Source organism: Notolepis coatsorum (assembly GCF_963971535.1).
Source record: "Notolepis coatsorum genome assembly, chromosome: 2".
NCBI classification, from domain to species: Eukaryota; Metazoa; Chordata; class Actinopteri; order Aulopiformes; family Paralepididae; genus Notolepis; species Notolepis coatsorum.
The window spans coordinates 6,948,558-7,020,646 of NC_140166.1; the positions used below are offsets into that span (position 1 = coordinate 6,948,558).

General features: G+C 45.3%; 4 protein-coding genes across 6 annotated transcripts in view; all 4 read right to left on the reverse strand.

Annotated features, from left to right (window-relative positions):
* The window catches only part of LOC311222702 (glutaredoxin-1-like), a 3,512-nt gene extending 3,077 nt beyond the window's left edge, over positions 1–435 (reverse strand). For both annotated transcript variants that reach the window (XR_014619374.1, XM_084307310.1), the window contains exon 1: positions 82–435. Coding sequence is in view for 1 of the 2 variants with exons in the window: in XM_084307310.1 (XP_084163436.1) it covers positions 82–288 (207 nt within the window). In the remaining variant the exon portion in view is untranslated. The remainder of the gene's footprint in view (positions 1–81) is intronic.
* Positions 436–9,656: 9,221 nt separating this feature from the next.
* On the reverse strand, positions 9,657–18,321 carry LOC311224244 (uncharacterized protein). 2 transcript variants are annotated; one of them, XM_084309148.1, is made up of 5 exons: positions 18,146–18,321; positions 17,930–18,009; positions 14,196–14,432; positions 13,382–13,504; positions 9,657–11,743 (listed from the first exon to the last, which is right to left on the reverse strand). In XM_084309148.1, exons 3-5 carry the CDS (start codon positions 14,337–14,339, stop codon positions 11,603–11,605), a joined length of 408 nt encoding a protein of 135 aa, XP_084165274.1. In that variant the 5' UTR covers positions 14,340–14,432; positions 17,930–18,009; positions 18,146–18,321; the 3' UTR covers positions 9,657–11,602. The 2 variants fall into 2 exon arrangements, with proteins under 2 accessions (XP_084165274.1, XP_084165275.1); XM_084309149.1 differs by lacking the exon at positions 18,146–18,321 and having other exon boundaries at positions 17,930–18,102.
* A 1,799-nt stretch (positions 18,322–20,120) lies between these two features.
* On the reverse strand, positions 20,121–34,580 carry LOC311223130 (uncharacterized protein). Its single transcript, XM_084307880.1, has 3 exons — positions 34,351–34,580; positions 27,596–27,727; positions 20,121–21,257 (listed from the first exon to the last, which is right to left on the reverse strand). Exons 1-3 carry the CDS (start codon positions 34,405–34,407, stop codon positions 21,117–21,119), a joined length of 330 nt encoding a protein of 109 aa, XP_084164006.1. The 5' UTR covers positions 34,408–34,580; the 3' UTR covers positions 20,121–21,116.
* A 12,257-nt stretch (positions 34,581–46,837) lies between these two features.
* Positions 46,838–48,121, reverse strand: LOC311248912 (N-acetyllactosaminide beta-1,3-N-acetylglucosaminyltransferase 2-like; the record flags this gene model as incomplete). Its single annotated transcript, XM_084338141.1, has 1 exon — positions 46,838–48,121. One exon carries the CDS (start codon positions 48,119–48,121, stop codon positions 46,838–46,840), a length of 1,284 nt encoding a protein of 427 aa, XP_084194267.1.
* Positions 48,122–72,089: the final 23,968 nt, after the last annotated feature.

The window sequence follows — 72,089 nt, forward strand, 5'->3', positions numbered from 1 at the left end:
TGGACTTGTGAAATAACCTCACACTTCCTGCACAAATGAATGATTCTTGAGCGCCATATAGTGGCAAGAGACCCGACTCACCGTCCGCGCACCGGTGATTTTGTTCAGGTAATCCTGGATGTCACCCATGTTGTCCAGACCCGCGATGTCGACAAATTCCAAGTGCCCCGATTTCACTTTATACTTGGATAAAACCTTCTGAGCCGTTACGCAGTGCGGACACGACGGCTTCAGGAACACGACGACCTTGTCGCCTTTAATTTTCGCCGATACGAACTCCTGGGCCATGGTTTATGTTGTTAAAATGACACGGTAATTTGTTACTGTTTTAAAATGTGTTGTCGGCCAGTAGGATTTGTAATAGTCGGCGAACAGAAAGGAAACCAATTGGTTTGACGCAGAGCAAAGGTTGAGTCGGCTCAGCTGCGACGGTGGGATGGGCCACAAAGATTCAGATCAGGTTCCAGTTCACACTCCCACCCAGGGAAAGTAAAGTATGTATTCAAGTACTAAAATACGTGTTGGTGCTTTTACTCTACTTGAATTTAATTATAGGTACATTTCAAATGGAAAATAGGCAAGTCATCCACATTAAAGGTGCTATTGTAGAGTAATCATTAAAAAAAAATCCTCAGAGCTTTTAGAAAGATGTTGAATAAAGGTATTGCTTTTTTCCCAAATAAATGATTGATTAATGAATGTATCATTTAAAAAAAATGTGCGGGTCCAAAATGAATGTTGTTGTTTATATGTTGCAGGCATGTAAATGTCCTCCCCACACACTGTCAATCACTCCATTCTGATTGACAAGCTAAAAGCAATTGGTTTTAATAGTTCAGCAGTGAGCTGGATGCAATCCTACCTGGAGGGGAGAGAACAGATGGTGGAGGTAAACTGTACAGTACTATCCCCCCCCCCCCCTCCCAGTGAGCTGTGGTGTTCCACAAGGAAGCATACTAGGACCGTTACTGTTCCTAATTTATGCAAATGACATGTCATCAGCTTGTGACTGCAACTTGTTCCTGTTCGCGGATGACTCAGCCCTGCTGATCTCTGACAGGGACAAGTTGCAGGTTGAAAAAGCCCTCAGCTCGGAACTCGGCAGAATCTGCACCTGGCTCGCTGATAACAAACTATCAGTGGTGCAGTGCTGGACAACCGCGGTCAAACGGCGTTTGGGCTTCGAAGTGCGCGCATCCTATTATTATGCAAAGTCTAGGTGATAAGTGCCTAGACTTTGCATAATAATAGGATACCGTTTGGCCTCCGCCCATATTACGACTGCACCCCTGTCCCTAATCATTACACACCTGGGTAAAACAGAGTCCATTCTTCCATTACCTACCTGGGTTCCATCCTAGAGGCAAATCTTTCCTGTGACAAAATGGCAACCAATGTAATCAAAAAAGTCAACCAACGAACAAGATTCTTGTACCGGATCTCCTCTCTGGTAAACAAGAATACCCTGAAGATTCTAACAGGAGCACTCATTGCATTGCATTGACAAACAGACAGAAACTAGTCTACTCTAGACATGACAGATACTAGAAGACAAAAAATATCAACATACCTTGAAGCTGAAGGTTTAATTCATTCAGCTTTCCAAAGACATCGCTGAGATAGGCCAGTTTCATCAGACATTGTTCATCATTGAACTTGCTTGCAGCTTCTTGCATGCTCTCCTCCTCCAAGAACACCCGAATCTCCTCTCGTAGTTCAAAGACTCGCGACAACACCTTCCCTCGCGAGAGCCACCTTGCCTCGCTGTTAAACAGCACTGCAGAATGGTCAGCTCCCATCTCCTCACACAGCGCAGAGAACAGGCGCGCTTTCAGGGGTCGGGTTTTGATGAAATTTACCACGTTTATAACTTCTGTCAAAACCTCATTCAGCTCAGGGCTAAGCTGTCTTGACGCTAGCGCCTCTCTGTGAATTCACAGTGCGTCCATTGCGTGTTTGGCGAGACCCCCTCCTTTTCCCTGCCATGGCCTGCGCACCGTCAGAGCAAAAGCCCACACAGTTCTCCCATTTCAGTCCATGTTCTGTCAGGTAACTGTCAATCATTTTGAAGAGCTCATCAGCTGTCACTCTGTTTTTGACATATTTGCAAAACAGCAGATCTTCACTCAGTGACTGGGAATTTACAAAGCGAACATAGGAAATAAGCAAACAGTCTTTATTGCTGTCAGTCTTTGACAAGGCAACACGCATGTCATCCTCAAGGCTCAACTTGGCCCTATATTTTGTTTTCAGAGCTGTCATGGATGAAAAGCCAGCTTCACACAGATATGTGGTGCTGAATGGTATCAACACCTTAACTGCTGCATCATGAGATACTTGGTACTCAGCACCACACTCTGAAACGAGCTCTCCAGGTGGTATCAGATGAGATTTCAATGAGTTCTTCCAAGAGTTTGGATGGAGATGTGTCAGGAAGCTTTGTCTCAATGTTGTCTGTAAAGGTTTTTTTAACCAGAGTAACTTGGTGATCCTTTTCTGTGTTTTATTAAATAATGATTTTCAGATTTTGAGAAATGGTCAAACTTATCCAAATATGGTATTTTCATGGAGAACAGTGCAGATGCAACAGATAGCACTTTAGTGATAATTTTCTGTAATAAAAAAAAAAAAATTTAAATCTCAAGGCCCCCCCTGTCATGCCTCTGAGCCCCCCCTGGGGGGCGCGCCCCACACTTTGAGAATCACTGCACTACACCACTGTGATACCCATGTACATGTCAAAATACTTCCCAATGGTCAGTGAATTCCACGACCACAACACCAGAGGGAGTTCCACAAATCATGTTCAACCCAGATTCGGCTCAAACAAGGGACTAAACACGTTTAGCAAATATGCCACAACAATGTGGAACGCCCTACCCACAGCCGTAAAATAATGTGAATCCCTACCCTCCTTCAAAACCGCTCTCAAAGAGCACCTAGGGGAGGCTGCAATTCTAAACTGGCCCCGGTAAATGTCAGACCCCCCCCACCCAACCCCCTCCCCCTCCAATGTACAGTCTCTTCCCCCTCGATTGTATATGTATATATTTTCTTTTAGGATCTCTGTCTCTTAAACAGGACTGTATATTTGTATATCTTGTATGTCATAAATGTGTGGATGTAACAGTACTGTTTATCTGTATGTTATGTATGTCATAAATGTCATGATGAATTGAAAATGGGGGACTCTGAGGTAAACAAGAGGAAAGTCTTTCTCTGGTCTGCATTCCCTTAACACTTTCAGCGGCAATCACGTAATATTACGTGTTTGTTCGCCAACCGCTGAGCACCAAAAACGTAATATTACGTTTTTAGATCGTTTTTTATTTTAATATCCTATACACTCTCACCGACCTCAGTGTTACCATTGGAACTCATTCTGAGACCTTGAGAGTGCAATGCCGGCCGAATCCTGCTAGGTGGCAGTATTGCCTACCCTTTGAAACCTTATTTCACACTGTGTGTTACATTTTATACGATCCGGGTGGAGAATTTGGACCCGGGCAAGTGAAACGGTTCATTAGAGCAACTTGGAACGCGTTTAGCACACTTGATGCATATTTGCCATTTCCTGTCAGGGACCCGATGGACATCAATACTGGAAATTGCGATCAGACAATTGAAATATTAATTTTGGGATACCTCTTAGTAAAGGTAAGGACTATATGACATCAATCCTACTTTGATCCAACAATGATTTCACATCGATCACAATGATCAACGTATGTAGTATTCAAAACGTATGCCGTTGCTGACGATCAGAGCATCAAACCCCCCCCCCCTTTGATGCATTCATGATGAAACATAATACCTATTATTATATACCTTTGATTTAGAAATAGTAATGTTTCCAGACGAGCAACGCCAACGACTTTAGCTAAATTCACATAGCGCTCCATAACTCAGCTTTTAGGAATTAGCCCGGATCACTCTGAAACTATACAATATTCACCACGGGATAACACACGAAGGTATACATGAATAAATTAACTCTTTTTTACATGTTGGACGAGAGATAGTGACTGTCAAATGAGCCATAGTATTGTCTCCATAGCTATAATATAGAATATAGATATAGCTCTGCAAACATCGTGACGCACAGTGAAAATGCCTATCTTTTAGCGTGGTCCATTGACTACAGGATGAGGATAATAGCTGGCGCTGAATGAGTTAACAATTGTGTGCATTGAGCCATACTGTATTGTACCCATTCTGCAATCTGTTAATAACGTTTTCAATCAATCGATAAATCAATCAATCAAACCAATATTTCCCCACTATCTATCTATCTATCTATCTATCTATCTATCTATCTATCTATCTATCTAGGTCATCCTCGGACGGGCCCTCCATCGGTGCTTCCAGTCATGCCGATCCTCCATGCATCTGGCTAGCTCGCCGGTGCATTCTGTTCCCGCATCTCTCCTGAGTACGTCCACGTAGGTTAATGTGGGACGTCCTCGTGATCGATGCCCGTGTGTTGGTTCCCACAGCACAAGTTTGCTGGTTGGCATCTCATGATGTCTCTGGCAGTGACCTGCCAGCCTCATTCTCCTGACTGCCACTTTCTCGCTCACCTTTAGCACCCCCCCATACAAGTTTGCATTAGTGACATGCTCATCCCTGTTGATGTTGAGCACCACACGCATCATTCTGGTGTAGCACCCATCCAAGGACTTCTGCAGGGTGGGCTTCAAGGTCCAGCATTCACTGCCATACAAAAGGACAGACTCAAGTGTTGCATGAAAGAAGTTGAGCTTGATTTGACGGGGGACTGGGAGGTTGGATTTCCACACACTGGTCATGCCGTTCAGAGCCCTCCACGCAAGCGCCTTCCTCACTTTAAGGTCCTGCTCGGACGAGTTGACCCACGAGCCCAGGTATTTGAAATCACAGACTTCCTTTAGAGCAGAGCCTCCTGTTGTCCTTAGAGGTGGATGATCCGGGAGGATGTTATACATTATGACCTCGGTTTTCTTGGCATTTAGCCTAAGGCCAACCTTGGCGCACTCCGTCTCCACTCTGCACAGGAGTTCCTGTGGCTGCTCCACGTGGTCCGAGAGCAGGCTGATGTCGTCCGCGTAGTCAAGGTCTGTTAGGACTATGGCGGGGTGTCGTCTCGATCTCCTTGGGGTTATTGTGAGACCAAGTTCCTGCTCCCGTCCATTGATGGCCTTCCTGAGCGCATAGTCGAGGACTATGACGAAAAGGAAGGGGGCAAGGGTGTCCCCTTGCATCACTCCAGCCAGGATGTCAAATTCTTCACTGTTGCCGTCTGGGGTTACCACCTTGGCCCTTGTACCCGTGTGGATGGTCCCTATGGCCCGGAGTAGATTGGGAGGGACTCCGTAGGCCTTGAGTATCCTCATCATCACGGCTCTGTGTATCGAGTCAAAAGCCTTTTTGAAGTCGATAAAGCACAGTACCGCTGTCAGGTTGTTCTTCTTCACCTCCTCGATGATTATTCTCAAGGCCAACTATATAGTTTTTATATAGTGTTAGGAGAGGGGTTATGTTAAATGAGATCTAGTTTTTAGTGTTAGGGGAGGGGTTATTCTAAGGCTGGCTCTAGTGTGTCATTGAGCCATGATTTCAGGCCCAAAAATGGTGAAAACTGTTTAATGGTCTAACTCCACAATTCAGTACTACATAGTTCAGCAAGTATTTTTTAACATGTATAATGTGTTTAGAAACTAAACTCTTGCTTTACCCAGACTTTAATATCTCCCTCTGAGACACACATACATGTAGACATTTCACCATCTCTCTCTGAGACAAACATACATGTAGACATTTCACAATCTCTCTCTGAGACAAACAGAGACAAAGATACATGTAGACATTTCACCTTCTCTCTCTGAGACAGAGACAAACATACATGTAGACATTTCACCTCCTCTCTCAATGTAATAAATAAAGTCAACCAACAAACTCGATTCTTGTACCGGATCTCCTCTCTGGTAAACAAGAATACCCTGAAGACTCTAGCAGGAGCACTCATTCAAGGGTACTACGACTATGCTTGCACCTCATGGTACCAAAGCACCTCAAAGGCGCTAAAAACAAAATTACAAACATCTCAAAACAAACTGGTCAGACTACTGCTTGACCTTACTCCTAGAACCCACCTCACCCCTGCCCACTTTGACAACCTAGGATGGCTTAGAGTAGACGACAGAGTACAGCAACTTGCAATGGGCCTGGTCTACAAGATACACTACACGACCAAGGTACCCATGTACATGACAAAATACTTCCCAAAGGTCAGTGAATACCACGATCACAACACCAGAGGGAGCTCCACAAATCATGTTAAACCCAGATTCGGCTCAAACAAGGGACTAAACACGTTTCGCAATTATGCCACATCAATGTGGAACGCCCTACCTAAAGCTGTAAAGGAATGTGAATCACTACCCACTTTCAAAACCTCTCTCAAAAAACACCTAAGGGAGACTGCAACTCGAAACTGGCCCCTGTAAATGTCCGAACACAACCCCCTCCAATGTACAGTAAATTACCAAGTATGGTCTTGTCAATAATCCAATGTACAGTTTTGTTTGTACAGTTGTACAGTGTCTCCCGCCCACCCCTCCTACCCAACTGAAATTGTGGCCGTTTTCAAAGTCATATTTAGAGGAATATCTCATTAGGATTAGAGTCTAATACTAATGAGTAATGACGTCACACAACAGTCTAATCGTTAGACTATTGTGTGTCATTATTCAGTCTCGTTCTTAACCATCAATATTTGCTCATTTTCTTACTCGCCTCTGCCATATTTACTTATTTGCATTTTGCATCTGATAAAATACAACAATTGAATTTGACAAATGAGACAAAATGTATGAACTTGAATGAACATTTATCTGTCTCTGCACTTATAAATAAGAAACTAACAAAATAAATAGTTGTATGGCACTTAACAGCAGCATTTATCAGGATACAGTAACATTATCATCTGATAGAACATAAAATCATAAATACTTGTATAAATCAAAATAAATAAATACTGTTATAAACAAATGTGCACAGGTAATCAAGAACTGAATGAAGAATTAATTGCATTGAACAGAAGCATATTTCAGTAGCATCTTCTTAGAACAACAACAAAATGTAACTACTGCAGCATGTCACCAAATAAGCAGCAGCATTACGAGTAAACAACAGTAATAAAATGCATTCTTCAGTCTTTCTCAGCTCTATTCAGTCTCAGTTCAGCTCTCTTGTCTTCCTCAGTTTCAATTTATATTTTTGGGTGCAATTATTCTGTTAAGCCTTAACGTCCCCCTGCTTTTCTTTATCATAAATCGATCAATAGAGACCATATTAGATCCCCAATTATCATATCATGGGATATCATTGGAAAGCCACCCTCATTGGCTACAACCCTGTCCAAGAAATTTTGAGATCGCCAAATGATTGACGGAGCTAGAGCCCCCGGAGGTCGGGGGTGGTAATGTGTACTTTGGCGCACGCCTCACATATCGGCATGTAACTCGAGAACCGCTGAAAGGACAATTGACAGGCAACAAATAGGGCTTTAATTCTATCTATATATTGTATCAAAAGAAATGCACACCTGAGCCGCTAGAGGTCAGCAAAGTGGCGCGTCCTCATGAGGGCCCACATGTGGGCCCTTGGATGTTAAGAGGTTAATGTTTATTTTTCTTTTATTTTGCCAAGAGTAAAGACCACAACCCTATCAAAACAGCAGTCAAAGTGTATATTTTCATTTTTACAGATGTTTTGTACGATTTACCGAAAATAAGAATTGATCGGAAAAATGCTAATTATATCTTTTATCGCAAAACCGTGAGGAAATGACTAAATCCATATTTAACCCTGCCATTGGAAAGAGGAGCCTTTTCCCTATCCATAGATGTATGATTTGGCCATAATAAGGTCAAGGTCAAGTTCAAGGTCAAATATGAATTTATAATTAAAATCGACTCTTTTGAAGTCGCTCTCTTTCGAAGTTGGTTAAGGTTAGGGTTAAGGTTAGGGTTAGGGTTAGTTGGTTAGGGTTAGGGTTAGGGTAACAGCCTGCTGGCGCGATTGTTAGGAGTAACGCTTGGCGCTGAAAAAAACGTCAGTGGCCAATCAGATTGTGCAAACCGAACACGGAAGTGAAACTCTGTTGGGGAAAATATACACGCCACCCGGGTACTTCTTATTACCAACTTGACTAGTGAAATACTAACTGAACAAATTGAAGAATTGCGCTTAGCAGGCGCCCCGACCGAACTGTAGGAGTCGCTGTTTACAACGACCCGGACCCACCCCGCCAGCTTCTCCCACCCACTAATACTGCCAATTGTATTAGTGTGAACGGCCAGCCAAGCTGGTGACAACACCGAAGCTGTGAGCTGGACTCGAACAGGCGAATCTAGCCGCTCGGGGGTTTGGTGACGAACGCAATCTCCGTTACGCCACCTGACCGCCCAACCACTCTGTTCTAAGCACCTATCAATCTGGTTTCAGAGCCAACCATAGTACAATCTCAGCTACCACTTCAGTTATAAATGATATAGTTTCTGCATTGGACAAAAAGAAACATTGTGCTGCCCTGTTTATAGATTTGTCCAAAGCGTTTGATCATTCTCTTCTGTTGAATAGACTGTATAGTATTGATTTTGATGAGTGTTTGCGGTTGGTTCCGGAGCTATTTTTCAGGCTGAAACCAATGTGTGAAAGTGGGCAAAACCCAGTCAGAATTATTACCCATCACAAAAGGTGTTCCACAACCCCTTTTTATTTACTATTTATATTAATGATATTATTCTGTCCTTGAAGGGCTGTCAAGCCCATTAATATGCGGATGACACAATTATCTACTGTACCACAGATTCTGTACAATTAGCTGACAATCTACAACATGTATTTAATGCTCTGCAAAATGAGCTTATAGGCCTTAAGGAACACACCAAGATTTTGGGAAGTTAGCTTACCGTCTTCTCCAGAGAAAGACAATAAGATAGATACCAGTTTCCTCTCTGTGTGCGTTCAGTAGAAAGCTATCTGGCTGCATGTTAGCCTAGCTTAGCACAATGAATGGAAGCAGACATGACCGGTTAGCCTAGGCATTGTCCAACTAACACCTCTCCCGAAGGCTAACCGCTAACCCGTTACTCATGGTTTTATGTTTCCTGTGTATTATTATTGTCCTCCGTTTCCCTGTGGTTCTGTTTTTTTGTTTTTCTTTTGTTTCTTTTTTTTTGGCCTATAGTCAGCGACTTTGGGTCTTTGAAAAGCGCTTTACAAAATAAATGAATTATTATTATGCATGTAGACATTCCACCATCTCTCTCTGAGACAGAGACAAACATACATGTAGGCGTTTCACCACAGGACTCAGACATTTCCAGTTCCCCCTGGAGCAGGGAGGGGATTCAGTGCCTTGCTCAAGGACACTTCATTTGGATGTTGCATGGATCGAACCTTCCTGTTACAGGATGATCTCTCTAATAACCAGGGCAACTTGCCTGGTCTTGTTCCATTTTACAATCTCTATTACTGATGAATACAACAATTTTGCCCAACTACTGTAAATGGCCTCATTATTTTGTTTTGATGATCACAACTACACAAAATAGATCTTACAGGACCCTGGTTATACACCTAGTAACACTCACAGTACAAATCACTAAATATATAGTTTTTTATTAAACTTATAGCAAGGTACTAAACACAGATATGTAAAGCATGTCCACACAATACCCATCATCCTTGCAAGGTTATGTGTATACAATGTAAAATGTTGCAATTAAAATAACACATTTACTTTGGACGAGATACAAAATTGAAATGTACTTTCAAATTTGGGACGGGAACAAGCACCCGGGTACTTCTTATTACCAACTTGACTAGTGAAATACTAACTGAACAAATTGAAGAATTGCTTTTGAAAAATCTGAATCTTTAATGAGATATTGATGTGACAGCAGAGTGTTGTCCATATGCTGTCCCTTTACTGTTGGAGAGGTCAGACTTTAGCACTGCAGTATGGACCTGTTCGCTGTTTACAAACATACCGTGTTCGAGCCAATCAGCAATACCAACTGAGTCACGTGACTAAGTTGCCCCCAACCTGCGCAAGCTGTTGTGCTAAAATAATACGACAGGGCTCTATGGAGAAACCATGGGACTCCCCTGACTAAAAGTAGTTTCAAACGAAAACGGCTGGATGTCATTTTGCCAAATCAGCATGGCTAAGAGTGAGTCTTTCACCTTTTACATATCTAGCTTTGGCATGGATTGATTGTTTAGATTGTTTCGCTAGCATGGCTAAGAAATGAAAATATATTGTAGTCTGCCCCGTTGTTCTGACCAGGATTACGCTCCTTTTGCCTCCTTGACGCGCGCGATCACAGAGTCTGACGTATACAGCGAACAGGTCTATGGCCACGTACTTCATGTCATCCAGACAAACTCTCCCTTTTATTTTCATTTATCATTCTTTTTGGCACATTGGGTCAATAGAATAGAATAGAATAGAAATACTTTATTCATCCTAAGGGAAATTTGGCACTACAAATCGCTCACAGTAAACAGTAAACATTTAGGGAGACAAAACATGTCACTAATAAGAATAAAAATAAGCCTAAGAATAAAGAATGAAATAAGCCTAAGAATAAAATACGGTCCGGGATATACATTTCCTATGTTATGTATATATACATTCTAATATAAAATATACAGTAAAAATATACAGAAATCTACAGTAAGTGTAATATTGAACAATGTTGTTTTAAAAGTAAAAGTCCAGGAAGATGGTACTGTCACCCTGTGCTCAGTGATGCAGTGAGGCACAGTGATGCATTGCAAAGTCTGATGGCTGTCGGAATGAAGGACTTCCTGTGCCGTTCAGTGCTACATCTTGGGAGTCTTAGTCTAGCACTGAACGTGCTCCTTCTGTCAGCCAAGTCTGTGTATAGTGGGTGGGAGGGGTTGTCCCTGATGGCATGGAGCTTAGCAAGGCTCCTCCTCTCCGCCACCACCGCTAGAGAGTCCAGCTCCACCCCTACCACGTTACTGGCCTTCCTGACCAGCTTATCCAGCCTGTTTGTGTCCCCCGCTCTCAGTCCGCTGCCCCAGCAGGTCACGGCGTACAAGAAGGCGCCCGCCACCACGACTTGTAAAACATCCTCAACATCCTTGTACAGACGTTGAAGGATCTCAGCCTTCTGAGGAAGTAGAGTCGGCTCTGGCCCTTCTTGTAGAGTGCCTCTGCGTGTTTTGACCCGGTCAGTTTATTGTCGATGTGTACACCGAGGTATTTGTAATCCTCAACCGTGTCCACATCGACTCCCCTGATAGAAAAGGGGTCACAGATGCACTCCTCCTCCTTCCCAGATCCACAACCAGTTCTCTGATATTCGTCACATTTAGCTGAAGGTGTTTTTTATCGCACCATGTGACATGAGTCCACCAGCAGTGCCCGGTATTCCTCCTCATCACCGTCCTTAATACATCCCACTATCGCAGAGTCATCAGAAAACTTCTGAAGGTGGCAGGACTCTGACCGATAATGGAAGTCATTGGTGTAGAGAGACAAGGGGAAAGGGAGTAAGCGACTGGTGGAGGATGGTGGTGGAACTTAGAGTATCAAGGCTGATCCAAGGGCCTTCACACGGGCAGCAAACACCAGGGCGTGCTTCTCCACCTCTGTGTTGATTTCCATCTGTGAGGTTCTGGGGTTTCTCTGAACAAAGGCTACAATGCTCTGGATGCACTGTCTCTGCATCCAACAAAAAGGTACAATAACAGTCATTTCTCAGAGCAGGGATTTGTCATTTACAATCAGCTCAAGCCATTCCAAATGGAAATAGAAACTCTTGATTTGTTAATCAACATCAGTTTGATTTGAAAATAAAGGCAGAGGTGCTCAGTAGCAAAAAGTAGAACAAAATAGAAAAGTGAACACAAGGGTGATTAGGGTTCTTTCCAGAGTCCCAAATAACACAAGGGTTATTAGGGTTCTTTACAGAGTCCCAAATAAACACAAGGGTTATTAGGGTTCTTTACAGAGTCCCAAATAAACACAAGGGTTATTAGGGTTCTTTACAGAGTCCCAAATAAACACAAGGGTTATTAGGGTTCTTTCCAGAGTCCCAAATAAACACAAGGGTTATTAGGGTTCTTTACAGAGTCCCAAATAAACACAAGGGTTATTAGGGTTCTTTACAGAGTCCCAAATAAACACAAGGGTTATTAGGGTTCTTTACAGAGTCCCAAATAAACACAAGGGTTATTAGGGTTCTTTCCAGAGTCCCAAATAAACACAAGGGTTATTAGGGTTCTTTACAGAGTCCCAAATAAACACAAGGGTTATTAGGGTTCTTTACAGAGTCCCAAATAAACACAAGGGTTACTTTCTAAATAAATATCTCTGATGTAACGTTAGTCTACATTGAAACACTTAATTTAATCTCTTAACAGGCACCCAGAAAAGAGGCAATGTTTTTACTTGAACTTGAGGACTGCATACCTTTTTTGCAAAGCTTATATTTATACTTATAGCACATGCATGAGCCTGGTCTCGTTTGAAAAATAACATTCTGAAGTTACTAATGCAAAAAAGGGAAATCACTTTTAGTGCTAATGAAATAGAGTAACAAATAGGTATAAGCTGGAAAGCACCGCGGATCCATAGCCTGAAGTCTTATGTGGTACATGTCCAAATTCGATAAACATCCATTCAGAAATGGGTCTTTGGGAAAGATCTGGGTAAACCGTGTGCCAAAGAAAAAGCTCTCCAGAATTCCATTTCCTCGTCCACGGGCGTTCATTCGAAATGCATTTCACTTCTGGTTTTCGCTCGTCAACTTTCACCTAGATCCCATATTCGCACCCCCCCCCCATGTGGGGTATCATTGGAAAGCTACACTCATTGGCTACAACGCTGGCTATAAAGCTTATATATGTCTTATATAAAGTTCACTTTAATTTAAATATAAATTATCTCAGGGATACACAATGATATTACCTTGACTTCATGTATGGAGCAAACAGTGATGTACATCCCTACATGAATGGTGGAGGCTGCGCAGCCATTGGCCACTATCAGAGCCACGTTCCACTGATTAACGAAAGATTGTAAATCGTCCTATTGGCGCAGATTAAATCAGTCAAATCAATTTAATTTCATCAAACCAATTAATCAATCAATCAAACCGATTAATTGTTCAACCTCTAAAATAAATTGGCATGCTGTTTTCACAGTAGTCCACAACCTCTGTCTTTATTTACCATAAACATGGTCATAAACAACTCCCACTTACAATCTATAGATAAGATCGAATGACTCACTCGTCAGAAAGCTTTAGACAGACCTTAGATTATGTTATCAACCGTTAAAATACTGAGTGGTCTTAACCTTGTAGGCGTCTATTTTTCCCTGTCGATTCATCAGCTCTCTGGCCACCTGGATACCAGTCACGGCCACCAGGGTCTCCTTCTGCTTCTCACCCTGTGTCTGTAACCAGTTCAGGAAGGCCATCTGAGGAAGCACCGTGGAATAAACAAAATTCAAAGAAATAAGTTCATAAATAAACTGTTAAGAGAAGGTCCTTTTTAAATATACAATTTTAAAAAGGTGACTTTTGTTTTCCTCAATAAGTTTATTATTTCCTTGAATCTGTGGAATGTGTTTGTGTCCCCCCCACCCAAAGAAACGAGTCTAAATCTAATTGTAATTATACATTTTCGAGCATCTCTTTCTTCCCTTGTATAGACCTGTTCGCTGTATACAGGGCCTCCGATCCGTCTAGATGACATAAAATGCTGGATGGCACAAAACTTTGGTTGACAATTGTGTCATGTTTAAATGTGCTATACAAATATACCGTGTTCGTGGCAATCAGAAATACCAACTGAGTCACGCGACTAAGTTGCCTCGGACCTGCACTCCCCTAAGTTGTTTCAAACGAAAACGGCTGGATGCCTTTTTGCCAAATCAGTGTGAGTCTTTCACCTTTTACATATCTAGCTTTGGCATGGATTGATTGCTTAGATTGCTAACAAATGCAAATATATTGTAGTCTACCTACCTACACCCCCCCCCCCCCGCCCCCCAGTGACCAAACAGTTCAGACTTCATACACTAGGCAAAACCCATTTTCCATCATATCTCCCTTGTAACACGATGCAGTGTGATGATGATGATGGTGTGCGGGTGAAACGTTACCCACCTGCTGAAATAGCTGAGCGTCTGACATTTCACCTCCGTTGTTCGCTGAACCCAGTAAAATCGCCAAGGGACTGGGAGAGTAGACCAACAACAGGATGCAGACCAGGGTCAGAATTGCCAGGATGAAGACCCGAACAAGCCTCATTGTTCCAGTGGTGTGTTCTGTTGTGAGACAGATATATGATGGTACCGTGTGACTGGTGTAGTCACCAGTTCGTCAATGATCCTTTGGGTGTGCCTGCCGATAGAAAGAACACAGATATTATTTACAACTGTGATTTATATCAGGCTTTACCTGTGTGGGGTCCCTTCGTGTAATAAAAAGGATTGATTGATTGATTGATTGAAAACTTTATTAACAGATTGCAGAATGGGTACAATACAGTACAGCTCAATACACACAATTGTTAAGGACACATGCTGCTTTGCATCTTTTTGAATCATAGTTGCAAAGAAACAATAAATAAATAAATATAAAGTAAAAAATAAATAAAGACAGCAATAGAATTCCAGGATGGAAATAAAACAACACAGTAAAATTAAGCAGAATGGGCATAAAAAGAATAGATACAAATAAAGAAGAATAAAACAACATGAATAAATCAATACAATTATGTAAAAGAAATTAATACATTTTTATAGATGGTTTCAACTTCTGGTCAGCTTCTGGTTTCAACTCCCTGGTAAAAACAAAAAGAAAAAAACCTGCTTCTCTACCCCTCTATCCCCACAAGTGCTATAACAATGCAGGCCATTTACCATTACTAAGGGCATGGTGGCACCAGCTCCCACAAACCTTTCCATTCAAGTAGGAACATGAAAAACTAGAAACACAGGGTTACAACCAACTGTGGTGATTTAAAGGGATATGCCACGTATTTTAAGGATTCACATTATGTTCTTCCTGTGAAACTTAACCACTCTCTCCTAAAGCAATTTATTTTTTTATTTGTACAGGTAAATCCCTACGTTTAATATCAAATTAAACTAGTACAAACAAAACTCCCTGCGTAGACTCTCTGTGGGAATTAATCATAAAAAAAAAAAAAAAAGTGTATCTAGAAAACAAATTGGAGCTGAGGCAGTTATATTGGTGGGGAGTCGTGGGCCACCCAGGACGGTGCCCAGGTGATGGTATGATCAGCACCACCCAGGACGGTGCTCAGGTGATGGTATGATCAGCACCACCCAGGACGGTGCTCAGGTGATGGTATGATCAGCACCACCCAGGACGGTGCTCAGGTGATGGTATGATCAGCACCACCCAGGACGGTGCCCAGGTGATGGTATGATCAGCACCACCCAGGACGGTGCCCAGGTGATGGTATGATCAGCACCACCCAGGACGGTGCCCAGGTGATGGTATGATCAGCACCACCCAGGACGGTGCCCAGGTGATGGTATGATCAGCACCACCCAGGACGGTGCCCAGGTGATGGTATGATCAGCACCACCCAGGACGGTGCTCAGGTGATGGTATGATCAGCACCACCCAGGACGGTGCTCAGGTGATGGTATGATCAGCACCACCCAGGACGGTGCCCAGGTGATGGTATGATCAGCACCACCCAGGACGGTGCCCAGGTGATGGTTTGATCAGCACCACCCAGGACGGTGCTCAGGTGATGGTCTGATCAGCAGAATCATAACCTGGCCTTGGCACCTTATTTCTCAGAACGGCAGACTCAAAGCATTTACAAAGAGTATAAAAGCTGGGACATTTAGGAGGGAGAAGTCAGTCTCAAACCGGTTTGCTGTCTCAGATTCATTGATTGTTTCAAGCATCTTTATCAAGGACGTTCTACTTTTAATAACCAAAGTTATAGTTAGACTCTGAGATTTCTCCAGAAACAAAGGTTGCTAGTCTTTTCACTACAGAGGCAGAGGCATACATGTACAGAATGTCACCATAATCAAATCCAGACATAATACACAAAACATTATTTTTTAATTTTTTTTATCCACTTTTTCTCCTTATTTTTAAATTTTTCTCCCATCCCAATTTCGTATTTCCAATTCTCCCCTCCCCTGTCGTGAACGTTGCTCGACTATGCCTCCCACTGGTCGGTCGTAGGGAGGATAGAAGCCTTGCATCACATGTCCCCTCCGGTACACGAGGAGGCAGCCTGTCGCATCTTTTCACCAGACAGCGCGGACTCTCAGTGGCGAGGTGTAACGCATGGGAGGCTCACACTACCCCCGCTACTTCCTGTCTCTGCTGTGCAGGTGTCCCCCAACTGACCTGTAGGAGTCGCTGTCCACAACGTCCCATCCCCACCCATCGACTTCCACCCGCTGACTCTGCCAATTGAGATAGTAGACTGGCCCAAGCCGGAGGCAATGCTGACACTGGGATTCGAGACCGGAGTCTCTTGCATTGGTGACGAGCGCAACATAATTGTTGATTGCACAATGGTCTTCCAACTAGTAGAAATGCATGATTTGTTTCTATAATACAATAATCCAATTTTTACTTTCAACCTTTTAGAAAAAAACTAACATTTAAGAAAACCTTTTAGAAAAAGGTTTAACTCTCCAATCAGTGATGTCAAATCTGTGGCTGCTCCATAGACAATGAATGGGGCTCTGACTTTATGAGGCCATAAGATGTTTGTGAGTTCTTCTTACACCCAAATGATTATGAAAACTAAAGAAACCATTTTATTTCTGGCTCAGACCTTCTAGCAATGTTAGAATATAAACCTAATTTGGGTGGACATACAACCTCAATGCATGTACAGCTCGGAGATATCGAGGGAGAAACCATAGATAGGGGGGCGACAGTGGCTCGGGAGGTAGAGCAGTCATCTGGTAATCCGGAGGTTCCCGGTTCGATTCCCACACCACCCGGGCAGGGTGTCGAATTGTCCTTGAACACTTAACCCCTAAATGCTCCTGATGAGCAGGTTGGCACCTTGCATGGTTGCCTCCGCCGTTGATGTGTGAATGTGTGAGTGAATGGGTGAAATGTGAAGAACAAATTGTAAAGCGCTTTGGATAAAAACGCTATATAAATGCAGCCATTTACCATTTACCATTTAGATAGGTGTAGTTTATCTATCTGAGGGAGAAGCACCAGAAAGCTGGTGTTTGTGTGGCTGGTTCAGTGGTTTCTGAGTACAAATTATGTGCTGAGAAACATTTGAATTAGGCTATGTTATGGAAAATATGATATGTTTTATCCTATTACATCATTTGTACAGCTTACTGGGCCTATTAGTGTGTACAGTGTACAGACAGCATGTTTATAGCTCTGTTTAAATACATATTCTCTGTACATCCTTGACTAGTTAATATAGTTAACTAGTATACAGAATGTCATCTTGTCCTTTTCTTTGTTGTCTTTTGTTTCATATCAATATTGTGTCAGATACGAAACCCATCTTTGTTTTCATTTTGTCATCTTTGTTTTGTTTTGTCATTACAAACTGGTGTATTTAATTGTAAGTCTGACCAGAGCTCTTTCTCACTTCCTGGTAAGACGCTCGTGTTACACTTGTCTCTTATTGTAAACTGAGGATACTTTCTGTGGCCACAGAAAATAAACTACTATCTGAATTTCTACAGTTCACTGTCTTGGCCCTTTAAAATATTCCACAACAGCTACCACGCTGGTATTGATCACAATCTATAGCTTCAATTCTCTTCTAAAGATTAAAACAATGTTTAACTTTATAGTGTATGCCACCTTGTTGAAATGACCTCAGGTGACTGCAACTGAGAAAGAGAACGTACCTTACTGTGGTGGTCTCTCCTTATCTTCTCTCATACGTTGACCCAAACACATCACTACTATCATAGGCTTGGAGCAGGGTCTGTAATTACAGCAGGTGGCTGGTAAGTCTGACAATTCTTCTATAGCCACGTCAACAGAGAGAATAGTCTTCACTCCAGTTGATTGATTCTATTCTAAATACTACTTCTGCAGCTAAGAGATTACCAGTAAATTACCTGGTGAACTGATGAATTCACGAGTCGCTTTGGCTGGTTATCCTCATGCCTTACAACTTGAGAGTCTGAGAAGGTAAAACAGGAGTTATATATATAGAGAGATAACCCCAAAACAGGAACCCTGTCTTACCTAATTGTATTACAATGCCTGTTTTCGGTTACAAAATGTGTCAGTAATCCTTGTGGTTTCCGCTCTCTTTACCCAACAGGTCCAGCAGGTTATTATCCTTCCTCATTCATTTCCAAGTTGTCCTGCTTAGCTAAAATCCAGGAATCACTAGTGAATAACAAACTCAAAACATTTCTCTCCAACCACTCTGTTTTTTTTTTTTTTTTTTTTCCTCCATTTTCCTCCGATTTTCTCCCATCCCAATGTTAGTCGTTATGCCAATTCCCAATCCTGGTCGCTGCGCACTTACCCCCCACAGTCGGGAGAGTGGAGGCTATCACGTGCTTCCTCCGACACACGTCCAGCCAATCAACCGCTTCTTTTCACCTGGCAGCGCAGATTCTCATTGAGAGGGCGTAGCGTGTGGAAGGATCACACTATCCCACTCAAGTCCTATCCGCGCTTAGCAGGCGCCCCGACCGAACTGTAGGAGTCGCTGTTTACAACGACCCGGACCCACCCCGCCAGCTTCTCCCACCCACTAATACTGCCAATTGTATTAGTGTGAACGGCCAGCCAAGCTGGTGACAACACCGAAGCTGTGAGCTGGACTCGAACAGGCGAATCTAGCCGCTCGGGGGTTTGGTGACGAACGCAATCTCCGTTACGCCACCTGACCGCCCAACCACTCTGTTCTAAGCACCTATCAATCTGGTTTCAGAGCCAACCATAGTACAATCTCAGCTACCACTTCAGTTATAAATGATATAGTTTCTGCATTGGACAAAAAGAAACATTGTGCTGCCCTGTTTATAGATTTGTCCAAAGCGTTTGATCATTCTCTTCTGTTGAATAGACTGTATAGTATTGATTTTGATGAGTGTTTGCGGTTGGTTCCGGAGCTATTTTTCAGGCTGAAACCAATGTGTGAAAGTGGGCAAAACCCAGTCAGAATTATTACCCATCACAAAAGGTGTTCCACAACCCCTTTTTATTTACTATTTATATTAATGATATTATTCTGTCCTTGAAGGGCTGTCAAGCCCATTAATATGCGGATGACACAATTATCTACTGTACCACAGATTCTGTACAATTAGCTGACAATCTACAACATGTATTTAATGCTCTGCAAAATGAGCTTATAGGCCTTAAGGAACACACCAAGATTTTGGGAAGTTAGCTTACCGTCTTCTCCAGAGAGAGACAATAAGATAGATACCAGTTTCCTCTCTGTGTGCGTTCAGTAGAAAGCTATCTGGCTGCATGTTAGCCTAGCTTAGCACAATGAATGGAAGCAGACATGACCGGTTAGCCTAGGCATTGTCCAACTAACACCTCTCCCGAAGGCTAACCGCTAACCCGTTACTCATGGTTTTATGTTTCCTGTGTATTATTATTGTCCTCCGTTTCCCTGTGGTTCTGTTTTTCTTTTGTTTCTTTTTTTTTTGCCTATAGTCAGCGACTTTGGGTCTTTGAAAAGCGCTTTACAAAATAAATGAATTATTATTATGCATGTAGACATTCCACCATCTCTCTCTGAGACAGAGACAAACATACATGTAGGCGTTTCACCACAGGACTCAGACATTTCCAGTTCCCCCTGGAGCAGGGAGGGGATTCAGTGCCTTGCTCAAGGACACTTCATTTGGATGTTGCATGGATCGAACCTTCCTGTTACAGGATGATCTCTCTAATAACCAGGGCAACTTGCCTGGTCTTGTTCCATTTTACAATCTCTATTACTGATGAATACAACAATTTTGCCCAACTACTGTAAATGGCCTCATTATTTTGTTTTGATGATCACAACTACACAAAATAGATCTTACAGGACCCTGGTTATACACCTAGTAACACTCACAGTACAAATCACTAAATATATAGTTTTTTATTAAACTTATAGCAAGGTACTAAACACAGATATGTAAAGCATGTCCACACAATACCCATCATCCTTGCAAGGTTATGTGTATACAATGTAAAATGTTGCAATTAAAATAACACATTTACTTTGGACGAGATACAAAATTGAAATGTACTTTCAAATTTGGGACGGGAACAAGCACCCGGGTACTTCTTATTACCAACTTGACTAGTGAAATACTAACTGAACAAATTGAAGAATTGCTTTTGAAAAATCTGAATCTTTAATGAGATATTGATGTGACAGCAGAGTGTTGTCCATATGCTGTCCCTTTACTGTTGGAGACGTCAGACTTTAGCACTGCAGTATGGACCTGTTCGCTGTTTACAAACATACCGTGTTCGAGCCAATCAGCAATACCAACTGAGTCACGTGACTAAGTTGCCCCCTTACCTGCCCGAGCTGCTACGCTAAAAGAATACGACGGGGCTCTATGGAGAAACCATGGGACTCCCCTGACTAAAAGTAGTTTCAAATGAAAACGGCTGGATGTCATTTTGCCAAATCAGCATGGCTAGGAGTGTGAGTCTTTCACCGTTTACATATCTAGCTTTGGCATGGATTGATTGTTTAGATCACCAGCGTGGCTAACAAATGCAAATATATTGTAGTCTGCCCTGTTGTTCTGACCAGGATTACGTTCCTTTTGCCTCCTTGACGCGCGCGATCACAGAGTCTGACGTATACAGCGAACAGGTCTATGGCCACATGCTTCGTGTCATCCAGACAAACGTTCCCTTTTATTTTTTGAGTACTCATTATTTTTGGCACATTGGGTCAACTACTGTGCCCAATCCCCATTAAAATGTTGTATAAAAAACACAAGGATTTGCACAGAGGGGGGGGGGGGGGGGGGGAGAGAAAGATATCATCAGAGTGAGGTAGAGAGACAAGGGGAAATGGAGTAAGTGACTGGTGGAGGATGGTGGTGGAACTCAGAATATCGAGGCCGATTCAAGGGCCTTCACACGGGCAGCAAACACCAGGACGTGCTTCTCCACCTCCGTGTTGATTTCCATCTGTGAGGCTCTGGGGTTTCTCTGAACAAAGGCTGCAATGCTCTGGATGCACTCTCTCTGCATCAAACAAAAAAGTACAATAACAGTCATTTCTCAGAGCAGGGCTTTGCCATTTACAATCACCAAATGGAAATAGAAACTCTTGATTTGTTAATCAACAGCAGCGCAGAAAATAAAGGCAGAGGTGCTCAGTGGGAAAAGTAGAACAAAATAGAAAAGTGAACACAAGGGTTATTAGGGTTCTTTCCAGAGTCCCACATAAACACAAGGGTTATTATGGTTCTTTCCAGAGTCCCACATAAACACAAGGGTTATTATGGTTCTTTCCAGAGTCCCACATAAACACAAGGGTTATTATGGTTCTTTATAGAGTCCCACATAAACACAAGGGTTATTATGGTTCTTTATAGAGTCCCACATAAACACAAGGGTTATTAGGGTTCTTTATAGAGTCCCAAATAAACACAAGGGTTATTAGGGTTCTTTCCAGAGTCCCAAATAAACACAAGGGTTATTAGGGTTCTTTCCAGAGTCCCAAATAAACACAAGGGTTATTAGGGTTCTTTCCAGAGTCCCAAATAAACACAAGGGTTATTAGGGTTCTTTCCAGAGTCCCAAATAAACACAAGGGTTATTAGGGTTCTTTACAGAGTCCCAAATAAACACAAGGGTTATTAGGGTTCTTTCCAGAGTCCCAAATAAACACAAGGGTTATTAGGGTTCTTTCCAGAGTCCCAAATAAACACAAGGGTTATTAGGTTTCTTTACAGAGTCCCACATAAACACAAGGGTTATTAGGGTCTGAGTGGGTACATGAATGTGTGGTGTGTCAGTGAGTATGGGTACAACACATGTATGTATGGTAGTGTGTCTATTAGGGATTCACCGATATGAAAATTGGCAGCCGATACCGATACCGATTGTTCAACTAACACTATCGGCCGATACCGATATTTGTATATTTGTATACAAGTATTTTTTATTTTTTTTAATTTTTTAAAATTTTTTAATGAAACTAATGTATATTTGTATGTGTATGTTTGTATTTGTAGGCCTCTTTACTTACTTAAAAAAAGGAAACATCAAGAAATATGTTTATGGTATCACTATCTCTCTCCCAGTATCGTCTTGCGGCCTACAGAGGGATACTATTTTCTCAACCAGAGCTTTCAACCAATGCAATGGAACCATTCTTGCAGCCTGCAGCGGGATACTATTCTCTCAACCAGAGCTTTCAACCAATGCAATGGAACCATTTTGATTGACAGTCGATTCTGCCAATTACGCCACACCGCTAGCACCCACCTCCTGCTGTCCTTACCACCAATCGGCAAGCGTTTATTAATTTGTCTACTTTCGGGCATGCCGCCATTGTTCTGTTTGCGAGAGCAGAACACTAGGGGTCACGCTGGAGCTTTGAACCCGTCGGCGGACAACAAAAGAATTAGAATCCCTCTTAAATGCTCAAAAAGGACATCTTTTCAGAAATCGATAAAAATAGAAAAATGGCCATTTCTAGTGCTTTGACATGTAAGGTATACGTCCCCCAACTTGCTAAACTTAATACGACTTGTAAATACGTTTAATTCTTGCTAGATGGTATGATTGTAATAATCTTCATTTGCGATAAGAACTACATCGCGTCACGAAACGCACATACATGGACGCGCGCACACACACAATAGCGGCGTGTGCGCTGTGAATAGGTGTTACACCCCCGCAGAGGCGTGAGACTGGTATCAGAGCCTACCCCCCCATCCAAATTCTAAACATAATATGTATGAATTATCTGTTGCAATAATATCCACGGGACTCGACTTTTTGCAGTCGTTTCTCCTCTCCTGCGTGAGGAGTCTGAGGACATTCGCGGACATTCTCTCAGATAAAAAAAAAAAAAAGCTTACATACACACACTCTCTCAATTCAAATGGGGTTTATTTAACATTAACTACTGTATGGCAGAGTGCGTCTGTGTATACGAGGTATGAATGATCACTGGCTGCTGTGTGACGAGTTTGCTCACCCGCGCTGTCGCGCTATATAAATCCAAGTCATTATTATTATTATTATTAAACACGGACCGCTTTAGTTGACAAGCTTACATAAATTTCGGGTCATTTCATAATAGCAGTGTGGACCAGCTCTGTAACCAGCTCTGTAACAACGCATCTCGCTAGTCGACAGCTTACGCATGATGTAAAAATTGCAACGTTTCAACTAGAAAGGTAGGCTCAGTAGAGTCCAAATCTCTACCAGACGGGAGCTCTCGCTCTCTCTCTCTCTCTCTCTCTCTCTCTCTGAGAACCCAGGTTGCTTTCTAACCTATACTAAAGACATGCCTGTGAAGTGTCATCAATCACTATGGCAAGCACACATCCGTGGACATGTACACACACACTTTCTTTCTCTCTCTTTCTTTCTTTCACAAATTGTTATTGGTTTGCTTCTTTTTCTTACAGTACTGACCGTGGCAAGAATATCCTCTTTTGTGGTGTATGTGTTCAGATAGAAATGAACCTCTTGATCTCTGCTGTACTGGACCACAGAGACGCGGTCTTTGTTTTCTCCCACATTGAGTTTCTCCACCACTCTCTCAACAAAATTATGCATAGCTGGGAATCCATTCCTTGTGCCGTCAGAACCATCTAGAAGGAATACTACATCCTTTCTGGCAGTGTCATGATCAACTATAACGGTGGTTGGTACAGCACTGTAAATACCATCTGAGTAGAGTAGAAAGTAGAGAGGTGAAGACCTGTTCTCTCGCTCTCTCTCTCTCTCGCTCTCATTCAAATGGGCTTTATTGACATGAAATCTGCCACACGTGCTGTCAGGGTCAAACCAGTCTGGATTGATGTTTTAGTCTGAAAAAATGCCAGGAAATGCTCAGAGAATTGTTGCATATATAGAACACAAATGTTCTAGAATGTTCGATTATGACATCATACTGTGACATACTCCTCCTGTAGTGTGAAAAAACATGCATTCTCATAAATATTACGATCAAATCTATTTTGTACTTGATGATACATTTGAAATTGGTTTGGTTATGATCATGTTATTAGTGTGTGTGTGTAAAAAAACGAATTAATAATATAATTATTATAAATGTCTCTCTCTCTCTCTCTCTTGAAATCTACAGTTACACATTGCTGTATTTAGTGAGGTAAATGAGTACAAGACATGTTTCACAGACACACACACACAAACAAACGATCAAATTAAAAGCTGGATATAAATCTGCCACACGTGCCGTCAGTGAGTTTACACCACCCACCCACCCACCCACACCCACACCCACACCCACACCCACACCCACACACACACACACACACACACACACACACACACACACCTAGTCATTTAGCTGACGCTTTTATCCAAAGCGACTTACAAGTTCTGTACGACAAGTCATCAGGAAGGGCACAACTCTATCAGCTGAGTAACTAACAATGTTCATCAAAGTGTTGAGTGCTACAGTGTAGGTTAGTATATTAGGACAAGTGCATGACAGTAAGGTTAGTTAGGGTTGGATTTGAATGTGTGTTGTTTGGCTTAGGTTGAATCCAGCCTCATCAATGAAAATAAATTCATGCGGGGGCGGCTAGGTGGTGTAGTGGGCAAGGCACTCGCCACCAATGTGGAGACGCTGGGTTCGCGTGTTCGAATCCAGCTCTCCACATTGTTTTCAGTTTAGCTGGTCGTCCGCAGTAATACACATTGGCCGTATTACGGGGAGGGAAACTGAAGGGTGGGGATTGGGCGTTGTGGACCGCGTCTCCTACAGGTCGGTTGGTGCGCCTGCGCAGTAGAATCAGGAAGTGTCGGGGCAGCGTGAGCCTCCCACGCGTTACTCCTCGCCACTGAGAGATCGAGCTGCGCAGGTGAAAAGATGAGACTGCTGTTACCTCAAGTACCGGAGGGGACTTGTGCTATGTATGACTTAGTCCACATTGCAGCCGGCTTGTGGGAGGCAAGAAACAGCGTTCATGACAGGGGAGGGTTGAATTGGATGATACGAAATTGGGATGGGAGAAAATATAGAAAATGGGAGAAAAAGTGGATCAAAAAAAAAGAAAATAAATTCATGCGGCTGTGCAGCAAGTTTCTGCTGTTGTGTGAACAGGCTTGGCGTCCACCCCAGAAGGTCTTCTAGTCATTCTAGAGAAATACAACCACAAATTGTTATTGGTTTGCTTCTTTTTTTTTTGATATGGTACAGTACTGTAAATACCATCTCTCTCTCTCTATCTCTCTCTCTCTCTCTACTACTTTTGGATATGAGCATTTTTTCAATACCCAACTATGTAGTGGCCGCTTGTCGCTAGGCTAGGCCTCCTGCTGGGTCCATTCACTGGAATAACAAAGGAATGACTGGGCCTTTGCTCCAGGTGTGAAATGGTTCTAGTGACAATGATCACATTGAATTCTGGGAGTGTAGTTCTCTCATCAGATAGCTGAATGAACTTGGATCAAGTTCAAGTCCTATCCTGAAAAGTAGTTAGGATTTTACCAGAATGTTTGATAGGACATTGATTGAAAACTATCGTCTCAAATTTGACAATTGATGGCTTATTTTGAAGGTATGAATCTGTAATTTTACATTATGTAACAAAAAAAAAGAGAATATTCTGAGAATGTGGAGCTAGAAACTTTAGACCTCAGGGGGTTAACGTAGCTACGTTAGCTGCCCGGCCCGCCGACCGGCGCTCCACAGCATGACCAAATGAGACATAATGATTTTACTGCAACAAATGTTATAATAAAACAAAGCCTTTCTATACATTTGTCTGGTTGAAAACTTTATTAACAGATTGCAGAATGTGTAGTTGGGTACGGAATGAGCAACGGAATGGAACCGAGCTATGAACGGACTAACGGAGTAATGCCTTGTTTACTGCCATCTTCGGGTAAATAATATGCTTGTTATTGAACGTGTAACACTTAACTATATAACGTTAATGCCACAAAACGAATGTTTGTGTCATTTTAACAGCAGATACTTTCTTAAATGCCATCTTCCCGAGAGAGGGTGTTGACGGGGAGTTGTGTTATTAATAGCATTGAACAGCTAACCGAAAGCTAGCGTTAACTATTGTTAAAGGTTTAGCCATAACGTTACCTTGGCTAAAGTTGGGGCTATTCATAATGCAGCAATAATGGCTGCAGACCTGCAAGCAAAGTACAGCAAGTTGGCAAAGGAGTATTCCAACGCAAATCACATTTTCACCAGTAACGTTAGTCTTGCATCTCCCGGTAGCTAATGAACGGACTCGGAGTAATGCCTTGCTGCTATGGGTAATAATAATATGCTGATGTTATTGTCCGTGTAACACTAACTATATAACGTTAATGCCACAAAACGAATGCCTTGTTAATCATAAGTAGTTACTTTGATGCAGTAGCTTGTGTGTGTGTGTGTGTGTGGGGGACGGCGGGCGTTGTGCAGGTAGGTCGCGAGTGAACTTTTTTTTTTTGCCTTTTGACGCTACACAAATTGATGGGTATTTATCGGCGACTGCTATCGGCACATCTGAGCTTATCGGCCGATTTTGCAGTCAACAAGGCACTTATCGGCCGATACCGATACCCGACCGATATATCGGTGCACCCCTAGTGTCTATAGTACATCATGGATGTGTTGTGTGGTAGAGTGGGTATGTAGGCATCATTGTTTTAGGTGCTGCACAAACCAATCTTGTTGTACTGTATTGTGCAATGACAATAAAGCTTTCTACTTCTACTACTTTATAGACTGGAGTGGGGAATTACTTTCTAAATAAATATCTGATGTAATGTTAGTCTACATTGAAAAACTTAATTTAAAGTCTGTTGCACATTTTGGCTGCATATCAGTACAGCAGTCATGTTACCAACGTCTGTTTTTGGCCCAACAGTTGTTTATTATCAGGAGTCATTAATCATTAATGCCACCCTATAACCAACAACCATATCATGCTCATCATTTAGAAATAAAGCTGTCTTATATAAAGTTCACTTTAATTTAAATATAAATTATCTCAGGGATACACAATGATATTACCTTGACTTCATGTATGGAGCAAACAGTGATGTACATCCCTACATGAATGGTGGAGGCTGCGCAGCCATTGGCCACTATCAGAGCCACGTTCCACTGATTAACAAAAGTTTGTAAAACGTCCTATTGGCGCTGATTAAATCACTCAAACCAATTTAATTTCATCAAACCGATTAATCAATCAATCAAACCCATTAATCGTTCAACCTCTAAAATAAATAGGCATGCTGTTTTCACAGTAGTCCACAACCTCTGTCTTTATTTACCATAATGAATCGAATGACTCACTTGTCAGAAAGCTTTAGACAGACCTTAGATTATGTTATCAACAGTTAAAATACTGAGTGGTCTTTACCTTGTAGGAGTCTATTTTCCCCTGTCCTGTGAGGCGATTCATCAGCTCTCTGGCCACCTGGATACCAGTCACGGCCACCAGGGTCTCCTTCTGCTTCTCACCCTGTGTCTGTAACCAGTTCAGGAAGGCCATCTGAGGAAGCACCGTGGAATAAACAAAATTCAAAGAAATAAGTTCATAAATAAACTGTTAAGAGAAGAAGGTCCTTATTTAAAAAGGTTTTCCTCAATACGTTTATTATTTCCTTGAATCTGTGGAACATGTTTGTGTCCCCCCCCCCTCAAAGAAACTAGTCTAAATCTAATTGTAATTATACATTTTCGAGCATCTCTTTCTTCCCTTGTAGAGACCTGTTCGCTGTATACAGGGCCTCCGATCCCATCTAGATGACATAAAATGCTGGATGGCACAAAATGTCCTACAACTTAACCATTCTAAATGCGAAATCCTCCTTTTCGGCCCCGAAACTAAACCAGTGTTATCACTAGCAGCCTGGGTAACCTGTCTGCCCTAGTTCAGCCCTTCGTGAAAAACCTGAGCGTGTTCTTCAACCCTGAATTTAGCTTCAATAGGCAGGTGAACTTGGTGGTGAAGGGGTGTTTTTTCCAGCTCCGGTCCATAGCTAGGATCAAGGCCATTCTCTCCCCCTCAGACCTCGAGAGAGTCATTAACGCCTTCATATCTTCACGACTTCATTATTGTAACTCCCTGTACCTGGGGCTTAATAAGTCGACCATAGCCAGTTACAGTTAGCCCACAACGCCGCTGCTAGATTGCTCACAGGTACTCAGAAGAGAGCTCATATCACCCCTGTTCTTGCCTCCCTTCATTGGCTCCCGGTGCGCTACAGGATATAATTCAAGGTTCTCCTATTAGTTTATAAAGCTCTTAATGACCACATGACCACATCAGACAAGAGGTGGACGCAGGCAAATACTGCGGCATGGTCATGCTGGACCTACAAAAGGCCTTTGACACGGTCAATCACTCCATTCTGATTGACAAGCTAAAAGCAATTGGTTTTGATAGTCTATCAGTGAGCTGGATGCAATCCTACCTTGAGGGGAGGGAACAGATGGTAGAGGTAAACGGTACCCTATCCCCCCCCCCCTCACAGTGAGCTGTGGTGTTCCACAAGGAAGCATACTAGGACCGCTACTGTTCCTAATTTATGCAAATGACATGTCGTCAGCTTGTGACTGCAACTTGTTCCTGTTTGCGGACGACTCAGCCCTGCTGGTCTCTGACAAGAACAAGTTACAGGTTGAAAAAACCCTCAGCTCGGAACTAGGCAGAATCTGCATATGGCTCGCTGATAACAAACTATCATTACACATGGGCAAAACAGAGTCCATTCTCTTCGGTTCAAATAACAAACTCAGCAAGACCGACGGCTTCTCAGTTACAGTGGGTGACAATATTGTCACAAGGAAAGATGAAATTACCTACCTGGGTTCCATCCTAGAGGCTAATCTCTCCTGTGACAAAATGGCATCCAATGTAATAAAAAAAGTCAACCAACGAACTCGATTCTTGTACCGGATCTCCTCTCTGGTAAACAAGAATACCCTGAAGACTCTGGCAGGAGCACTCATTCAAGGGTACTACGACTATGCTTGCACCTCATGGTACCAAAGCACCTCAAAAGGCGCTAAAAACAAAATTACAAACATCTCAAAACAAACTGGTCAGACTACTGCTTGACCTTACTCCTAGAACCCACCTCATCCCTGCCCACTTTGACAACCTAGGATGGCTTAGAGTAGACGACAGAGTACAGCAACTTGCAATGGGCCTGGTCTACAAGATACACTACACGACCAAGGTACCCATGTACATGTCAAAATACTTCCCAAAGGTCAGTGAATACCACGATCACAACACCAGAGGGAGCTCCACAAATCATGTTAAACCCAGATTCGGCTCAAATAAGGGACTAAACACGTTTCGCAATTATGCCACATCAATGTGGAACGCCCTACCCAAAGCTGTAAAGGAATGTGGATCACTAGCCACTTTCAAAACCTCTCTCAAGGGACACCTACGGGAGACTGCAATTCAACACTGGCCCCTGTAAATATCCTAACCCAACCCCCCCCAATGTACAGTCATTTACCTAGTATGGTTGTCAATAGTCCAATGTACAATTTTGTTTGTTTGTACAGTGTGCCCCCCCCCCCCCCCCCCCCCAACCACCTCCAATGTAGATTACCCAGTATGGTTGTCAATATCCCAGTGTACCCAACCCCCCCCCACCCAACCTCCTCCAATGTACAGTTTCTACGTCAAATGTATATACTCCCTTTTCCTGACTCCTTCTGTATCACAAACAGTACTGTATTTGCAAATCTGGTATGTCATAAATGTATATGTATGTACACTCAACTAACCGCCTCGGACAGTCCTTCATACCAGCGGCCATCAGGCTCCACAACAGTGGGCAGCGACTAGCAGCCTCCAGGCCCCACAACAGGGGGCAGCGACAGCGACTGCTACCAGACATTGACCTGGGACTTATAGGAACCCAAGGGGGACAAAGTAGACTACCCTGGTACTTTGATTAATGTACACTCAGTAGATAGTAAATTATAACACTACCTCTTGCATACTGCACCTCATGTGACACTGTGAATAATGTGAATATTCCTCAGCTAGTCAGATAGTAAATTATATTGACCATATTGATCAAATTGTTTACACTGCCTGTGTTGTCTTTTACTACCTGTATACTGTGTTGTTTTACTACCTGTACCCCTCCCCCCCTCCCCCCCATGCTGCTATGATGCCTGAATTTCCCCAAGGGGATCAATAAAGGAATATCTTATCTTATCTTATCTTATAGATGTAGCAGTACTGACTATCTGTATGTCATGTATGTCATATATGTCCTGATGAATTGAAATGGGGGACCCTGATGTAAACAAGACGAAAGTCTTTCTCTGGTCTGCATCCCCTTAACAATTGTGTGTATTGAGCTGTACTGTATTGTACCCATTCTGCAATCTGTTAATAAAGTTCTCAATCAATCAATGGTAAGGCCCCCTTTTACCTAGCAGACCTCCTCACCCCCTATACCAACGTCAGGACCCTCAGATCTGCTGATAAGTAGGGATGGGTACCGAATTCGGTTCTTTTTTTTATTTTTATTTAATTTTTTTACTTTTTTCTTTTCATGTCAACGTTCACACGCACAATATATGCTTACCTAGGATTTGACTTGATTCAACAACAAAGCAGTCGGAGCAATGACAAGCCGAAAACTTGTAGTTATTTGAAGTTGATTTTTTTTTTACGACTGAGGTAGGTAAATTAAATTTCTTGAGACTAAAGTACCGAAAAAAGGTACCGTTGGGTACCGGTATCGATTCACAGGTACCGGTATCGGTTCAAATGTGAAAGGTACCCATCCCTACTGATAAGGGTCTCCTAACCACCCGTAGCCAGGTCCAACTTCCGTAGCCAGGACCAGTGTTGCGTTCCTCATATCAACACTGAGGCCTAACAAAAATAATAGTTGGTTTCAGGTTGGTTGTCAGTTTGGCCCATGGGTAGGTAGGGAATTTATTTTATTTTTTTTTTTTTTTATTCTTTCCCACGGCGACTATGGATAGGGAATTTCTTTATTTAATTAACCCTTTCACTGCCACACGACAGAAGGTTAGCCCTTTACTATCACACAACCGACGGCGATGCTCCATCATTAGCATCATTAGCTCCGCGGATGCGGAGCTAATGATGCTAATGATGGAGCATCGCCGTCGGTTGTGTGATAGTAAAGGGCTAACCTTCTGTATTGTCACAGTGAAAGGGTTAACCGGCTGTCGTGTGGCAGTGAAAGGGTTAAAATGTTCACAACAACATGGATGCATGTACTCTGCCAGCATGTTTAATATCCATAATACTAAATCTTTGACTAAGATTTCTATGAAACTTTATTCAAAAAAAAAAAAAAAAAAAAAAAAAAAAAAAGGATTTTTTTTTTTTTTTAATATATAATTTTTTTTTTAAACTCATAAAATATATTGGGTCGCACCTAAATCGGCAGGGTCGGTCGGCAACCTGAAACCAACCATTATTTTTGTTAGGCCTAATTGCCTCTACGAATGGAATGGAACACATTTCATTCACAAATTCTGTGTGAATGTATCCGAGAACGTATTTAACACACCTGACGACCGGCGCTATTGATATGCAAAGTAGCCCAGGTGGGTACTTATAGCGAGTTGGCGAGTGCAGCGCATTCCTGTGTGCACGCACGTGCCGTGCACACGCTTCTGCTCACAAAACTTTGGCTGCACTGCGTGCAACCCTGTCCCATGAGGAACGCATCACTGGTTATAGAATAGAATAGAAATACTTTTATTATCCAGTGGGAAATTTGACACTGCAAATCGCACAACATTTAAACAGGACAGGTCACAATTAGAATAATAACACAAATCAAATCAAGTTGCCTAGGATAAGAGTAGAGTAAAATAGAATAAAATGAAATGAAATAAAATATACAGAAATAAATACAGTAAGAATGTACCGAGCATGGGGGAAGCAGTGTAAACAATTTGGTCAATATAATTATAATTTAAATCTAACTAAATGAAATATAAATGAAATATATATTCCAGTATTCACAGTGTCACAAGGTGCAGTATTCTTCAGGTAGTGTATTGTCCTCCTTGGGTTCCTATAAGTCCTAGATCAATGTCTGGCAGCCGTCGCTGCCCCCTGTTGTGGAGCCTGGAGGCCGCTAGTCTCGGCCTCCTGCCACTATTGAGCTGCCGCTCTGTGCTCAGTGATGCAGTGAGGCACAGTGATGCATTATATAGTCTGATGGCTGTTGGAATGAAGGACGTCCTGTGCCGTTCAGTGCTGCATTTGGGTAGTGTGAGCCTAGCACTGAACATGCTCCTCCTGTCAGCCAAGTCTGTGTATAGTGGGTGGGTGGAGTTTTCCCTGATGGCCTGGAGCTTAGCAAGGCTCCTCCTCTCCGCCACCCTCGCTAGAGAGTCCAGCTCCACCCCAACCACGCTGCTGGCCTTCCTGACCAGCTTATCCAGCCTGGTTGTGTCCACTGCTCTCAGTCCGCTGCCCCAGCAGGTCACATCGTACAAGAAGGCGCCCGCCACCACCGACTTATAGAACATCCTCAACATCCTTGTACAGACATTGAAGGATCTCAGCCTTCTGAGGAAGTAGAGTCGGCTCTGGCCCTTCTTGTATAGTGCTTCTGCATGTTTTGACCCGTTCAGTTTGTTGTCGATGTGCACACCGAGGTATTTGTAATCCTCAACCATGTCCACATCAACTCCCCTGATGGAAACAGGGGTCACAGCTCACAGGTGGACTCCTCCTCCTCCCCAGCTCCACAACCAGTTCCTTGGTCTTCGCCACATTTAGCTGCAGGTGGTTATTATCGCACCATGTGACAAAGTCCACTACCAGTTCCGGGTATTCCCTCTCGTCACCGTCCTTTATACATCCCACTATCGCAGAGTCATCAGAAAACTTCTGAAGGTGGCAGGACTCTGACCGACAGTGGAAGTCGTTGGTGTAGACAGTGAAGAGGAAGGGAGAGAGGACTGTCCCCTGCGGGGCCCCGGTGTTGCTGACCAGTCTGTCTGAAACACAGCTCTGTAGGCGCACGTACTGTGGTCTGCCCGTCAGATAGTCCACAACCCAGGACACCAGGGGGGCCTCTACTTGCATCGCCTCCAACTTCTCACCCAGTAGCCCAGGCCTTATGGTATCAAAAGCACTGGAGAAGTCAAAGAACATGACTCTTCACAGTGCTCCCCGGCTTGTCTAGGTGAGTGTAGGCTCGGTTCAGCAGGTAGATGACAGCATCCTCTTACGTTATGACCCGACAATTCTGCCTTTTATTGCCTATCCCAACATAGTGAACTAGCTCGTTTTTTCACCAAGCCCATACACAGATGAAGACCTTAAATCTTACAAATGTTTTGATGCCTATTCCTACTATTGCCTGGTGTGTGGATGGGTGAGCAAGGCACAGTATCAGCTCGTCATCGATGACATGTCATGTGTATAGTGAAAGCCAAGCTGGGCGATTCAATAACATTACTAGATCAACTGATCTTTACATTTAATTTTTTTTTCTAATAGTCTACTAGTACAAATGTTTGGATTGAAATGCTGATCGGTACTTTGGTAGTTCGTTCAGACGGGAGAGGAGAGGGGGTGTTCGCCTCCTTTTTTTGCACTCTTCTTCTCCCTGATTTGTAATAGCTTTTGGCTATCTGAAATACTCTAATGCTTTTCCCGGTAGTACAGACAAAAACAGACAATAATTGACCATTTTGAGCAACAATGATCAGGAACAGTTGCTAGTTCGCTTGCGTTGGATACGTTCAGTATCTCCCAAAAGGGGCGACATCCGGTATGATGACGCGCCGTGAAAACACTCTATACCAACCGAGTCACGTGACTGGGTTGCCTCGGACCTGCACTTCGCTGACTAAAAGTTGTTTCAAACTAAAACGGCTGGATGCAATTTTGCCAAATCAGCATGACTGTGGGTGTGAGTCTTTCACCTTTTACATATCTAGCTTTGGCATGGATTGATTGTTTAGATCGCTAACAAATGCAAATATGTTGTAGTCTACCTACCCACCCACCCACCCCCCGCAGCGGCCAAACAGTTCAGACTTCATACACTAGGCAAAACCCATTTCCATCATATCTCCCTTGTAACACGCTGCAGTGTGATGATGATGGTGTGCGGGTGAAACGTTACCCACCTGCTGAAATAGTTGAGCGTTTGACATTTCATCTCCGTTGTTCGCTGAACCCGACATAATTAGCTTTTGGAGTTCTCGATAACACTGCAATAACAAATTATTTAGCTATTTATAACAAATTCAACGTTAGCTATTTGATTACAGTTGTATAACATGCGCGAATTCACTGTTCTCGTCGAAATATTCAAGGGAAGATCACCGAGATTGAAGAACACGTCCCACACTTCCTATTTACATGCACTCTTCTTCATATATTCATTTGGTTTCAGAATCTACGCTCTACCACCCCTAGTGGTGAAGTTCGCCATCACCCAAATTCTTGCTTGTGACCATAGAACTGGGGAGTGAGGTTCCAACAGTGATTTCCTCCCATTGTAGCAAAGATCAAAATTATACTAAAGTATTACAGCCAAACTGTATTGTGTAGGTTCATAATCTTTGATGGAGGTACGTATATATTATTTAATTTGTATACTGTTACAACCAATCAAGGTAAATGTTTTGCCTTAATCTTTGAGGGAGAAAAATATAACTATATTCTTGGTCGATGGAAAAATAAGGTTCTTTTGTTGACAGAATCTGGCTATGGGGCGACAATAATGTGGTCAAGAGGCATGGTTTCTATCTTTAGCCTTTGGCGTGGTTTATTTCATTCACATGGTTAAACAGCAGCACATGAGTCCTCCTCTCCATGAGAGGTAGGTGGGGAAGAAGAGATAGAGGGGGAGGAGACATCTCTTTTTATACTCGCCACCTGGTGGTATCATGAGTGGCTCCGCCTAGAGCGCCCTCTATTGGAAACAGTTATATATGCAGTTAGACAGTTACTAGCAATCCTACATAGAACCTCTAACTTTAACACTCCCACTTAGGGTTGTTTTAGCACACTGGATAACTTCTCCGAAAACATTTGACAAAGGAAATAATACAATCCAAAAACATCAAAAATAATATGGCAGTCAATATCTACACACCAAACATGACCTCTGCAAATCTCTTCAATTTAAATTTGGAAGCAGGTTTCGTCATAGCGTCTGCTACCATGTCGTCCGTTGGACAATAAAGCAGTGTCATCCTTTCTTCTCTGATGACAGATCTGATGAAATTATATTTTATATCGACATGTTTACATCTCTGCCGGCACACAGGGTTTCTAGCAATCGCAATGGTTCCCTGGTTGTCCTAGTCTTCTTTTTAATTTTTTTATTTAATTTTTTTATTATCTTTTTCCCCCTCCTTCTTTTTCCGATTTTCTCCCATCCCACTGTTAGTCGTTATGCCAATTCCCAACCCCCTTCCTGGTTGTTGCACACTTTCCCCTACTGTTGGTCCGAGAGGCCGGAGACTGTCACATGCTTTCCTCCGACGCATGTGCAGCCAGCCGGCAGCCAGCCTGGCCGCGCAGATTCTCACTGGGAGAGTGTAACGTGTGGAAGGTCGCACTACCTCTCTCCAGATCCTACCCTTGCTGAGTAGGCGCCCCGACCGAACTGTAGGGGTCGCTGTCCACAACGCCCAGGACCCACCCACGGCTCCCCTCCCCCTAACTCAGCCAAACGAGTTAGTATAGCGATCAGCCCGAGCCAAGGCAATGCTGACTCTCCGGGAGTCGAGACCGCAGCCTCTTGCATTGGTGACGAGCACAATCTCCGCTACGCCACCTGACCGCCAACAACAGTCTTCTTATATACATAGGTATCCATCCCTTCGAGCAGTTGTTCTAGATAAATACACTCCTGTATAGTCATAGCTAGAGCCATATATTCGGCTTCACAAGTTGATAGTGCCACTGTGGGCTGCTTCTTTGTTTTCCACGAAACCAGCGAGCTGTCTGTGTTCAAACTCACACAATATCCTGTGGAACTTCTTCTATCTGTGGTGTCAGCTGCCCAGTCTGCATCACTGTAGGCTTTAAGTCCTAAACCCTTGCTGCTCTTTCTGAAACACAGCTGTTTATCTGCTGTACCTTTGAGATAACAAAAGACATGCTTTGCTGTAATCCAATGCTCCTCTGTGGGGTCAGCAAAATGCTGTGTCAGTTTACTCACTACAAAACATAGGTCAGGGCGGGTACATGTTGTTAAATAAATGAGGCTACCCACAGCTTCTCTGTACATTTTTACATCTGTCAGTTTCTGAGCATCCTCCTGGTAGTCAAATCTTTGATCACATGGTGTTTCCCTTGATCTTCATTCTTGCATGTCAAAACGTTTCAGGATCTTTTCCACATATCTCTTCTGGGATATTTTTACACAATTGGCAGACTGTTCAAAGTCCATGCCTAGAAAATGCTTTAACCTTCCAAGGTCTTTCATTTTAAATCTGGTGGAGAGCATACCTTTCACCTGTGCTAGGTTTCTAGTGTTGTCTGCTGCGATGATCAAATCATCCACCCAAATGACGATGATCACTTTTCCTGACTCTTTTGACTCCCTTGAGTAAACACAGGGGTCTACTGGGTTCTGTATGAAGTGATCTTCAATGAGACATGTATGAAGCATCTCGTTCCAATTTCGCCCAGACTGTTTCAGGCCGTAAATGGATTTTTCCAGCTTATACACTAGCTACATGGGCAAAACAGAGTCCATTCTCTTCGGTTCAAATAACAAACTCAGCAAGACCGACGGCTTCTCAGTTACAGTGGGTGACAATATTGTCACAAGGAAAGATGAAATTACCTACCTGGGGTCCATCCTAGAGGCTAATCTCTCCTGTGACAAAATGGCATCCAATGTAATAAAAAAAGTCAACCAACGAACTCGATTCTTGTACCGGATCTCCTCTCTGGTAAACAAGAACACCCTGAAGACTCTGGCAGGAGCACTCATTCAGGGGTACTACGACTATGCTTGCACCTCATGGTACCAAAGCACCTCAAAGGCGCTAAAAACAAAATTACAAACATCTCAAAACAAACTGGTCAGACTACTGCTTGACCTTACTCCTAGAACCCACCTCACCCCTGCCCACTTCGACAACCTAGGATGGCTTAGAGTAGACGACAGAGTACAACAACTTGCAATGGGCCTGGTCTACAAGATACACTACACGACCAAGGTACCCATGTACATGTCAAAATACTTCCCAAAGGTCAGTGAATACCACGATCACAACACCAGAGGGAGCTCCACAAATCATGTCAAACCCAGATTCGGCTCAAATAAGGGACTAAACACGTTTCGCAATTATGCCACATCAATGTGGAACGCCCTACCCAAAGCTGTAAAGGAATGTGGATCACTACCCACTTTCAAAACCTCTCTCAAGGGACACCTACGGGAGACTGCAATTCAACACTGGCCCCTGTAAATATCCTAACCCAATCATTCCAACCCCCTCCAATGTACAGTCATTTACCTAGTATGGTTTTGTCAATAGTTCAATGTACAATTGTGTTTGTTTGTACAGTGTCTCCTCCCCCCCCCCCCCCCTCAATGTACAGTGTTACTTGTTTATACAGTGTGCCCCCCGCCCCCCCCCCCCCCCAACCACCTCCAATGTAAATTACCCAGTATGGTTGTCAATATCCCAATGTACCCAACCCCCCCCACCCAACCTCCAATGTACAGTTTCTACGTCAAATGTATATACTCCCTTTTCTTGACTCCTTCTGTATCACAAACAGTACTGTATTTGCAAATCTGGTATGTCATAAATGTATAGATGTAGCAGTACTGACTATCTGTATGTCATGTATGTCATATATGTCTATATGAATTGAAAATGGGGGACCCTGATGGAAACAAGACAAACGTCTTTCTCAGGTCTGCATCCCCTTAACAATTGTATGTATTGAGCCGTACTGTATTGTACCCATTCTGCAATCTGTTAAATAAAGTTTTCATTCATTCATTCATTCATTCTCTCCTTTCTTTTCGTAACCTTCAGGTTGTATCTCCCTATCTATGGGTGCGTGCAGATAGGCTGTCTTCACATCCATCTGATGTAAAATCAAATTGTCCTCAGCTGCTTTCTGCATCACTACCCTTATACTGGTCAGATTGGCTGTGGGGGAGAATGTTTCACCGTAGTCTATCCCCTCCCTCTGACTGTAACCTTTAGCTACAAACCTCGCTTTGTACTTGTCGTGGCCTTCAATATCCTCCTTGATTGAGTATACCCATTTCCCTCCCACTGTCTGTCTGCCCTCTGGTAACTTGGTTAGAGTAAAGGTGTGGTTGTCCTCTAGGGACCTCATCTCCTCATCCATTGCTCTCTCCCATTTACTTGATTCAGGGGACACTATGGCCTCTTTAAAGGTCTGAAGTACCCCAATGACTACCCTGTAGCAGTAATCAATGGTGGTAAGTGTACTGTCCTCCTCGTCACTTCCTCTCCGGGCATAGTCTGTCGGGTAGTTTGGGGGTTTGTGTTCCCTTGAGGGATACCTCCCACTGCTTGGGGCATGTGACGTCACCCTTGGGTGCTCCTCGTCATCGCCCTCCGGGGGTGGCTGACTGTCTGCCTGCACGACCGTGCTAAGTACACTGGGCTGAGGTGTCTCTGTTTCTTCACACCTCACTCTGGAGTTCAGCTCTGGCTCCTCTGTCTGTGTCTCGCTCTCTGTCATGATCTGAACTTTCTGGACAGTCCTCTGGCGCCCCCGGGCGGTCTGTTCGCGGTGCTATGGGCCGTCGCCCTTGCCACCCTTCATATGGACCGTTACGTACATTTATTGTCAACTCTGTTGTTGTCCTCATGTATTCTCATTCTGTCACAATGTTGAATCCCTACCTGGCTCAAGACCTGGCTGCCTATTATTAGTTATCACTAATGCATTGCCTATGTTCTTGTTCCCCGTGTTGTTATGTTTACTTATGTTTAATCCCTGCCTGGCTCAAGACCTTGTTGCCTATTATTATGTGTCCCTATTATCCCTGTTAGTCTAGTGTCTAGTCTTGTTCCCTCTGTGTATTCATGTTCCTGTGTGTGTCCATATTCATGTTCCCCTCTTCCCCAGCTGTTCCTGTTTAGCAATCACTGTTAGTATATATTCTGTGCTGTCCTGGTACTCCCCTGTCGGTTTGTAAACGTATCTTGTGTCGTCCGTTGTTGTCAGAACATTATTATCATTATGGTTGTGATAGCACCTTTCCGTGCTATTCACGCTTGTACCCTTTGTTGTATATTCTTTATCTGCCGGCTTAGGCTGTGGTACGTTTATTGTTTTGTTGTTGTAGTTGTACTCCAAAGAAGTGAAGTAAAGCCTCTTCTCAACTACACCCCGCTTGTGTCCTGCCTCTCTCTCATTCCTGTATTGCGCCTGGGTCCACACACCAACAACGAGATTCTTACACTCTCACATGTTGTCTTTGTGACAAACTTGACCAGCCTGTGTTTCTGCACTCCCCCTTTACCGGGATAATAAACCAGGAAAGCGGGGCTTCCCTTGTCGTGCCCTACAAAGAGTCCTTTTTCACATCTCGAGCTTTCCTCTGTCCTGCAGGTACGCATAACACACTGATCCAAATTTGTGCATTCTAGCTAGATTACACTTCTTTCCTGTCAGTGCTGTATACGGGGTGGTGCCCGTGTGCTTATTAAAGCACCTGTTTCTGGTGTAAGCGGCTTCTTGTACCGCATAGTGCCATAGACTCTTAGGTAAGTTACTGTCTACTAGCTTACACCTAGCCATTTCGAAAAGAGTGCACCATTCCCTCTCTGCCACTCCATTCTGGTGAGGGGAATATGGACATGACGTCTCCTGTCTTATCTTGTTCCTCCTCAACAGTGATTGGAACTCTCGGTTTGTGAACTCGGTTCCGTTGTCGGACCTCAAGCATCTTACGTTACCATAAGGGGCTATGTCTGCCAGGAATTTTTCCGTGGCCTGGAGTGTGTCACTCTTTGTTTTGAGAAAGTAAACAAACACCGCCCCTGTGCACACATCTGTAAAAGACTGTACATATCTAAAGCCTCCTATGGACTCGTTTCTTACTGGACCGGCAAGATCTGTGTTAACTAGCGCAAGTGGTACCTTTACTTTTTCTGTGGGATTTCTGTTTCTCGATTGAGCAAACTTCCCCTTTATGCACATTCTTTATCAGGTCTACGCTTTTCACCTTCAATGTGCATGCCTTCTGTCACTGCTTGCAGTTTCCTCATAATTACAATGACCCATAATCTCATGCCATGTCTGAATATCGTGACTGACAGTCACTTTACACATATCATTGTCATCATTACACTTGTCGTTGTCATTACACTCTGTTTGCAGGTAATACATTCTCTGGTACACCTATGTTAAATTGCGTACCGTTGGGCTCTACAAGAACATTTTTACTTTCAATGAAGAACACTCTGGCACCGTTCGCAGTAGCAGCTATTACAGAGAATAGTCCTTGTGGGAACGATGGTAGTAGAGAGCGTTCTTTAATGTCACTGTACGGCGGCGCCCCCTGCTGTCCGTGAGGCATACCTGTGCGTCTCCTCTCTCTTTCGCCAACCCGTAGGTGCGCTTCCCGTCTGCCAGCTCCATGCTGCGTCTCTCCGGGCGGAAAGTGTTGTCAAAGTTCTTGAACAGACTCCTGTCGTTGATGACGTGGGACGACGCACCTGTGTCCACAATCAGTCCCTTCCTTTGGGCCTGCTGCAGCTGCGTTGGCCTGGTGACGTACGCTGTCTGCGCCCTGGGGATGAAGCCCTCTTGTCCCGCTACTCTCCGGGCGTCGCCTCGATTCGTCTCACGCCGACCATAGCCGCCATCTTGTCCATGTGCGTATCGCGCGCCCTGGTCGCGTTTCTTCATGCACGCTCAGTCTGTGTGCCTCGTGGATCTGCAGAAGCCACACCAGACAGTCCTTGTGCAGTTACCTCTCCGATGGCCTTTCTCTCTGCATCGCCAACACGCCAGCTCCGTCGTGGGCCTGGTCTTCTCCGTTGGCGTCGCTCGGGCCTTCAGCACCCTCTCTCCCGCCTCCGCGGCGGCTGGGTAGGTATCTTCTGAGGCCTCGAAGTTTCTTAACTTGGCCTTGAACTGTCCCAGCGTCATATCCGCTGAACCGTGTGTTACCAGGAGTGTGAACGGTTTGTACAGCTCCGGTAGTCCTCCCATCACCATCATTAGCCCATCGCTTGGTGCTTCTCCTGCACTCGTCAATGGCGTCGTGATCTGCTCCGCTCTGTTGACGTATTCGGTCACAGTCTCGGTGTGCCCCTTCTTCAGGGCTGTTAGTGCTATGTAGAGGGCCACGACTCTGGGTCTTCCTCGCCCGATGTAATGCTCTCTCAACACCCCCAGGCTTTCTCGGCCTTTGTCTTTAGTGTCGCGGAATATCAGCCCCAAGCTTGTGTCGTCGAGCAGTGGCGCTAACTCACAGTACGCGTCTGCGTTACGCTGGTCGTCCAGGGCTTGCTCTTCCGCCGTCAGTGGTCCCGTGGGGGCTGTCAAGATCGTCTCCTTCAGTCCCGCACCGTGCATGCAGCATAACATGCGCTCTTCCCAGAGCTCGTAGTCCTCCATTAAATGAGGGCCATTTGTTCTTTCCCTTGGTCGCCACGAGTTCTAAGACGGGGTTCTCCCCCTCGCCTCCGTTGGGCTCAGCAGGCTCCGTCTCCCCCGGTGCCGCCTCCCCGGGACTCTGCACGCTGCTCTCCGGGCGGGTCCGCTTGCGCTCCAGAAGCCCGTCGGTGGGGTCGGTGCCCCGCTTCCTCTTGACGCACAGGATCATCGTGTTGGATTCCATGTTGCTCTTTGATGGTGGGCGTAGCTTTAGCTCCTGTTGGCCTAGCGTCTAGCCACGCGGTACTCCCGGTGCTAACCTAGCCTATACTTTAGCTAAACTTGCTACCCTTATTATTTCGCCCCGGCGTGATCTGGGCCCATAACCTGTTGACAGAATCTGGCTATGGGGCGACAATAATGTGGTCAAGAGGCATGGTTTCTATCTTTAGCCTTTGGCATGGTTTATTTCATTCACATGGTTAAACAGCAGCACATGAGTCCTCCTCTCCGTGAGAGGTAGGTGGGGAAGAAGAGATAGAGGGGGAGGAGACATCTCTTTTTATACTCACCACCTGGTGGTATCATGAGTGGCTCTGCCTAGAGCGCCCTCTATTGGAAACAGTTATATATGCAGTTAGACAGTTACTAGCAATCCTACATAGAACCTCTAACTTTAACATCTTTAATGATACAATTAAAACCAATGCGTTGTGGCAACATGACTCCATTAGAGTTACATGATGACAAATTACAACAATGGAGCTTAAATACCCATGTGAAATGACGCCCCCAATGGACAACTAATTGGCAACATGCCAATCAGAAACTAGATTACATTCCCAAACAAACCAATGAAATGTCCCCATCATAAAAACAAAATACTGAAAACAAACTATAAACTCATAAATTCATTTAAATCCTCATTCATCCCATTGAGATACAGACTTTTAAAATTAAACATCCACAAAGCCTCCCTCCTTTTCTTTACTGCATTAACAGGAGCGTGGCTATGTTCCCAGAGCCCTATGTTCCCACGTTTCCTTTTTTCATACATTTGTATCTGATTTTATCCCCCGTTCTCTTAATTTGGTAGCCAATTACACCCAACCTATCCAATTGTCTTCTGGTAGTAGAGGGTTCATCCGGGAACATAGGGCTGTGGGACCATTGGGCTGTGGGAACATAGGGCCTCATTTTGAGAAAAATCTTAGAAATGTGGGAACATAGGGCTGTGGGATTGATTGATTGATTGAAAACTTTATTAACAGATTGCAGAATGGGTACAGTACAGTACAGCTCAATACATACAATTGTTAAGGGGATGCAGACCAGAGAAAGACTTTCAGTTTTCAGTTGCAGTGGGTGACAATATTGTCACAAGGAAAGACGAAATTACCTACCTGGGTTCCATCCTAGAGGAAAATCTTTCCTGTGACAAAATGGCATCCAATGTAATAAAAAAAGTCAACCAACGAACTAGATTCTTGTACCGGATCTCCTCTCTGGTAAACAAGAATACCCTGAAGACTCTGGCAGGAGCACTCATTCAAGGGTACTACGACTATGCGTGCACCTCATGGTACCAAAGCACCTCAAAGGCGCTTAAAACAAAATTACAAACATCACAAAACAAACTGGTCAGACTACTACTTGACCTTACCCCCAGAACCCACCTCACCCCTGCCCACTTTGACAACCTAGGATGGCTTAGAGTAGACGACAGAGTACAGCAACTTGCAATGGGCCTGGTCTACAAGATACACTATACGACTAAGGTACCCATGTACATGTCAAAATACTTCCCAAATGTCAGTGAATACCACAACCACTACACCAGAGGAAGCTCAACAAATCATGTTAAACCCAGATTCGGCTCAAACAAGGGACTAAACACGTTTTGCAATTATGCCACATCAATGTGGAACGCCCTACCCAAAGCTGTAAAGGAATGTGAATCCCTACCCACATTCAAAACTGCTCTTAAAGAGCACCTACGGGAGGCTGCAATTCGAAACTGGCCACCGTAAATGCCCAAAACCCCCACCACCTCCTAATAGACAGTCTCCTCCCCACCGCATGTATATATTCCCTCCCCGCCGTATGTATATTTCCCTCCCACCCACCCACCCCCTCCTAATGTACAGTCCCCTCCCCATCATATGTATATACTCTGTCAGGATCTAGGGGTAACAGTACTGTATATTTGAATACCGTTTGTCACAAATGTATCGGTACTAAATACCTATATGTCCCTATGCCATAAATGTCATGTATGTTGTGTATGTCATAAATGTCTATATGAATTGAAAATGGGGGACCCTGATGGAAACAAGACAAACGTCTTTTTCAGGTCTGCATCCCCTTAACAATTGTGTGTATTGAGCCGTACTGTATTGTACCCATTCTGCAATCTGTTAAATAAAGTTTTCATTCATTAATTTTCATTCATTCATTCATTCGTCTTGTTTACATCAGGGTCCCCCATTTTCAATTCATCATAACATATATGACACACACGACATACAGATAGACAGTACTGCTACATCTATACATTTATGACATACCAGATTTGCAAATACAGTACTGTTTGTGATACAAAAAGCGTCCAGAAAAGAGAGTATATACATTTGACGTAGAAACTGTACATTGGAGGAGGTAGGGTAGGTGGGGTGGGGTTGGGTGGGTGGGTGGGGGGGGGGACTGTACACCACACCATTGGGCTGTGGGAACATAGGTGCGTGTGTCTAGCCGCGTACAAAACTAATGTGGTGTACTTTATGTAAATGTGATAAGGCTGTTGTTCGTGTGCGTGTACTAACCAGTCCAGTCTTAACAGAGGGAGGGGGGTTATCCGGGGAGTGGGGTCCATCCATGAGGAGAGGGGGAGAATTCTAGAGGTGCGATTGGTGGAGAGAGAGAGAGCGGGGAGCGACACAGGGATTGCTGGGGGAGTACGGTTCCACAAGTGATCAGTACGATCAAGCACGGAGAGACAGACTGTCAGGAGCTGCTGGTGTCTCTGCCTCCGAATGCACCCAGCTGCTCTGAATTGCGCCTGATTGGGCTTGACAAGTGGTGACGAGGTGGGAGTCACAACAAGACATGTGGGAACATAGGGCTGTGGGACCATTGGGCTGTGGGAACATAGGGCCTAATTTTGAGAATAATCTTAGAAATGTGGGAACATAGGGCTGTGGGATCATTGGGCTGTGGGAACATAGGGCCTCAGTTTGAGAAAAATCTTAGGAATGTGGGAACATAGGGCTGTGGGAACATAGGGCCTCATTTTGAGATACATCTTAGAAATGTTGGAACATAGGGCTGTGGGAACATAGGGCCTAATTTTACATTTACATTTAGTCATTTAGCTGACGCTTTTATCCAAAGTGACTTACAAGTTCTGTATGACAAGTCATCAGGAATGGCACAACTCTATCAGCTGAGTAACAATGTTCATCAAAGTGTTGAGTGCTACAGTGTAGGTTAGTTTATTAGGACAAGTGCATGACAGTAAGGTTAGTTAGGGTTAGATATCTTTTTTATAAAAAAAAAAATTTCAGATAATGGTTGAAGAAGTGCGTCTTTAGTCGACGGCGAAAGATTGGACGGGTTTCGGCTGTTCTAACTGGGGTTCCACCATTGTGGGGCAAGGACTGAGAATAGGCGGCTTCTCCTTGATGACCCTCCCGGAGCTCGGATAGGAGTAGGTCTGAGGCAGCCAGAAGATGCAGAGCATAAGGGTCTTGAGGGTGTGTAGTTGGAGACCATTGACCGGAGGTAGGCGGGAGCGGTTCCCTTTGCCGCACGGTATGCTAGGTCGAGGGCATTGAAACATGTAAAAAAAGTAAGAACTAATGAAAAAGCTAGATGTGTTTACATTTTGGGAGTTAAACTATGGAATAGCCTTAGTGACGGGTTGAAGTTCAAAATAAACTATATTCATTCAGTTCCATTTAGAATCAATACAGGATGTGATATGTTCCCTATTGTCATCCCACATAGGTTTATACAATAGACAGAGGAATGTTTGATTTGTGTCCAGTATGAATGCGCTGTTGAATTTGTAAATGTTTTAAGCAGATTTCTACTTATTTTGACACCTGTATGAATACGCTGGTGATTCTTTAAGTTTCCAGATTGAACAAAGCTCTTCCCACACTGGTCACAGATATAGTGTTTCTCTCAAGAATGAATATTCTGGTGTCTCTTTAATTTTGAGTGAAAAGAAAATCTTAGAAATGTGGGAACATAGGGCTGTGGGATCATTGGGCTGTGGGAACATAGGGCTGACCCTGCATTAACATTACCAGCTATCCAGCTGCAAGCTAGCCTAGCTTAGCACAAATGAATGATGATAATAATAATAGCTTGGATATTTATATAGCGCCTTTCAAGAAACCCAAGGATGCTTTACAAGACAACAAAGAACAAACACATAAGGAATAGAAAAAATTAGGGCCACACGGCCGGGAAACAGTGCTGAATACTGGGAAAGGCCATTTATGAGATAGTACCCCTTTAAATTTAAAATGTTGTACTGTTTTTTTTTTTCTTTTTTTTTTTAATAATTTGTTATTTCTGTATTATTATTGTTTCTGTTATCTCCCTGTGAAGTTCTGTGTATTGTTATTGTGGTTATTGTGTTGTCTTGTTTTCATGTAAGTAATAATAAAAAAAATTGATAAAAAAAAAAGGAATAGATTTTTTTTTATATGAATAACAATAAAGAACAGGGAGATAACTAGAGGCCGTAGGCCTTCGTGAACAAGTGGTTTTCAGGGCTGTCTTGAAGGAGTCCAAGGATGTAGCACAGCGGATCTCATCCAGGAGAGAGTTCCAGAGGGTGGGGGCCACCACACTGAAGGCTCTGTCCCCAAAGGTTCATAGGCAGGTGTGGGGGATAGAGAGCAGATCTGTGTCTGAGGATTGCAGCCTCGGAGAAGGGGCATAGGGGTGGAGCAGATCACATATATTTGGGGGGCAAGGAGGGAGATCCACTTAGTGAAGCAGGGTCTCAGCAGGACTTGCGTGACCTGAGTCAGGTCAACATTTCAACAAGGGGTTGTGGATTCCCCTCCACAATCTTTTTATCTGCTGCGGACTGCGCTTGTGAACGGCCAGTATATCTCTATGTACACAGTTATTTTCACGATCCTGTTTTTGAATATCGAATGTCCGAAAGCCATTGTGATGCACCGGATAGATTCCCAGCGCCTGGAAGCACATCCCTGTGTAGGCATCATCGATGGGGAAGAAAGGGATGAATTGGGAGATGTAATACAGGGGTCGCAGCAATGCTCCAGAGAACAGGTATCCTCCTCCTGACACATAAGGTGGGTATCGACCCTCATAGAATGTCTGAGGGATGTAGTACTTGCTTTGAAGGCCCCTCATCGGTGATGCTGAGGTAATGACTTGTCCAATATAGTAGTTAACAGCATGGGACCCATCGAGAGACTGCAGGTAGGTGATCACCGCTTTTGTGTTGATGAAGACATCGTCGTCCCCTTTGAAAACAAAAGTGACGTGCGGACAGTTGTTCAATGTCCATTTGTAGAAGACGTGTTCCTTCAGGCTGAGGTTGAAGAGGGAGTCCTGGAAATCCCACTGAAGCACATCTCCGAAGACCTCAGCCTCATGTGACAGCAGCTGGCTGACGTCGGGATCATCCTGCGACGACCTGCCCAGGAGGAACAGCCGGCGTACTCGCAGTCCCTTCTCATCCACCCCCTCTCCACCCCATGTCTCTCGAATCACCTGCCTCTGCTTAAAGTTCCGGGGGTGCGACTTGATGGCGAAGAGGAGGAAGGGCTGGACGTCCCGTTCACCCGTGTTGCACTTGTTAGGTTGGTCGATCAGCAAGGGAGGATGTCTGCATTTAATGCTCAGCAAAAACTCCCGGTGCATCTCTGGATAGGACCTGAAGTCACGCACATTATTTTGCAGAACTTCTTGATTGGTTTCACTGCAGTTGTCGTCGTTCTTGCTTAATGTGTACTCTCCCTTGTCCAGACTCCTCATGACGGAGTTCAACAGGCGGTTCCAGTACGCCCCATTCTGGGGTATGGCCTTTCTGAAGCTGTCCGACACAGACATGTCATGGACATTAAGAGGAGGAAGAGGACTGACCTGTACAGGGGACGGGGCTATAATGACCTTGTAATGTACACTGGATTTTGAATTATTTAGCATATTCAGCTGTGAAGCGCTGTGGTTGTTGGCCGTCTGCAAGCTGTCTGCAAGCTGCAAGGGACTGGGAGAGTAGACCAACAACAGGATGCAGACCAGGGTCGGAATTGCCAGGATGAAGACCCGAACAAGCCTCATTGTTCCAGTGGTGTAGTGGTTTGTTCTGTTGTGAGCCAGATATATGATGGTACCGTGTGACTGGTGTAGTCACCAGTTCGTCAATGATCCTTTGGCTGTGCCTGCAGATAGAAAGAACACAGATATAATTTACAACTGTGATTTATACCAGGCTTTACCTGTGTGGGGTCCCTTTGTGTAATAAAAAGAACACATGCTGCTTTGCATCTTTTTGAATCATAGTTGCAAAGTGTTTTAAAGAAACAATAAATAAATAAAAATATAAAAAAAAAAAACAACAACAATGAAATTCCAGGATGAAAATAAAACAATGTAAAATTAAGCAGAATGGGCATAAAAAGAATACATACAAATAAAGAAGAATAAAACAACATGAATAAATCAATACAATTATATAAAAAAATGTAATACATTTTATAGATGGTTTCAACTTCTGGTCAACTTCTGGTTTCGACTCCCTGGTTAAAAACCTGCTTCTCTACCCCCTCTACAAGTGCTATATTAATGCAGGCCATTTACCATTTCTAAGAGCATGGTGGCACCAGCTCCCACAAACCTTTCCATTCAAGTAGGAATGAAGGTTATCCTATAACCCTAGTTATATGAGTAACAGCGAGCGCTCTGCTCTATGGGAAGTCCCCTGTTGCCTAGGGCAACCTGAAAGAATTCCGCTACAATGCACCTGCACCTGTCTGGCCCATGCACTTAAGCGAGGGGTGTGACCGTACTTCCACTCTTCCCTAGTCTTGACCGTTATCCGGAAGACAATTAGGGGTCCTCAGTGAGTGAGAGCAGAGCACTCACTATTACTCATATAACTAGGGTTATAGGATAACCTTCGTTATATTTCGTAATAGCTCTTGCTCTGCTCTATGGGACATAGGAGCAGAGCAGGGCGGAGAGCCAGACAAATGCACCCACTGAGGTCCCCTACAACCATCAGAACATCAGGGAGGGTCCGGGCCCCACCCCTCACTAGGACACTGACTGTGCGAAAGAGGGGACAGCACCCAACAAACGCACAGGGTGAGCAGACCGCGGGACAGAAGGGCCCGCGACTACTCGACCGTGCACCCACCCACTACCAGGGAACGTATGTGAAAAACACAAGCCTGTGTTACCGCTTCCACACCTCACAGGGTCAGGGTCGTTAAACCCTGACGCCACCCACGAGGAGTCCCGCGGGGTCGGGGTTCTAAACCCGACCCTGCGGGGGAAGCTGTAGCGGCGGGGCACGAAGGAGGTCCCAGCCCCATGGACCACTCAAGGCAGGCTTACCACCGAGTCTAGGGGCCAGGACCCGACAAAAGGGACCTGGTGAGGTCAACAAGGCCGCGGCATCGAGACCTCTCCAGGCGTTTACTCGTGACACCACCCTTTACACCGCCAGCGCATCGGACAGGGCACAACAGGTGAAGGCTCTGAAAACTCCCGGATGAGGAGGGTCTGTAAGGAGGGTCCCTCTCTGAGGAGGAGGCCCCGCTAAAGGGGAGGCTCCGAAGAACTCCCTGAGGAGGCTCTGAAAAACTCCCTAAGGAGGAGGCTCCGAAGTTCCCTGAGGAGGCTCTCCCCCACAATCCCATGGCGTCAGCTGGCATACCAGGGAGACAAACACTCCAAGAGAGGAGGTTGATCCCTTAACCCAGGCCGACAGGTAACAAGAGCAAGCTTGACCTGCGCCCGGAGGACTGTGAACTACACAGGAGCGCCTAGAGGGGCTGACTGTAAAAACAGTACCCCGACGGCCCACCCGCCAAGCAGGGGGGAGGGGAGGGTGTTCGGCATGCCGTGCACAATGTCACAATCTCGTGGGGTTACAACCTCGCGGGGTCGGGGTCTCGGACCTCGCCACAAACCCTGACCCTGCCAGTCAATTAATCCTGCGGGTTGGGGTTCAGAGAAAAGAGTTTGACACAATTGGCAGACATGCAGGGGCATATTCTTGGGGAGCCAGGGTCGAACCCGGGCTCTACCAGAGAGTTGACTCCACTACCGGCATACCTGGAAGACAACCACCCCAAACAGAAAGGTTTCTCCCTTAACCCATTGAATCCGGGAAACACATATGCGCGTATACACAGGCTATACAATGCAGTTTAAGGTGTTTCAGGTCTAAAAATGGGTTAACCCAGGCTGACGGGTAACAAGAGCAAGGCTCGACCTGTGCCTGGAGGACAGGGAACTACATAGGAGCGCCTAGAGGAGGCTAACAAGCCGCACTCAGATTCCCCCCCCGCCGAGCGGTGAATGAATGGAGAAAGGAAACTTTACTTTACTTAGTTTGCAGAAAGGGTACAATACAGTACGGTTCAATGCACACAACTGTTAAGGGGATGCAGATCAGAGGAAGACGTTTGTCTTGTCCACATCAGGGTCCCCCACTTTCAACTCGTAGTGACACTTATGACACACAACATTTATGACATCAGCCCCTGTGGCGTCCGGCCCGCCCCGGCATTCCCCCCCCCCCCGGAAAATCCCAGGGCCCTTCGGGTTGAACAGAACATATATCTGTGACCCGGCGGACATCGGGTTAAACTGATCCGGTCTGGCGCAACCAGGATGAGTCCCGTGCCCTTTCACGCTGCTGCACATCTTCAAAGGAGAGGGGGATAGGTACACGTTTCAATCAAAACCTCACAGGAGGCGCCACCAAGACGGTCTGTATACGCGAACGCACAGCTCCCGGTGGCCCACCTAACGGGCATGAAACCCCCCTGTCGATGCTTGATCTGCCCCGTCATTTCCCCCCCCAGAGATGCACGCGAGCCCTCGAGCTGGCCTACTGAGCTGGCGCTCGGCAGAGAAAAACTCCTTCCCGGCCGACCGCATGAAACGCTGTTTATGCCGTTGGACAGACCAGGGCATGCTGGCCCCAAAAGGCTGTTTCAAATAGACACCTGAGAACACGCCCGGGCCAGGCGCTGATACTGGTCCCGTAAGACCAAGCGCTGATATCGAACAGCGTACAGGCTTGTAAAACGTGAGAATGGTGGCGGGCGAATTCCGACAAGAAACACTCCCCCCTGTCTGGGTAGAACTAGGAGGGAACCAGTCCCCGAAAGGACGCTGACACGGGGTTTATATACGGAGCCTGGGGAAAAACCATCCGTCACAAATTCCGCTCACACGAGAGGGGAAGACGACGCCAGGTTTATCCCGGAGAGACCTCCCAATTGACATTGTGAGTCGGAATAACCCTCGTTATACCCCTTTTCAGGTGCACGTCCAAATATATTCGAGTGACATCGCTGAAATATTGGGAGTAAGCACCACTTATCGCGTCCTCCCGTGGGACCGCGACGATGGCCTGCCTTGCCAACAGAGATTGAATCTCATCAGCCAGGGCTGTCGCTGCCGTGGACTCTGATAATAGAGTCTGTTTCAGAACCCAAAAAACAGAGGGTGAGGGTGTGCAAATTGCCACACAAGCCCCGCTCTCAACGTTCCCTCCATCCACACCGACATGTGGTACTGCTGTAGCCACACGTGGTAAGAATCACAAAGCGGCCTCGCAGCCAACTGGCGCTGGCCTGCTAAGAATCGTAGATAGGTAACCCGGTCCCTCCCGCTGTGCATTGCGAACCCCGGCTTCGCTGACGAGGGGTCTCGTGGGGCTGGGTTTCTCCTGACTGCGCCAGCAAGGTATCTCGTGGGGGTTGGGGTTTCGCACCCTGACTCAGCCAACGAGGCTGGGGTCGGGGCAATTGCACCCAAGGGGGGACAGAAAGGGGCAGTTTGAAATGGGGGGAACAGCAGTCATTACTCCTGGTGAATGAGGCGGCTCTCCCGGTGAGAATTGTCCCGTTTCAGCCAAAATATTAGCCCGCTGGGGACGGCCAGCTCTACGGCTGGACATGCATAATGTGTGGTCTTCACTCTGTCTTGGGTGAAAAACTCCCCACACACCGGCAGCACTAGCCCCGTGATGCCTACAAAGGGAAAAAACATACGCCCTACGGCTTCATCTCACAAGATTGACAATTGTCCACTTGACATGCACTCTTATAACTAGTGTAAACTGTGTTATTATGTACCTCAGTTGCGTGTGGGTCAATGAACACACTTGGGTTTACCAAACCGTAGGTTTATTTAACATCTAGTTGTGACGTGACGACAAGTGCAGGTTCACAGTAGCGAGGCAGTTTGTAAGCAGTAGCACTACCGGTACGGTGGCTCATAGTAGACAATAGTCAAACTGGATAATCATTTAGCCAATGACCTACATCCCTTCCCTTTAGCTCAAATCTCGTATAACAAAATACTGTATCACTAGGTGAATGTTAACATCACAAAACATTTATTTTACTTTAAAATTCTACAATTTCCAGTAAACAATTAAATGAAGATACTCTTAGATAAACTTGAAACTATCCATCTGTAGACAAAGGTGGACAAGTATATATCACTTTGAGAAGTAGTGCATTCATAAAACATGGAATCACCATAAGTGCATAAGTGGAACAACTTAGTGCAAATAACATTGACACATTGGCATAGCATTCTACATTAACCATGTTATACACAGCAGTTTTCTTTACTCTTTTTTCTTCTTCTTTTAATACTTTGATCGCCATGGTTAAATTCATAATTTACCATCCCTCGCCATCTCTATTTGTGTGAATGAATGAATGAAAACTTTATTTAACAGATTGCAGAATGGGTACAATACAGTACGGCTCAATACATACAATTGTTAAGGGGATGCAGACCTGAGAAAGACGTTTGTCTTGTTTCCATCAGGGTCCCCCATTTTCAATTCATATAGACATTTATGACATACATAACATACATGACATTTATGGCATAGGGACATATAGGTATTTAGTACTGATACATTTGTGACATAGGCGGTATTCAAATATACAGTACTGTTACCCCTAGATCCTGACAGAGTATATACATATGATGGGGAGGGGACTGTACATTAGGAGGGGGTGGGTGGGTGGGAGGGGAATATACATACAGCGGGGAGGGAATATATACATGCGGTGGGGAGGAGACTGTCTATTAGGAGGTGGTGGGGGTTTTGGGCATTTACGGTGGCCAGTTTCGAATTGCAGCCTCCCGTAGGTGCTCTTTAAGGGCGGTTTTGAATGTGGGCAGGGATTCACATTCCTTTACAGCTTTGGGTAGGGCGTTCCACATTGTTGTGGCATAATTGCGAAACGTGTTTAGTCCCTTGTTTGAGCCGAATCTGGGTTTAACATGATTTGTTGAGCTTCCTCTGGTGTAGTGGTTGTGGTATTCACTGACCTTTGGGAAGTATTTTGACATGTACATGGGCACCCCGGTCGTATAGTGTATCTTGTAGACCAGGCCCATTGCAAGTTGCTGTACTCTGTCGTCTACTCTAAGCCATCCTAGGTTGGCAAAGTGGGCAGGGGTGAGGTGGGTTCTGGGGTTCAGGTCAAGTAGTAGTCTGACCAGTTTGTTTTGTGATGTTTGTAATTTTGTTTTAAACGCCTTTGAGGTGCTTTGGTACCATGAGGTGCACGCATAGTCATAGTACCCTTGAATGAGTGCTCCTGCCAGAGTCCTCAGGGTATTCTTGTTTACCAGAACTTCTCTATGGAGAAGTTCCCCTTCTTTGCAGGTCTATAACTTTTATGGCCCATTCAATGTCCTATATATTCAGGGTGTAGCAACGTTATACTTTTTCATTCACATATTCATACTAAAATACGGTCTAAAGTATAAGTATGTTTTTATCGTTTTCTGCAGCTTTCTCCAGAACTTGATTTATAGCCCTAAATGCATTATATTGATGATCAAATACAGTTTGGTAGGAATCTGTGCGAGATAAAAAATTTCAACTGGATGTGCTTCTAGGAGTTACTACGTATGATCTGATGTTGACCGGATGGGCAGGGGGTCGTTTATAATTCCGTGGGCAACGTTATATCATTCATCTAGTGTGGGTGATATGATCATCAGAGCAGTTAGTAAAGAACACGTTGGAAAATAACGCTGGATCTTACCGTATCTTCCTCGCGCCGTTGGGCGATGAGCGTGGAGCAGAGATATTCCTATTATGGGATGTATAAATACCCGATCCATTTCCAGGTTGTATAATAGTATATACGTCCAAATCATGTTGTTTGTCGAGTTATTTGCACCGATCGGTGTTCACTGTGTCAAGATGGAGTCCTGCTAATGATAGCGAGTGCCCGGACGAAATATGGGTGAGCACCACTTCATCCACATGACTTCCTGTTGGGCGATCTGCCGATCGGCCACCAGATGGCGCTCTTGAACCGTTAGAGAGTTGAGTGGAGCTCAGCAGTATATCTCAGGTCCCCGGGGGAGAAATATGATTTCGATCACAGATTTTTGAAATATTGATATCAAAGACGTGTTACGGCGTCTTCGGCAGAATGAGCATGGCGGGGAATGACGAGTTTCGGAGTTTCCGGCGATTAAAGTGTTAATACAATCTACTGCATATACTTGGGGTTTGGCTTGCAGATGCGGCCTGCACGCGATGTATATTGTGCGTTACTGTTCTCAGCTGGGAAGCGTGCTGGGTGTGTCGGCCGGGGAGAGTGTGTGTGTTGCATGTTGTCTGGCCCTGGTGATAGTGGCGTGAAGGGTGCATTGTTCACTGTAGAGGAGCCGGTGTTCTGGGAGTCTGGGTCCTCTGCGTGGAACCATGGTGGTGGTGGTTCTGTGACAGGAAGGATGTGACGGCGATTCCTCCTGTATGTCTTCCCGTTGGACTGGATAACGTAGGAGCGCGGCTCTTTGCTCTTCTCCTTCACAGTCCCAAGTCGGTCGTATCCTTTCGGGGTCTGCATACAGACCACCTGTCCCTCTGTTAAAGGCGGTAGTGGGCGACTTGACTTGTCAAAGTGGTGCTTTAGAGTGAGCCTTCTGTTGAGGAGCTGGGCGCTGACTCGCCGGGCGTCCTTGGGGGCTGGTTCCAGTAGTTTGCTACACACTGGAATGGCTGCGTGTGTCTGCCGTGACATCAGACGTTCAGCGGGGGAGCCTAGTGTTGAGTCACGGGGGACGTTCCTGAGGTTTAGGAGATTGAAAAAAACATCGGTTCCATCTCTATGAGATTTCTCCATCAGATGCTTGGCACTTCTGACTTCTGAGCCCATTAGACTGTGGGAACTCTGGGATGCTGGTGGTATGGACAAAATCCCATTGTTTTGCAAAGTCCTCGAAACTCTGACTGGTGTATTGTCTAGCATTGTCAGAGAAGAGGGTGTGCGGTGAGCCGTGGACTGAAACATTTCTTTTCAACTTAGATATCACAGCCGATGATGTCAGGCTGTGGAGAAGGTTGATTTCGTACCAGCCAGAATACGAATCTACAAGCACTTGGTAGTGTTTACCATGCCATTCAAACATGTCCGTGGCAACTGTAGACCATGGGAGGTCTGGAACCGATTGAAGTTTCAGAGGTTCCTTTTGCTGGTGGGACTTGGTGCTGTTGCACGTTGCACATGAGAGCAGCTCTTCAGCGATGTCAGTTGACATTGCCGGCCAGAATATGATGCCTCTGGCTCTGCGCTTTGTGGCTTCAACACCTGGGTGACCTTTGTGCACTATGTTGATGTACTCTCTGTGCAGAGACTGGGGGATGACTGTCTTGTGGCCTTTCATGATGATTCCATCCTCCACTGCGAGTTCGTCTCTGTAAGGGAAGAAGGGAATGACAGCAGGCTGGAGCTGGCTTTCTCTGTTGGGCCATCCTCTCTGAATGACCGCGCTGAGGGTCTGTAACATCTCATCCTCTGCTGTGTGCTTTCTGAGTTCTTCTAGGTGAGCGGTGGAGATGCAACTCACCGACATGACCTCATAAGCACCGTTTTCAGCAGGGCTCTGGGTGACATGTTTGTTTGGAGCTCTGGAGAGGGTGTCAGCCAGGTACATGTACTTGCTCTTTTTGTACACTAGGCTGATGTCGTAGCTCTGTAGACGGAGTAGCATTCTCTGGAGACGGGCTGGGGCTGTGTGAATGGGCTTTTTCAGGATCGTCACCAGAGGTTGGTGGTCTGTTTCCACGATTGTGGGCTTTCCATATACATAGTCCTTGAATTTTGTGCAGGCAAACACGACAGCTAGAAGCTCTCTTTCTATTTGGGCGTACCTTGTCTCTGTATCAGTGAGGGTACGCGACGCAAATGATACTGGCCTGCCACTTTGCATGCATGCGTCACATGTGAGTGTGACTGGCTCCTTGACGTTGTAGTATACCAACACTGGTGGGCTGGATAGGCACGACTTGAGGCGCTCAAATGCCTCCTGGTGCTGCTGGTACCAGCACCACGCCGTCTACTTGTGGGTCAGCTTCCTCAGTGGCACTGCTATGTCACTGAAGCTGGGGATGTACTTTGCCAGGTAGTTTACCATCCCTAGGAAACGCTGTAGTGAAGTGACATCTGTGGGGACTGGCATCTCAGTTATAGCTAGGGATGGGAATTGATAGGATTTTATCGATACGATTCCATTATCGATTCTGCTTATCGATTCGATTCTTTATCGATTCCCTTATCGATACCTGATCAATTTATAATTTAAATAAATAAATTGGAAATGCAACAGAACTACATTTAGTCATTTAGCTGACGCTTTTATCCAAAGCGACTTACAAGTTCTGTACGACAAGCCATCAGGAAGGGCACAACTCTATCAGCTGAGCAACAATGTTCATCAAAGTGTTGAGTGCTACAGTGTAGGTTAGTTTATTAGGACAAGTGCATGACAGTACGGTTAGTTAGGGTTAGATATATTTTTTTTTTATTCAGATAATGGTTGAAGAAGTGCGTCTTTAGTCGACGGCGAAAGATTGGACGTGATTCGGCTGTCCTAACTGGGGTGGGTAGTTCATTCCACCATTGTGGGGCAAGGACTGAGAATAGGCGACTTCTCTTTGATGACCCTCCCGGAGCTCGGATAGGAGTAGGTCTGAGGCGGCCAGAAGATGCAGAGCGTCGGGGTCTAAGCTGGTTAGAATAACAACATGCAACTTGACATTTCTGATTGTCATTTATTGTTGAGCCCCCATGTCAGAAAAATACAAACACTGTAAAAAATAAAACATTAACTATAGCCTACACTTAAATAAAATAATGTATTTGAGATTCTCTTAAAATGTATTTATTTTTTTATTCTTAAACGAATTTAATCTATTGAATAACAGGTTGTTATTCCTCTGACTTCTGTCTCTCACTCACACACTCTCTCTCACACACACACACACACACACACACACACACACACACACACACACACACACACACACACACACACACACACACACAGAGAGAGAGAGCTCCCTCCCCGGGCCCCTGTCCTTTAAAGTATTGGCTTGTGTTGCTACACGGACACATTTGTATGTTGCACCATGGTACTTCCTGTCTGACGGACTCAGAGTAGACTAGTAGAGACTTAGTAAACAAACAATCCGGCTCTTATTATATGTGAACTAAAGAGTACAAGGTTTACACAACAGTCCCCACCCGCTGTTTTATTGTATTTGTACCTGTACTATCCGCTGTCAGCTGTTTATCTCTCTTTGTGAGCTTGATTAAATAGCGTTAGCTCACGTTAGCTAGCGATAGCTCCGCGGCTAATTTTAGCTCACCCTAAACTAAATCAATGACTGTTCTAAAGCATTCAAGTAGTTTTCACTGCACATAGAAGTAGCCAAACAGCGGGAGCATTTCGGGAGCATAATACCAAAACCCAGGCAATTTCGAGCCCTTAAGGAATCAAATAGAGTCTGCCATGGCTACATGCTAACGTAACGTTATTGCGCAACTGTAGGCAGCGATAAGGGAATCGAAAGTCACAGGAGCCACACGGTTCCAGGCATCGGCCAAACGGGAACCGGTTTTAGATTCCCATCCCTAGTTATAGCTGCAGTTTTAGAGGGGTCTGCTTTCAGGCCTTCGCTCGTGAAGATGTGGCCTACATAACCTACTTGGTCTAGGCGAAACTTGCACTTTGCTGAGTTTAGCCTGAGGTTGACCTCTCTCACCCGATCAAGCACTTTTCTCAGGTTGGCATCGTGTTCAGCCACTCCGCGGCCTCCGATGATGATGTCATCTACTATCACGGAGCATGGTAAGCCTGTGAATAGCTGTTCCATGGAGCGCTGAAACACCTTGCTTGCGGAGTTGATGCCGAAAGGCATTCTTTGAAATTAGTAGCGCCCGAACGGCGTGCTGAATGTGGTCAGCACTGAGGATTTCTCGTCCAGACGTATCTGCCAGAATGAGTTCTTGGCATCCAGGACGGAAAACACTGTTGCTCCCGACATATGTGCTGCTACCTCTTCACCACTACGCATGGGGTGATGGGGCCTTTTCAACGCTGTGTTGCGGTCCTTTGGATTGATGCACAGTCTGATTTCTTGTTTCTCTTTCTTGTTTTTAATCTTATATCTTGCATCATATTATTTTGTTTTTATTACTTTCATTGCTTTATTATGTTTTTAATCTTATATCTTGCATCACATTATTTTGTTTTTATCAACTTGCAAGTACATTTTATTTATATAGCACATTTCCAGGCAGCGGCAGCTGGCACCAAAGTGCTTCACAGGCAGGTTGATAAAAACAAAATAATGTGATGCAAGATATAAGATTAAAAACATAGTAAAGCAATGAAAGTAATAAAAACTAAATAATATGATGCAGGATATAAGATTAAAAACATAGTAAAGCAATGAAAGTAATAAAAACAGGTAGGGCACAGTAAAACAAAGAGGATAGAAGGGCCAGGGGTCTAGTAGTGATTAAGTGGGGGGGAAGGCCAAGGAGAACAGGTAGGTTTTTAAAAGTGATTTAAAAGCCTGCACAGTCTGGGCGGTACGTACGCTAAGGGGGAGGCTGTTCCACAATCTAGGCGCTGCAGTGGAGAAAGCTCTGTCTCCCCTAGTCTTGAGCCTAGTTCTAGGCACCACCAATAGCAGCTGGTCAGCTGATCTGAGGGATTGGTGGGGGGTGTGGCGGTGCAGGAGCTCAGACAGATAGGGAGGAGCCGTGCCATTTAGTGATTTAAAAACATTTAGGGCTAATTTAAAATCGATCCTAAAGCGAACAGGCAGCCAGTGGAGCGAGGCCAAAACTGGGCTGATGTGTTCATGTTTTTTTGTTTTGGTGAGGAGGCGCGCGGCTGCATTCTGCATCAGTTGTAGGCGGCGAAGCAGGGATTTGTCGATGCCCGTGTAAAGGGCATTGCAGTAGTCGAGGCGAGTGGTGACAAAGGCATGTATTACCGTCTCTAGGTTACTTTGGGAGAGGTATGCCTTTGTCTTCGCCAGGAGTCTAAGGTGGTAAAAACTGTTTTTGACTACGGCGCTGACCTGTTTATCAAATTTAAAATGGCTGTCGAAGATGACCCCGAGGTTCCTGACAGAGGTGGAGAGGTTTGGACCCAGGGGACCAAGTGCGTCAATGAGGGGGGCCGGGGGGGCACTATTAAAAACAATTACCTCAGTTTTCCCTTCGTTTAGTGTCAGGGAGTTTTCAGACATCCAGTACTTGATTTCTGCCAGGCAGTCAAGTAGTGGTTTTATTGTTTTCCCTTGGGTGGGTTTTAAGGGGAGGTAGACCTGCACGTCATCGGCAAAGCAATGGAATGAGATGTTATGTTTTGCCGTGATCTGGCCTAGGGGGAGTATATATAGGAGGAAGAGAGTGGGACCCAATATCGAGCCTCATGACTACCACCACAATTGTTGCACTTTGTTATGGCATTATTTGAAAATACCTGGGCCCTCATTCATCAATGTGTGCGTAGATGTTCTATTTCCACACGTAAGCACGGAATGTAGAACGCACGGCAGCCTCTGGGAAGAGCATCGGAGGTGGGGTCTGCATCCTCACGAACAATCTCTGGGTTAATCCCAAGGAAGTACATGTCCTCTCAAGTTCATGCTCCCCAGATATGGAACATCTCCAAATCCTGTGCCGCCCGTACCACCTACCCCGTGAGTTTACCGCGGTCATTTTATCCGTCGTGTATATTCACCCACAGGCAAATACTGGCAAAGCGCTGGTGGAATTACACGACCACATCAACAAACAACAAATCAAGCACCCGGAAGCCGCGACGATAGTGACTGGTGACTTCAACCAGGCAAATCTGAAAAAAGTGATGCCGACCTTTTTTCAGCACATCGCCTGCTCCACAAGAGGGGGAAACACACTCGACCACTGTTACACCCCGTTCAAAGCTGGCTACAAGGCTGTAGCGGCTCCGCCACTGATGGGCTCTGCAAGCGCGAGCGATCACGACTCCATTTTTTTAATCCCAGCATACAAACAAAGATCGCGTGACGTCGTCGTGTCACGTGAGACAAAAAAGTGGTCTGACGAATCAGAGGCCGCGCTCCGTGATGCGTTCGAGGATACAGACTGGGACATGTTTAAAGGAAGCGCCAGTGACGTCAGCGAGTACGCTGATACCGTTGTGAGTTACATAGCAACTGTGGCAGACGGTAGTGTCCTCACAAAGAAGGCGCGGGTTTTCCCAAACCAGAAACCTTGGGTGGACAGCACTATAAGAACAGCCCTGAACTCACGCACCACGGCTTATAACCTGGGCAGAGAGTCAGGAAATATGGACAAGTACAAGGCTTCAGTCTACACTCTGCGCAAGGCTGTTAAACTTGCTAAGAGGACATATGCTGAGAAACTGGAGACACAAATGGCACAAAACGACACAAGAGGCTTGTGGAGGGGACTGAAAACAATAACTGACTACAAAGTCAGCGCCCCCGAAATGGGGAGCGACGACGCCTCTCTCGCGGACAAACTCAACTCCTTCTACGCTCGGTTCGGTGTAGACAGTGTCGCCGCTAGCCCTCTGGCTAGTGACGTCACTGGCGCACCGGCTGTTGTGGAGGGGGGGGGGCAACCGCGGGGGGGGCGGGGGCGCTCTCTCGTTGTCGGAACACAGTGTGAGAAGAGCATTTATGCAGGTGAACACCAGGAAGGCTGCGGGTCCAGATGGTATAACAGGACGCATACTTAAGTCCTGTGCAAACCAGCTTGCCCCGGTGTTCACCGCCATATATAATCAATCCCTGGCGGAGTCAGTAGTCCCTGCCTGCTTCAAGATGTCTACCATCATCCCTGTACCGAAGAAACCCTCCCCAACATGCCCAAATGACTACAGACCGGTGGCACTCACCTCTGTGGTCATGAAATGTTTCGAGAGGCTGGTCAAGGACCACATTTGTGCCTCTCTCCCCAGTGATATGGACCCTATGCAATTTGCATACAGGACAAACAGGTCCCCTGACGACGCGGTCTCCCAGGTACTGCACAGCACTCTCTCCCACCTTGACCGTCAGAAGGGGGGCTATGTGAGACTGTTGTTCATTGACTACAGCTCAGCGTTCAACACCATAGTCCCCACCAGACTGGTGGACAAGCTGATCGAGCTAGGTCTGAGCTCCGCCCTGAGCGCCTGGGTACTGGACTTTCTGAGTGAAAGACCCCAGGCGGTCAGGGTGGGGGGTCAGACCTCCAACACCATCACCCTGAGCATCGGGTCCCCCCAGGGCTGTGTTCTAAGCCCCCTGCTGTACTCACTCTACACACACGATTGTGTGGCCAAGTTCAGCTCCAACTCCATAGTGAAGTTCGCCGACGACACGGTGGTGGTGGGGCTGATCTCGGACAACGACGAGAAGGCCTACCGAGAGGAGGTTGAGGTACTGGAACGTTGGTGCCAGGACAACAGCCTGCTCCTGAACATTGGTAAAACCAAGGAGCTGATCGTGGATTATAGGAGAGGACAGCAGGAGACACACACACCACTGATGATTAACGGGGCTACCATGGACAGGGTGAGCAGCTTCAAGTACCTGGGGGTCCACATCTCAGAGGATCTGACATGGTCAACACACATAGACACAGTAGTAAAGAAAGCGAAGCAGTGCCTCTACCACCTGAGACAGTTAAGGAAGTTCAGAGTATCGGGGAAGATACTCCAGTCCTTCTACTCAGGAGCTGTAGAGTGCATCTTGACCGGAAACATCACTGCCTGGTATGGGAACAGCACGGCACAGGACAAGAAGGCCCTACAGAGAGTGGTGCGCTCAGCCGAGCGTACCACGGGTATTGCGCTACCTCCCCTGCAGGCTCTATACAACAAGAGGTGCAAATCCAGAGCCTGCAGGATAATGAAAGACCCCCTCCACCCCAATAACAGCCTGTTCCAGCTGCTGAGGTCAGGCAGACGCCTGCGAACCCCAGCTACTAGGACGGAGAGGCTTAGGCTAAGCTTCTTCCCCCAGGCCATCAGAGCCTTGAACAATGAACATTGAGAGACACAGAAACTGAACTATCCACACACAAGCACACACAAGCACATACACGACACGCACGCTGAGCACGCTCACACACTAGCAGCCACTTTAACACTCATGCCGCACATACGCACACTTATGGCCAGAGGAAAGGCCACTTTAAATTAGTATAACATCAGGAACAGTGTATTGCACTACTAAAGCTACCTAGCATGTCCTATATGCTCTGTAAATACTATGTACAGATACGGAGATGGCACACCATGTACCTGTTTATTGCACTGTTGTTTTTTTACTGGATTCTATTAATATGTTGTACCACTGTATTTTTATTGGATTCTATTATATGTTGTACCACTGTATTGCACATCGTCGCGGGCAAGACCAGCCGCATTTCATTGTATACCTGTATGCCGTGACAATTAAAACTCTTGACTTGACTTGACTTGACCAGTGTACGCACAGGGAAGTCGGGATTCATCACACTGTGCGTACGCAGGCTCTATGCTCCTCCGTAGAACTTTGTTCTACCGTCAATGCTCGTGCATGATTATCCATATATGGTCATGAAAGTGAGGAAACACCCCCCATGGGATGTGAAATAATGGACTGACCCGAGCGGAACTCTGAGAAACTCCACGGAGAATTCACTGCTGTCGAACCAAGAAGACACTATCGCGTATTATGGGATAAATAAAAGGCGGATTTGTAAACGGTGATGTCAGATATCAACGGCTCCCTAAGACCATTGCTGCAATTCTGCCTGGACAGCTCAAAATACTAATAAAGACCGTTCGTTGACCACTGTTTGGCGTTGGTTGTGTGTCATTATAACCGTGCTGTAATATGAATGCCTTTATTAGTTGTGTTCGATTGGCTATATGATTTTTAGAGGCATCTATTTTGTTGTCGGCTAATAAAGACCGCGCTGGAATATGACTGCCTTTTCCCGTGTTGTTTGATTAATACCCAGGGATTAAAGTTCTCCTCAATTTGATTCCAAATCGCGATGGATCTCCCGTCAATTTTCTACCTGCTGCATATGATTTCTAGAGGCATACTACAATCTATTTTGATGTCAGTATTGGGTAGCAATGAATCTCACTGCATGTATGATGTAGCCTGCCTTTCAATACATGAACTTGAATTCCATCATGTTTGTGTGCGGGACTCACAAGGCTGTTGTCACAATGGGTGGTACCGGTACAGACAGTAATAATAACAGTCCACACAATATCACGATCCATGCCATAGCCTATGTTCTATTAGGACATGATCTGTGACGACAAATGTTCTGATATCATACTCTGACAGCATGCCTATGATCAACAAAAACGCAAACTTGAATCCCATCATATACATAGTCTGTCCACTATCTGGTGTCATTGCAATGCGTTTTCTATTCTTTCTTATACAGTAAAAAGGGGGAAGAACACTATATTCATATGACTTGTATTCTGCTTACAGCTTCGAAATTCCACTTGTTTCGTTTAACGTAAAGCCTTTTAAATATAATCAAAACGTTCCCGTGTTTCTGCGGTCTGCGCAAAATAATAACGAGTTGAGCTTTATGATTTATGATGAATTGAAAATGGGGGACCCTGATGTAAACAAGACGAAAGTTGGTCTGCATCCCCAATTAACAATTGTATGTACTGAGCTGTACTGTACTGTACCCATTCTGCAATCTGTTTAAACTTTTCAATCAATCAATCAATCAAGCTACGCGGAGCGCAGTCAGTCAGTAGCCTACACCCCGTATATTCCGATAACGCTATATAAACCATGCTGCATTCATTCTGAGAGAAAGATCTATTATTCCAAATGCTATTTATAGGGTTTTGACCATAATTACACTACTGTTGCTATTTTACAATGAACTATAATGAACTACGGTTCGTACAGAACATGCCAGTGTTATTATGCACAGAAGCTCATTTCCTTGTTGTAATAATATATTCTACCACTGGGCGCCAGGTACGCCTGGTCTGACCTGTGCGTAGATGTAAGCACGGAGTCAAGTTCAAATCGAAATTGATGAATCCCACTCTTTGCTTAGAAATGATCGTACGCACAGGGTAAGCACAGATCTGTGCGTAGAACACGTTGATGAATGAGGGCCCAGGGGTTTAGACTGGTGCTTTCTGTTGTAAACAGGCCTCACTGCATCAACACTGGTAGCCTGTGTGGGTAGTGTTTTGCTGTTTTCTTCTGTCATTTCGTGAATACAACAGATTGTGATAGCTTTGGCAAGTGTTAATTCACTATCTCTCAACAGAGATTTTCTCACAGGGTCCCATGTGATGCCACACACGATTCGATCACAGATAAGCTCTTCAGTCAAAGTTCCAAACTGGCCATTTTTAGCTTTGATCTTCAAGTCACTGATGAAGGATTCAATGCTCTCACCTTGTTTCTGGTTTCTCGAATGAAATTTGTGTCTTTCCATCATCCTGTTGCTTTGGGGATTGCATATCTCCCTGAATTTTCTTTTCAGGCAGTTCGGGTCCTCTCTGGACTCCGCCGGTGTAATTACTGCTCCGTTGTCACCGGGCGCGCACACCACAGCTGCATACACAAACGAACGCTCCCGTTCTATGGCTTCAGGTCCAGCAATGTTGAGGAGTATGTAAGCCTTTGTCCGTGCAGGTTTCTCTGAGTGGGCTGCGGCAATAAAAATGTCATATTCGCCTTAAAAAATCCGCCAATTCTCTGCGGCATGTTCATCAAACACAACAGGGTCGGGTCTGCGAAATCCATCCACCATAGTGTCTGTCTACTAGCGCGGCCGTGGCTAGGTTAGCTAGGCTAGGCTATCACAGGCTAGTAAAAAACACGACGAAAAACACGTTACTCACGGGCGAAAAATCCGTACTGTCTTCTGACACCATGTAAACTGTGTTAATATGTACCTCAGTTGCGTGTGGGTCAATGAACACACTTGGGTTTACCAAACCGTAGGTTTATTTAACATCTAGTTGTGACGTGACGACAAGAGCAGGTTCACAGTAGCGAGGCAGTTTGTAAGCAGTAGCACTACCGGTACGGTGGCTCGTAGTAGACAATAGTCAAACTGGATAATCATTTAGCCAATGATCTACAACTAGGGTTACAGAATAACCCTCGTTATATCCCGTTTCAGGCTCATGTTCAAACATATTTGGGTGACATTGCTACATGTTTGTTCCAACCAAACAATGACCTGGGTACCTGTGACGTTTTACAATGGCCGGGAACCCCCCCCCCCTCCCCATGACGAGCAGAATATGCAAATATTTGCCCTAACGTCGGGGGAGCTGGCGGGGTGGAATTCTACGTACTAGCGTGACGCTAATGTGCGCTCGTTTTGAGCTGCGTCCTCCCCCTCCGTCGACAGTATATTACCCGGGATATAAACATCCCAAGGGGAGGGTTTATCCCCCCCCCCCCCCCCAACCAGCCTCACGTAAACACGAAAGCATGATGTATGAGGTGAAACAGGAAGCGGCGCCGCTAGCAGTGCACTGTGTTTACAAATGAAAAGACACATATAAGCGTGTGCTCGTCTTGAAACACCCAAACACACCAGCTAACCACAAAACCGCGGGGCCAGGCGGCCGTGTCTGTTTAAAAGACGCGTCCACTCGGAGCCCACAGCTGTTTCATAAGCGAAAGCTTGTCGCCCGTCATGTTTTTACCCTACCACGTAAGGTAACACACAGACGGATGGGGAGAGGGGCAGTGCTCTTGGTTGCACGCTAACACAAAGTAGCAATACCACTCATTAAGAGCACCTACGGGAGGCTGCAATTCGAAACTGGCCACCATAAATGCCCAAAACCCCCACCACCTCCTAATAGACAGTCTCCTCCCCACCGCATGTATATATTCCCTCCCCGCCGTATGTATATTTCTCTCCCACCCACCCACCCACCCCCTCCTAATGTACAGTCCCCTCCCCAACATATGTATATACTCTGTCAGGATCTAGGGGTAACAGTACTGTATATTTGAATACCGTTTATGTCACAAATGTATCAGTACTAAATACCTATATGTCCCTATGCCATAAATGTCATGTATGTTGTGTATGTCATAAATGTCTATATGAATTGAAAATGGGGGACCCTGATGGAAACAAGACAAACGTCTTTCTCAGGTCTGCATCCCCTTAACAATTGTATGTATTGAGCCGTACTGTATTGTACCCATTCTGCAATCTGTTAAATAAAGTTTTCATTCATTCATTCATTCATGGATTCAAGGTCTATGTCTGTTTAAAAGACGCGTTCCCATATGAATCCAGTAACTGCAACTTAGCTGTTTAAACAGAAAGGACAGCGAGCCCTCATAGGCATTATCCAAAATACACAGTGAATAATCACACGCCCTCTTTCAGAGGGACTTTTTATTTGAAAACTTAGTATTTTGAGGGGGGGGGGGGAGGGAGAACAGGAGGTTAACTGTAAGGCAGGGAGCAGAGCCCAGCCCTTTCGTTACCCCCCATTCTACGTTCGAGGTATACACAACACATTCAGTGAAAAGTTTTACACATTGCTTCAATGAAAACACCCTAAGAGGGTCTCTACATTGAAGGAAACGTAGTTGCATTCTCCGAGGGGGAAAAAGGAGGTGAAAGTATAATAGGCACCACCCAGGACGGTGCTCAGGTGATGGTCTGATCAGCACCACCCAGGACGGTGCTCAGGTGATGGTCTGATCAGCACCACCCAGGACGGTGCTCAGGTGATGGTCTGATCAGCACCACCCAGGACGGTGCTCAGGTGATGGTATTGTTGGATTTTCAGGGTTATCAGCCAGTAATCAACTCAAGTCACCTGTGGTTCCGTGAAGTTTCTGTGTTGTTTATCTGTGATGGTTATCTTACTTGGAAGTCGACCTTCCCCGTACTGGCTGTAACACTGTTCCACCCCGTTAATGCATCAGACTCAGAAGAAAACGACACACTGGAAACGTGATACCTTTCCTTGATGTTGATCTTTATTCCATAAACATAGCCTCTGTACAAGATGGAAACAGTTCTGAAAGTCTTTGAAAAGTCTATTGAATTCCTTAATTCTACCGGTCTCTCCTGCTATCAATTCAATGATGGTTGTGACCAGGGGAGGAAACTAACTTTTTGGCTTACCAGCCAACTGGCGAGTATCTGATTTTTTTTACCAGCCAAACAGATTTTTTACCAGACAAAAAAAATCGCTAATTGTGATAATTACTTCTTTGTATGTCAAGCCGCGTCAATGTTGTGTATGCATCTGGGTAGGCACACTGTGCCTTTAAGACAGCACGGTGGTCTTACGACAGTGCTGTGACGTACCGTCAAGTGTTGTGGTAACGTCAGTTGGGTTGGTGTGCTGTTGTCTGGTTGAGCTTAGCTAGCCCCTTTCGTGACTGCGATGTGCAAGCCAGGGGCTTTTGAGCATGAAATAAAATGTCTAACCTTACGTCGTAGTCCGGTGCTTTTTCGGAAACATTATAGTCATAACAGATACACCTAGCTGGCTGCTTTGAGCACACGGGGCTAACGTTAGCTAGCAAGCAGCTATATAACGCCAACTAGAAGCTAACCACTGTATACAGTTCCAGTAGACAACATTACACCTCTGATTTAAATGTGTCCTTAGTAACTTATACTCGATGGTTGTACTAGGGTTGGATGCAGTTCCCCGTTGGTCAGTCTGTCTGTTTTCCATATTCTGCTGTGTTTAACGTTATCTGTTTGCGAGTGCTCCTGATGGCTAGCCTAGTAGTACCGCGGGACTTTTATTATTATATGTCCGCGGGTTGGCCAGTACTGCGCAAACGTTTATTAAACATTATATGTCCGCGGGTGGTCTTGTGCAGTGCTCTCGTGGCACTGTCAACTAAAGCGAACACTCAGAAGACGCGCACCGTTTGCCAGTGCAGTGATTGCAGAATGTTTTATTTTTTTGTATACTCGCCAGACTGGCGAGTGGTCTTCATGAATCACTCGCCAAACGTAAAAAATACTCGCATTTGGCGAGTAAAGTGGCCTAATTTCCTCCCCTGGTTGTGACCCAATGGGTAGCCAAAGCCTTTCCTGTTAGCTGAAGCTAGCTCCTCGTGGCGTTCCCCCTCACCCACCCTCCGGCTATCGGTGTTATGGTTTGACACCGACCCCAAACGCAACGACACAAGAGAGTAGGATTCAGAGTTGCCAAAAACAAGGGCTTGTTTATTAAGACTAAATAAACAGCACAGACTGGGAAGAGTTCAAATAAAGACTGGAATACAAGCAAGGATGAATGTTGCTGCTCTGCAGCTTCTCCCGGGATGGTAGTCAGGGGAAGCAGACGCTGACGTCAGAGCCGCTCTGCAGACTTCTCTCGGCAGAATCTCCGAGGTGGTTGCGGGACCGAGAGAGAGAGAGGGAGCGAGTTAACTCAGAGTGCAGGTGGAACAGAGCAGGTGAACAGGAGAGGTGACTTGTACCCGAAAACAGAGTTATCCAAATGACTGAATCTTCGGTGTAAATACACACTGTGAGTAACGTTCCAAACACAATCCCAAGTGATAGATATCTTCGGTGCAAAATAAACACTGTGAGCGAAGTCCCAAAATACAAATCCAATGTGATAATATCTTCGGTGTGTAAACACACAGTGGGAGATGTTAGGCCAAAATATTATCCCAATGAAACAATCCAAAAAAGGCTAAACGCTGGGTGAGTGACTGTCTGATAAAAAGCTGGAAATCGTCAGTGTTATATAAACACACGAAAAACGGAATTGGATCAAAGACAGTCATAAAAAACTCACCCAGGCGTTGTGCGTAAAGAGCGTTGGAACAGAATGGAGCGAGCGCGTCGCCTCGGGGAAAGGGTGTCCAAGAGGAATGCTTCTAGAATATCCTGGAGGCAAAGCACAGGGAAACAACAGCAGGCAGCAGGAACGGCGAATGCAACAGAAATATCAAAACGATCCAACAAAACTTGAATGGGGAAACGGGGTATAAATAATACGGGAATGCTTAATTGACAAGCAGTGACAGCTGAGGGATGTGATTGATAAGCGTGTGGACGGGGGAGAACCAATCAACGACGTCTCTGGGAAGAAGCGTGTGAAATGGGGAATGAAATGATTAACAGAAAACAAATGGAAACAGAGCGAGTAGGCTTAAAGGAACAGAGCGAGTAAGTGAGCAAAGGACAAAACCTCACAATCGGAGGGTGAAAGAGATTTCTGTTGTCTCTCTGTCAACGTCCCTACGTGTCAGCTTCATGTCCTAGTCTACCTTAAACCGGAAGAAACTCACAGCTATAACGGAGGTTATCCAATAACCCTAGTTATATGATATTGGCGTAGCTTTCTGCTTTCGCCTATGGGACGTTCTCTGCGCCTATTGCACGTCAACTGAAACTTCTCACATGCACCTTTCATCTGCCCGACCACGCCCACCTCTGGCCAGTACTTAGCCCAGGTGTGGTGATCAACTCCCCCTTCCGAGTCTGAATTTCAACTAAACACAGCCAAGGGTCCTCAGGGCTGATTATAAAGCAGAAAGCTACGCCAATATCATATAACTAGGGTTGTCGGATAACCTCCGTTATATTTCTATTGGCTATCGCTTTCTGTTTTCGCCTATGGGACAACGGTGAAGCAGGACATGTAGCCCTGACAGATGCACCCCCTGAGGTCCCCTTCCCGACCTATCAGAAAAACATGGGGTGGGGTCCCGGCCCCCTCGCCCCTCCTAACGAGGTGCGGGGGGTAGGACTCCGACCATGTGTAGTGGGGCGCAGTTACCCCAAAAAACGCACAAGGTGAGTAGATCATGCGGAAAACCACTGTCTACCTCACCATGTACCCCGCCAGCCGCCCGACAGCGGGATGCAGAAGGGGTTCCAGCTCCAAGGGCTGCACCTCTTCTTTTCAGAGGCGGGGCCCCCGGCCACGGCCGCGAGACAGAACCCCCCCAAAGGTTCCGATGAGGACCAAGGTCCTCTCCCGGATTTATGACAGCGTCCTACCCCCCCCCAGAGCCACTGCGCTACTTATCGAGCCGAGCGCAGAGAGAGGGAGTGCGCACGTACAGGCGACCAGTAAAGCAGAGCATGACTGACACCTGGTAGACACTAGGTTAAGACTGACCCTGCCCGGCGCGGTCAGGATGAGTCCTGCATCCCCTAACGTAGCTGCCCCTCCGTAAAACCAGACAGGGGGCGCACGTTTGGCCGTATGTCACAGAGGCGCTAGAGGGACTGACTGCCCGAAGGCCGCACTCCACTGGCCCACTCACTGAGTGAGGGCCCCCCCCTGTGACCACAGGCCTGCCCCGTTACCCTCTCTTGGGGGTCTCTGGCTGCGTCCAACCAGACGAGCCCTCTCACCGAGCCCCCCAGGTGTTACAGGGACCTACAGGCTGACCAATACCTTAGTAAGAGCAGAGCTCGACTGTCAGCCTGGATGAGGGAAACCTACGTAAAAAACCCTCCTTCCCATCTGTACACATAGAAAACGCAGTTTCTATGCTGTTCAGACAGATCCGGGGGCGTGCCCGGTTCCTAACGGCAGTGTTGCAAAACACCCAGAACCCGGAAGCACTGACCTCCAATTACCAATACGTTAGGCCGTAGGGAGGCAGAATAGGCCCACTACCTCCCCACCGTATTGGCCCGGCACCCCACGTTAGGGGGAGTCGGCAAAGTCCGCCACGTGAGATGTGACATAACCCAGTGGCCGAGGTCCCACATAAATGATTGATTAACTCATTGAAAATTACTATACATTTTCCCTTTTTTAATTCAACACTTTGGAGGACGGGTACCACACCGTACGCTCAATACACGCAATCGCTAAGGGGGGGGGGGGGGGGGGGGGGGTGCAGCCCAGAGAAAGACCTTTCGTCCTGTTCACCTCCGTGCCCCCCCTTTCCAACTCATAATAATGAAGACGATCAGAGATGAAAACTCTACTCGCCATCCAACCACTCATGAGTCGGGGGGAAAACGCAGCACAGTACCACTGTGCGTTCTTCCCTCCTACACTCGGATGACGAGCAGGGCCACAGTGTGGGCAGACGTCATCCCCCTTTCCAGCAGAGGGGGCTGCCTAGCAGCCTACACCGAGGATGGAAACCTTCCCCATGACTCCTCTAAAATCAAACGATCGGGAGACATGCTTGGTATGGATCTGACCCTAGCCCCCCTGCTTTCACAGAAAACGGGGGCAGACCCTTTCACTAGGTCCCATCGCTGGGACCGAAAACTGACCTATCTTGCCAACAAAATTCTGAATTAAATCGATTTTGTCCGGCTGCCGCAGCTGTGGCACCTGCTTTATCATAGCAGAGCCGGTAACAGCGCGAGACTAAAGAGAGCCTTGAATAAAAAAGAAACGAACCGGGGAAGTGCGCACGCAATTCCCCTGGTTGCTAACGCCAAAGCCGAGGATCCCCACACATTCGGGTTGACGGATAGCGGGGAACCCCCCTTATGACAAAAAAGATATGTCAATACAGATATATTAATAAAGCCCCGGCGCTCCTTGAATGAAGGCGCCAAGCTCTTCTGGACGGCTCTCCACAAAACACGTCCAAATGACACACGTCCAGCGGCGGTCTCTGTCTCCATGTCGCGCGCTGCTCTCTCTGTACCTGGCGAGGGCGTGGGCCCAGGGAACCCCCTTGTTGTCTGGGATTCCCCCTGACGCACCTCTCTTGAAGACGCGCTCC

Coding starts and splice junctions, on each gene's coding strand:
- LOC311224244 (XM_084309148.1), bottom strand. CDS start 14,339: ATGAGGCTTGTTCGGGTCTTCATCCTGGCAATTCTGACCCTGGTCTGC. Junction 13,505..14,195: donor ACGCTCAGCTATTTCAGCAG/GTGGGTAACGTT, acceptor GTGCTTCCTCAG/ATGGCCTTCCTGAACTGGTT. Junction 11,744..13,381: donor GAAAAATAGACGCCTACAAG/GTTAAGACCACT, acceptor TGTTGGATGCAG/AGACAGTGCATCCAGAGCAT.
- LOC311223130 (XM_084307880.1), bottom strand. CDS start 34,407: ATGTCGGGTTCAGCGAACAACGGAGATGAAATGTCAAACGCTCAACTA. Junction 27,728..34,350: donor ACGCTCAACTATTTCAGCAG/GTGGGTAACGTT, acceptor GTGCTTCCTCAG/ATGGCCTTCCTGAACTGGTT. Junction 21,258..27,595: donor GGAAAATAGACTCCTACAAG/GTAAAGACCACT, acceptor TGTTTGATGCAG/AGAGAGTGCATCCAGAGCAT.